We start from the raw sequence: 67,985 nt of genomic DNA, 5'->3' as shown, positions 1-67,985 counted from the left end.
ATATTTCCTGTCTGTAGACTGTAGAGAAAAAGAGAGAGAGAGAGAAAAGAGAGAGAGAGAGAGAGAGAGAGAGAGCGTCCTGTGCCGAGTTGTTAATGTGCTGTTTTTCCTCCTCTTTTCTTTTAGTGTGTCATTGTTGTTTTTCCTCTCAGCAGAGCCGCTGCGGCAATTACACCCCCCTCAAGAAGTGGGTCAAGGAGGCACAGCCTCAGTCAGTGAGTGATGAAACCTCCACTTCTCTCTTTCTCTCTCTACCCTTTTTTTCTCTCTTTTTTTTCTCTCTCTCTCTCTCTCTCTGATGTGTTTCCAGTCTCTCCCCAATTCATTCAGTCACTGGATGCACTGAAGTGCATTGAAAGTAGGAAGATAGGTGTTTCCAGTATAGTGGCCACTAAATGAAGGTACAGAGTAGGAGGTTTCTAACAGAGTGACCGACCAATAAATATGTTATCGTAAATATATTTGCACAACCCCAATTAAATGGAGTGAACCTATATGTTAACAATATATGTTTGTTTTTTTATTAAATACAGGTGCAATGTTACTTTTTTCAGTAATTCAGTTAAATGTGAAACTCATACAGTATATTCTATAGATGTATTACACACAGAGTGATCTATTTGATATTTGATTTATGCAAATATATAAATATATAGGAACCACCTACCAAAAATTTAGGAATCATCTAGCAACCACTTAGGAACTCCATAGCAACTCCTAGCAACTGTTTAGCAACACCATAGAAACAACTATGGATACCATAGCAATGCCTTAGCAGCCACATAGCAGCTGCTTAGCAACACCATAGCAACCACCACGGATACCATACGAACACCTAAGCAGCCACCTAGCAACCACCACGGATACCATAGCAACCATTTACAAGCACCTTAGCAACCACCACAGATACCATAGCAACACATGAGCAACACATAGCAACCACCACGGATACCATAGCAACCATTTACAAGCACCTTAGCAACCACCACAGATACCATAGCAACACATTAGCAACACATAGCAACCACCACGGATACCATATCAATGCCGTAACAACCACCTAGCAACTGCTTAGCAACATCATAGCAACCACCATGGATACCATAGCAATGCCTTAGCAACCTCCTAGCGACACCTTAGCAAGACCATAGAAACCACCATGGATACCGTAGCAATGCCTTAGCAACCACCTAGCAACTGCTTAACAACGCCATAGTAACCACCATTGATACCATAGCAACACCTTAGCAACCACCTACAAGCACCTTAGCCACCACCACAGATACCATAGGAATACCTTAGCAACCACCTAGCAACACCATAACAACCACCACAGATACCACAGGAACACCTTAGCAACCACCTAGCAACCACTCAGCAATACCATAGCAACAATCAAAGTGAACGGTGGGAGCCATTTTAGCTGCGCAACCATCCTGCGTCTCCTTCAGGTTTGGATGTTTGGAGAGTGGTTGCTGTGGTATTTCAGGAGGCTGCTATGCTTTTGGTAGATGGTTGCTGTGGTGTTACTAAGAGGATGCTAAGTGGCAGCTATGGTACTTCAAGTGGCTGTTCGGTAGATGTTCCTATGACTCATTTTAGATCAAAAGGTTCTGGAGAAGAGAAGAACAGAGTGTGATGAACATCAGTTCCAGTGCTGAATGAGTCATTCTATGAATCAGGTACCACTTTTATTCTGAACATCTGATGGGAAATGTGCCAAACTGTGATTTCAAACTTATAATACTAAAAATACTAATTTGTTATGAGATATTTATTATTTTTATATATTTCTTTTAGTTTTATTTATTTTTTAATACATGGTCAATTTCCATGTTATGTTTATATCTATATTACTTCTGAAATAATGTATTAAAATCCACTAAATAAATTGTATTTTTAATTAAACATGCATTATTACGTGTTTTATTTTATTTTAACATTTTATTTAAAAGTTATTGAAATGTTTCTGATTGACTGACCTTCATTTTTTTAAGTCATTTTTTTTCTTTAGTTTACTTAGTTGAGTAGTCCTTGCTTCTCATAATCTGGATTAGATCATTACTCAAATATTCACTATTCACTGTATACCTGTAACTCTACCTCTTCACTACTTTACTTTAACTGATGCTCTCAAACACTTTATTAAGAGACAAGAAAATCAAGTAATTAACTCTTGAAGAGTTGAGCACAGCTGTTAACTGAAAGCCTGAATTCCAGGAGACTCAACCTCATAAAACTGACTGAGAAAATGTGTAAAGCCAAGATGTGCAAAACTGTCTCTATCTAAGAATAATCTAAAATATAAAACATATTCTGGTTTGTTGAACACTCGTTGAGTGGTACTGTATGTGCCGATAAAATGAACACAGTTAATTAATGACAGATGATGAAGATGAGCTGAATTAATCACATCTGGCCTTTATGGAAAACCCACTCACTTACAAGAACAGCAGAGAGGCGATGGTGATGAGTGATGAATGCTGGGTTTGAGTTTGTAATATGATTATAAATTTATTTGATACCGCTTTATACGTCATACTGCAACTGTAAGAGCAATTACTTCAGTTTTTATTTCTTTTTCCATCTGTGTGTTCTCCTCTTCAATTACACACACACACACACACACACACACACACACACACACACTAGTTCACAGAGGGTATTAATTAAGATCTTAATCAAGAAGCTGTGGATCCTTGGTCTCTGAAGGCTCCACACACACTCACACACACACACACACACCTTCCCAGTTACATAAGTGAGTGATGCTGGGGTCCGGAGAGACTGCGTTAAGTGGACGAAGAAAATAGCATATAAACGGAGGAAACAAACATAATTTCTCTCCGTAATTAGTGTGGTGATTGGGTTGGGCGCTAACAGTAGCATTCAACAGGCTAATGTCCGACAACAGCGCGCCCTTTCTCAAGATTAAATGCAGTTAAACGCGGTTCTAGGCAGGGCCAAACACATAGTGAGCAAAGACTATTTTGCTGTGCAATGTGAAGATATTTCCTTGCTTAACTTGGTTAGTAGCAGCTAATCTCTCCTAACACTGACTTAACTTGATACCTCTCTGCAGAGGTGGAAATTAACTAATTACATTTACTCACATTACTGTAATTGAGTAGATTTTATAAGTATTTTGTAATTTTTTAAGTAGTTTTTAAATGAGGTAATTTTACTTTTACTCAAGTACATTTTGACGTTTGAAGTAATTTACTTCGCTACTTCGGAAAATTCCCCGTTACAAAAATGTAAAAATTGTTTTGTTCTCCATGGCAGCGCAGCTGAACTTTTTCCAGCAGTGTTTATCACGGTTAGCGGGACAGACGCTGTGTGAATCAGCTGTGGAACCACCTTAGGAACCACCTACCAACAATTTAGGAACCATCTAGCAACCATTAGTAACTCCATAGCAACACATGGCAACTGCTTAGCAACACCATAGAAACAACCAGGGATACGATAGCAATGCCTTAGCAGCTACATAGCAGTGTGTATAATTTGTTTTAACTTTTAACTCTACCTAATATAAGGTGGTTGCTGTGGTATTTCAGGTTGCTGATATGATGATATTTGTTTTTTTGCTGTGGTATTTTGCTGCTATGATATTGCTAAGTGGTTTTAGTGGTATTTCAGGTGGCTAATATGATGTTAGATGGTTGCTGTGATATGTCAGGTGGCTAATATGATGTTGCTAAGTGTTTGTTAGGTGGTTACTGTGGTATTTCTGGTGGCTGATATGATGTTACTAAGTTGTTGCTAAGTTGTTGGTAGGTGGTTGCTGTGGTATTTTAAGGTGGCTGATATGATGTTGCTAAGTGGATGGTAGATGGTTGCTATGGTATTTCAAGTGGCTGCTATGATATTTGTATATGATTTAAGTATATCACATTCCAGGTGGTTGATCTATGGGTGCTATAGTGCTATAAGGGTTGCTACTGAATTCCAGTTAGTCGCCATGATTTTTAATGCTTTACTTTTATCCTCCCGCCCCAAACTGAGACCAGAACAGATGAACTACCTGAATTAAATGTTCTTAATATGGCTCTGAATGGAAGCTAATAGCCGCTCGTTAGCGTTCTGGTGTTTAACTAGGCCCCGCTTGCTCTGATTCATTGTTAGCTACATTAGCATGATTGCCTAAACTGTTCTTTTAATGTTGGTTTTAGCTCCTCAGAGACGAACAGCTTCGTAATTACAGAAAATTGAGCACATCATAGAGACCTGTGCCAGTGTGTGTGTGGTGTTCTGATGACACACAAACACACACACACACACACACACACACACTCAGAAATAAATGCCTGAAGGTACATTATAAAGAACACACACAAATACACACACACACACACACACACACACACACACACACACACACAGTCCAGAATGGTTTGTCAGACTTCCTGCCATTATTCACCTGTTTGCATCACAGCGTTTATTATCGTTCTGACGCAAAACTCCCCCTCCTCTGTCTGTCTGCCTGCCTGTCTCTCTCTCTCTCTCTCTCTCTCTCTCTCTCGCTCTGTTTCCTGTTCAGTAAATTGAAGGCTTGCCCTTTAAAGGAGACATATTTTACCTCTATTCGCAAAAAGTTAGAATAGGTCTGTGGGCTCTACAAAGCATGTTCATGAAGTCCTGTACAAAAAATCACTCTCACATAAAGACAAAGAGCTCCAGCTCTATTCTTACCAGTTTCAGACCCTCTTTCAGAATGACCCGTTTAAGGGCTCTGACACTTTTATAGGGCCGCAACTAATTATTTTGTTAGTAGACTAATCTGATGATTATTTTTTCGATTAGTTGATTTGTCATCGATTATTTCTGCCATGTGCTCCATCTATAAAAATGATAGAAACAGCTGAACATGAGATTTTAAAGGCATTTAAATGTCCAGGTGTTGTTTAAACATGAAAAGTACTTATTATTTAGTGAGTTAATATGTAATCTGTTGTGTTTGGGCACTTTTGGAGACACGGACTAAGTTGAGTGTAAACTGGGTAAGCGAGCCATTTAGCCATCTCCCATTCCACTTCTGTCCCCAGCATTTGTGTAATTTAGTACTGTTACAAATTAACGATTAGCTGACATTGAAGTTTGTAGTCGACAAATTTAAATTTAAATAATTGACATTGTTGATTATATTGACTAATCGTTGCAGCCCTTGGCAGAAGAGACCCAAATATAAAAAAATATATAAAACCATGCCAAAAGTGAGTTTTGCATAATACAGTATAAATAGAATTTTTATATCATAATCCTCTTTAAACTTGGCCCTAGTCACCGTCCCAGCCCATCAGTAACATTAGTAAAATGTTCAATCTGCCAAGTTTTCTGGATGTTATGAGAACATTTTTTTAAATATTTGAAACATTGTTAATTTTTTTTTTGGGGGGGGGGGGATGTTAGTTTTACTTTCCATACTTTTGGTATCTGGAAATGCGTAAAGTGAGAAACGTTTTTTTTGTAACAATTTGTTGCAAGCCGTTATTAGGTCACGCAATTTCTGTTCCACTGCAGGCTAACCTTGCCTCGTTCTTTTTTATTTAGTTATTTATTTATATTTTTTCCATTTTCTCCCAATTTGGCTGTCTAATGGTCCCACCACTTCGTGCGTCCCTATCACCCTAGGAGTGTGCGGGCAACACATGCCTCCTCTGATACATGTGAATTCAGTCACCCCTTTTTTCGAACTTCTGTCGATGCATCATTGCCTGAGTGGCTAGCGCAGTTGGAGGAAAGTGCAGCGACTCGGTTCCAATACATCAGCTCACAGACAGCTGGCCACCCAGCGCCATTTTTGAGCGTGATGGGGAGAGAGCGCCACCTACCCATCTGTAAGGTAGCAAGGTCAATTTTGCTACCTCTGGGTGCCGACTGCTGATGGCAGAGCTACATGAACAGGATTCGAACCTGTAACCTCCTGTTCCTTCCCGTTCTTTTAACGTTCTCTGTTACCTGGCCCTCAGCCACTCCTGTTCCAGTGCTGTCGTTTACCGGGATCAGATGGACCTTTTCTCAGGTCGAGTCGTTCACTCCCAGTACATGTAGGCCGGGGAGGAGGGAGGGAGACGTGCCTATGAATAAAGCACGATTTGGCAGAAGGACAATCTATTGTTACACCACGGTGGCATTGTATAACACGCTGGATAACATCATAACGTCTGCACTTTTCTCTCAGTGTGGACACGCTGCCAAATAACACAGTGAACCAGAGAGCAGGCCAGCTAGTGTGTGTGTGTGTGTGTGTGTGTGTGAGAGAGAGAGAGTGTAAAGTGTGTGAAGGTCAAAGCAAAACCAATAATGTGAGTCTGTCAGTTCATCAATATAGTCATCAATACACACACACACACACACACACACACACACACACACACACACACACACCTCACAGCCCATTCAAACTTCATACTGACTTTTTCAAGTCAGTTTCTCACCTGTTGTTTGCCTTTGTTAACCTGTGTTTTCCTGTGCCACCCTGTGTTTGCCAGCCTTACCCTGGGTTTGCCTGTGTTATTCTGGGTTTGCTTGTGTTATCCTGTGTTTCTCAGCCTTACCCTGTGTTTGCCAGACTTACCTAGTGTTTGCCTGTGTTCCCTGGGTTTGCCTGCATTACCCTCAGTTTTTGCCTGCGTTAACCCTGCATTTACCTGCTTTACCTTGCATTACCGTGTGTTTGCCTGTGTTACCCTGCTTTGCCCGCATTACCCTGTGTTTGCCTGTGTTTGGCTGCACCACCTTGTGTTTGCCTGCTTTGTCCTGTGTTTGCCAGACTTACCTGTTGTTTGCCTTTGTTACCCTGTGTTTTTTTGCATTACTCTGCTTACCTAACCTAGTGTTTGCCTGTGTTACCTTGGGTAAGCCTGTGTTACCCTATATTTGCCTGCATTACCCTGTGTTTGCCTGCTTTATTCTGTGCTTGCCTGTGTTACCCTGTGTTTGCCTGCATTACCCTGTGTTTGCCTGCATTACCCTGTGCTTGCCTGCATTACCCTGGGTTTGCCTGTGTTACCCTGGGTTTATTCATACTAGCTCCTAATTTCAGGGTGCCTCTCTGAAATGAGTTTTTGCAGGGTGGGATGGGATTTCTGCATCATTTCTGAATAACACTCTCACTTATATCCTCAGAGACGGGAAACCTGAATAATATTGAGTTGCTTCTGGAACAATATGGACTTTTCAGGCAGTAAATTTGTTTTTTCATGGGTTGCCATTGAAACACCAAACACGGTGTAGCATAGCAACAAACTGTCTGCTGTTGACGTGAAGTTTATTGTAGCTAACAGAGGCAGTGGACTCGAACTAATGAAATCACCTCCTCTAATGGTGCTGATACATTTACCTTCTCTCTCTCTCTCTCTCTCTCTCTCTCTCTCTCTCTCTCTCTCTCTCTCTCTCTCTCTCTCTCTCTCTCTCTCTCTCTGATAAGAGAAACTATTACAGTGTGTGTGAGTCTGTCAGGGTCTCTTAATACAGAAAATTACATTAAGATCTTAGAGCAACTTATGCTACCTTCAAGATCTCATCTTTTCTACAGGGTCAACAACATCTTTTCATGAGACTCCCATTCATTTTTTTCAACAAGACAAAGCAAAAACACAGAGTGCATACAATTTAAATATATTGTTGTAAAAGACAGGGTTCTCTCTCTCTCTCATGTGCGTGTGTAAATTCTCACAAGGCCCTAATAATAAATCATTCAATGCTGAAACTAGAAACAAGAAACACACACACACTCTCTCTTTATACACACACACTCTCATGCAGGAAAGAACATGCCCTTATATCTTTTCAACCTGGACATGAACCCTCCACTCTGAAAGAGTAATTAGCCCTGTTCTCATTAACTAATAATAATATTTAATCCACCAGTCAACAGTAATATTCATCCCTTTATTTATGTACTATTCTTACAAGCATCAATTCCTGCAGTTCAGGCCTGCAATACAAAACAAAACCGAAGCCTTATATCAGCCAGATCTGCATTATCATTATTCTAGACCTTTATTTATTTTTTAAGAAATAGGTTCTGTAAGTCCTGAACCCAAGATTAAAAAGACCAGCCAGCTAAGCGCAAAGTCCACAAGCCAGGGTCTGTCATGGTACAGGTTGTGTTAGTTGTGAGACTTCTGTGTTTCAGCATTAACCTCTTAAGCTCCAAGCCTATTTTTTTTTTTACCAATTTCTGCCTGAAATGACATACTCAGATTTGAAGGCTTTTCACTCTAAAATTAATATTGCTTAGAAACCTTTACACAATTCATTTAAGACACCTTATTGAACATGTAATGGCCAAAATATGGTAAAAACCAGGACAATTTTAGGCACTTTTCAGATTTTCTATTTTAATTTTTTATTTTCAGATCCATAAAATGAAATATTTATATGGATGAATTGTTTTTGCAGCGGTTCACAGTTCTGTAATCCGGAGGACTAGACGGTTCAGAGATGTCGGCATTGGAACAAATATGGACGTACGAAAAACGCAAATATGATTCATAATTTTAACAAACAAGGCATATTTCACCCTAAATGTTTATTTCCTGAAAGGAGATACAGCTAACAAATAACTAAAAAGCAGAGATTCTAAGCTTTAAAATGACATATTGGTTGTCTATATTGAACCTATAATTATTCATAAACACAGCCAGATATTAAATATGACATTTTTCTGTCCCGCCGGCCATAAAACAAGTGGTATAGGTTTCTATGATCCATTTTTTTCTTTACTATTAAAAAGTTATGGTCATATATGTGACTATAAACTGTAATTTTATAGTTTTACAGTTCATAATTTTTTTTTAACTTGCCATTGCTATGTGACAGACAATTGTTTTTTGTTTTTTTTGTCCCCCAGCATTTTTCTTTACTCACTAATTGGAAGTTTTCAAATGTAGCAAAGTAAATTACTTGTGTCAAAATGTACTTGAGTAAAAGTAAAATTACTCATAAAATCTACTCAATTACAGCAACTTGAGTAAATGTAATTCATTACTTTCCACCTCTGATATAGAGGGATATGATTATAAGCAGTGATGCACACAGACACACACACACACAGTACTTCTACTATCAGCACACAGAGTCACACAGCCGCTACCGCTCAGGTTATCTGTTATCTGGCCTTTTACCTGCCTGTGCTGAAAGAGCTGCTCAGTCCATCAGCCTGAACCAACTACATTCATACAGCCGTCACACGGCAACACAGTTACTGTCGCTAGGAAACCGCAGAATATTCTTAGAACAAAGAGGCAGTAAGAGGTTGAATGTCCTAAATGGAGAGAGAGAGAGAGAGAGAGAGAGAGAGAGAGAGAGAATCAAGTCTTATCTGGTTTACTCAGACACCTTATCCAGCAGTCATCTGTGCTCTTTGGGTCTGACCTGGAGTCAGTCCAGCCCAGTCTGTACAGCAGTAATAAGGCCAGTCGAGACTTCAGTGTTTGGGCCAGAAAACCAGGACCATTCTCACATTCTCATATTCTCACAGACCCTGATAAACTAATTTAAAACTCAGGCTTTCACTTTAATTTTATCATAAATAAACTTTTATCAATTTCCCAATATTTTATTGGTGGGGAAAAATGTTAATTAATATAGATTTCTAAAAAAAATACTGTTAAAATGTGTAAAATTAGGTAAAAACACCATAATATACTTTATAGGAGCATTTCTCCTCATCCACATAAACCAAATAAAATCAATTTGCAATTTTTTCACCAAAATTGTCAAAATACATAAGACTATAGTCTTACCTTCATGAGCAGTTTTGGAACATTTTATAGTGTCTTTGTTTAATTAGAAAAATGACTCATTTGTGCTTCAAAATGACTCTACATGATACAGAGAAAAACATTTCCTTCAATAAAACTGACTTTTATTAGTGTGGAAAAACTTAGGTGTTAAAAAAAAAAAAAAAAAAAAAAAAAAAAAGTTTACAAAAAAGTTTCTATAAAAGTAAAAGTTCTATATTTAAATGATAACGTTAAAAATCTATTTGCATTTTTGTTTCACCAAAACATCCAAAATACATAAGACTATAGTCTTACCTTCATAAGCATTTTAGGATTTTTGTTTTTTTTTAATTGAAAAATCCTTTATTTCTGCTTGAAAATGATTTCAATATTCCACATTTTCTTCAGTTAAACAGACTTGTTTTATTGTTTGGGAAAAACTTTTCCAAGTTGGTGTAGCAAAGGTATATATTTGAAAATACTGTTAAAATGTAAAAAATCAGTTGAAAACATCATGATAGAGTTTACAGGAGCGTTTCTCATCCAAATAAAACATAATCAATTTGCAATAGTCTAACCTTCATGACAATGTTTGGACCATTTTATAGTGTCTTTGTGCAATTAAAAAATGGCTTACCTTTGCTTGAAAATGACTCTATATGATATATGATATATGATATGATAAAAAAAATGTAATATCATACATTTTCAAGTTGGTGTAATAAAAGTAAAAAAAAAGTTCTAAAAAGTTTCTATAAAAGTAAAAGTTCTATATTTGAACTCATTCAAATAAAACCAAATAAAGTCAACTTGCAATTCTTTCACCAAAATTGCCTAAATGCATAAGACTATAGTCTTACCTTCAGGAGCATTTTTAGTTAAAATTTGAAAGTGCCTTTTTTAATTGGAAAAACTCTTATTTCTGCTAAAAAATGATTCTATATGGTAAATAAACTTCAATCTCACACATTTTCTTCAATAAAACAGAGTTTAATTGTTTGAGAAAAACTTACCCAAGTTGGTGTAATAAAGTTTGCATTTTTTTCCCCCAAAATACATAAGACTATAGTCTTACCTTCATGAGCATTTTGAACCATTTTATAGTGTTTTGGTTTTATTAGACAAATCACTTATTTCTGCCTGAAAATGAAATTTAATGTCACTAATTTTCATCTAAGAAAATTACTTTTATTGTTGTGGAAAACTTTATTTCACCCAAGTTGGTGTTATAAAGTTCTATATGTAAAAATAAAATCAAATGTGTAAAATCAGGTGAAAACATCATAATAGAGTTTATATGAGAATCCTTCATCCAAATAAAACAAAAATCAATCAGCATTTATTTTAAAAAGTTTTTAAAAATGCATAAGACTATATAGTCTTACCTTTATGAGCATTTTTGGACCATTTTCAAAGGGTCTTTTTAATTGATAGCATCATTAGTTTCTGCTTGAAAATATATCTGCTTGGTGAATTATCTTTAATAAAATGGATTTTCTTCTAAAAAACTGACTTTTATTGTTTTTCTTTTTTAACTTTGGCACTACTGTATATGTGAAGCATCAGATTGCAATTTTAGAAAGACGAAAGTAACCAGAAACAATAAATTAATAAAAAAAGTGATGAGGCTGGGAATGGCATATCATCTGTCTGGGTCTTCACAGCAGCAGCATGTGGAAGGGCATTGTCCTGCTGGAAAGGTAAGGTTATTGGTTGCAGGATCTTATTATAGTAATTCTGGGCTGTAATTGTAAAGTGCCTGTAATAAATAAAGATGATCTATATTGATATAGATAGATTTAGTATATTTTAGAGTATACATTTTAATGAGATATTCAGATCCTCTGTGTGATATTCAGTCTGAGGAGGAGTTCTGCTCTCTGTGTTCAGTCTGAGGAGGAGTTCTGCTCTCTGTGTTGGTCAGTTGTATCTGTAAATAAACTACATTTCCATCAGTCTAAGCACTGTCTGTGTTTACTATGAAATTCCAGAGAAACTGAGGTCTAAGAGCTTTCTGAGCCAAAATAGAAATCCATTACCCTGCAGGATAAGCAGCACAGCGAGACTGCAGCAGCACCTGCATCCAAAAAGAACAGTTTACCAAAAAAATCCTGTCTAAAGTATTCAAAACCTCCCCAAAAACAGACCCAAGAAAGGTCAATACCCAACATTCGGCATTAGATCTGACCCACAACACTGGAGATATACGTAAGAATACAGTCTCACCTTCATATGCATTTTCAGACAATTTTAAACAGTTTTTTTTTTTTACTCGGGTTTGGAAAAATCACTTGTCTTCTGATGGTAAATCATGTTTAATAAAATGCATTTTCTTCTATAAAACTGACTTTTATTGGTTTATTGGTGTAGTAATACAGATATATTTAATTTTATTTTGGAACAAATCAGTCTATACATGGTAAATAAACTTCAATATCGCCTTTTATTGGCGTGACGAAAGGTTCTAATTTTTTCCAAAATACATAAGACTATATAAGTTTACCTTCATGAGCATTTTTTGGACCATTTTTAAATCCTATCTTTTTTCTTGGAAAAATTCTTGAAAATGACTCTAAATCATGAATCATGTTTAATATCACTATTTTCTTCTACAAAACTGACTTTTACTTTTTATTGTGTAAAACTTTTACCAGCTGTGATAAAGTTCTATTTTTTGAAAATAACGTTAAAATGTGTAGAATCAGGTGAAAACATCATAATAGAGTTTGCAGGAGCATTGTTTATTCACATAAAAATATTAAAAACAATTTTCCATTTTTCAACAAAAGTGCCAAAATACATAAGACTATAGTCTTACCTTTATGAGAATTTTGTACCATTTTTAAAATGCTTCTTTTAATTGGAAAATCGACTCTGTATAGGTAAATAAAGTTCAATATCACACATTTCCTTCTATAAAACTGACTTTTATTGGTGTGGAAAAACTTTCCCAAGTTGGTGTAATAAAGTTCTATTTTTGCAAATAGTGATAAAATGTGTAAAATCCGGTGAAAACGTCATAATAGAGTTGACAGGATCATTGTCCAACTAATCAAAATGTAAAAATTAATTTGCAATTTTTTCAAAATTTTCCTAAACACATAAGACTATATAGTCTTACCTTCAGGAGCATTTTTGAACAAATTTTAAAGAGTCTTTTTTTAATTGGAAAAAATATTTTTTTCTGCTTGTAAATTATTCTATATGGTAAATAAACTTCAATATCATACATTTTCTTCAATAAGACTCACTTTTATTGCTTTTATTGTTGGGGTGGAGGGGGGGGGGTTCCCAAATTGGTAAAATAAAGTTTTATATTTGGAAATGTTAAAAAATATGTTTAAAATCAGGTAAAAATATCATAATAAAGTTTACATGATCATTGTCCAACCAAACAAAACGTAAAAATCGATTTGCAATTTTTTTTTTTTCAAAACACATAAGAGTATATAGTCTTACCTTCATGAGCATTTTTGGACCATTTTATAGTGTCTGTGTTTAATTAGAAAAATCCCTTATTTCAGCTTGAAAATTAATCTACATGATAAATAAATTTCAATATCACACATTTTCTTCAGCAAAACTGACTTATGTGTAATAAAGTAATATATTTAAAATATTGTTAAAATGTGTAAAATCAGGTAAAAACATCATAATAGAGTTTACAGGATCATTTCTCATCCAAACAAAATGTAAATATCAATTTGGAAAAATACATAGGACTATAGTCTTACCTTCACAAGCATTTTGGACTATTTGTAAAGTGTGTTTATCTTTGGGGAAAATCATTAGTTTCTGCATGGTGCATTATCTTTAAAAAAAAATGATTTTTCTTTCATAAAACTGACTTTTATTGGTGTGGATAAAATTTCACAAGTCATGTTAATAAAGTTCTCTTTGGTAAATAAATATAGTAATATGTGTGTAAAATCAGGTGAAAACATCATAATAGAGTTTACAGTAGCATTGTTCATTGCTCATAAAATGTAAAAATCAATGTGCTATTTTTAAAATGTCTTGTTAATTGAAAAAATCACTTATTTCTGGATGAAGTTAGTCTATATGATAAATAAACTCAAATATCACACATTTTCTACTATAGAACTGACTTTTTATTGGTGGAAGAAAAAAATTACAAGTTGGTATAATAAAGTTCTATTAGGTACATATATGTTAAAATGTGTGTAAAATGAGGTGAAAACACCAAAATAGTTTTTTTTTTTAAAGATCATAATTAATTTGCATTTTTTTTTCAAAAACAAAAACTACAAAATACATAAGACTATATAGTCTTACCTTTATGCTTTTATTTTGGACAATTTTTAAGTGTATTTCTTTATTTAAAAAATTGCTAATATCTGTGTGAAAATGACTCTACATGGTGTATTTTTTTCAATAAAATATATTTTCTTCTATGAAACTGACTTTTAGTCATGTTAATAAAGTTCTGTTTGCTACGTATATAGTAACTGGTGTAAAATCAGGTGAAAACATCACAATAGAGTTTACAGGAGCATTGCTCATTGCTCATAAAATGTAAAAATCAATTTGCCATTTAAAGTTCTATTTGGTACATATATGTTAAAATGTGTGTAAAATGAGGTGAAAATACCATAATAGATTTTTTTTAAAAGATCATATTTAATTTGCAACCTTTTTTTTTAATTATCAAAAATACATAAGACTATAGTCTTACCTTTATGAGCATTTCTGGACAATTTTAAAGTGTTATTTATTTTTTTATTTTACTTATATCTGTGTGAAAATGACTACATGGTTTATTCTCTTCAATAAAATACATTTTCTTCTATGACTTTTAGTCATGTGGATAAAATTTCACAAGTCATGTTAATAAAGTTCTGTTTGGTAAAAATATATGGTAATATGTGTGTAAAATCAGGTAAAACATCATGATAGAATTTATAGGAAAATTGCTCATTCAAATAAAATATAAAAATCAATTAGCAATTTTTGCCATCTTTTTAATTGGAAAAGTCCTTTATTTCTGGATGAAAATGACTATATATGATAAATATACTCAAATATCACAAATTGTAATAAAGTTCTATTTGGTAAATATATGGTAGATTTATATAATAGATTTTTTTAGACGTCAATCAATTTGCAATTTAAAAATATCCAACATACATAAGACTATATAGTATTACCTTCATGAGCATTTTTGGACAGTTAAAAAGATCTTATTTCTGATTGAAAATGACTCAACATGGTGTATTTTGTTTTTTTGTATAAAATGCATTTTCTTTAAAAAAAGGTTGTACTGTGCAGCAACAGATTCAGAGCTTCTGTCTCTGACTTTGTCTACTTTATCTACAAGGTGTTTCAGCTGTAGGTAGGAGTGTGTAATAGAGAGTGGAGGACAGTGAGTGATGATTAAATATAGTGTTTAAAAACTCCAGCAGCACTGCTGCTGTATGTGATTCACTCACTGTACCACCTGCACAACACACACTAACACCTCATACACCACCATACACCATGCTAATCAGTGCTAATCACTGCAGTGCTGAGAATGGATGAAACAAAATCCACATAATACTAAAAATATAGTGATGGTATTGAAGAACAGGATGAAATGAGACACAGGACTACAGTCTGTGATTATAAAAGCAGGACACACTGCAGGACTGAAGGTTAACTGGTTGTTGGGCGGTTGTTGAGGTACATGCTTTATTGAGCGTTACTTCCTGTCTCTGTAAATGAGTAAAAGTCATTGTAACTCCGAGAGGAACAAAAACAGAGCTTCTGTTGTTTCCCGGCTCGGTGGGGGGTGTGGGGGGTGTGGGGAGGGGGTTCAGTTATGATGGGAGGGGAAAGTTGCTAAGCACAGGTTTATAGCCAAACATGTAAAAGCCCTTTATTGGGGTCAAAGGTCGTGTTTAGGGAAGTGTGCTTACATAAGGTACAGTGTGAGTCTTTGGGGGCTGAGCGGGTCTGAATGAGGGTTAGAGTTCCAGCTAAAGTGTAGGTTTCTTCTGTACATAAACCAGGAAGCCAAAACACACTCCTCACACCAGCTGAACACACACACACACTCTCTCTCACACACACACACGTTTCTTTCTTTTTCTCAAAAACAGTAGGATCTATTCAGCAATCTGGAGAAGCTGGGATTAGGTCTCGCTACAGGCCTGTGTGAACCTATTAGTTTTCAACATCTTTAAAATAGTGATTTTAAAGTTGTTTGAGTGGTTTTCAGATCATCATTAATAATCCAGATAACAGAGAACATTACAAGAACGTTTAGCAATGTTTTATACAGTATATATACTATATATTATATAGTATAGTATAGTAAAAAAAATAGTGTTCTTATTATGTTATGAGAATGTTTCTCTCACAACGTTCCCAGCTACACAAATATTAACATTGTGGAAATGTTAAAAGCAACGTTCTTAAAACTATGTTACATAATAACAATTAAAATACTGACCTCACTGCCACTTTTAAAAGCGCTAAATAAACATTTTTTAAGAACAACTAGAAAACCTGACAGATTGAATGTTCTGTCAGAGCGCTAATTGTGACATTCAGAAAACATTACTACTAAAACCAAACATTGTTAGTTGGAGGATAGGTTTGAATATACTGAGCAGTAGGTGTAATATACCGTAATATACTGAGCAGAAGTGATTTTGGTGCTACTGTGTTAATATCTTAATGTCTTAATGTGCAGCATGTGGTTTTGCATTGTTTTGCTGAAAATTAATTGGCTATCTCTAAAAAAAAAGGGACTTCTGCAGAAAATCTAAATAAAACCATAAAAAAATTAACAAATAAAAATTAAAACATTAATCAATTAAAAACAGAGAACATAATAATAGATAAAGGAAATTATAAAATAAAATGATCTAAATAATATGAAATGGTAAAATGAAATAAAACATAAATAAAAATGGTAAAAAAAAATAAAACAAATAAATAAATAAAAGTAAGAACAATTAAAAATAAAATAATAAGAGAAAAGATGAACTCAGATAAAACAGTCACAGGTTTTCTGATGGTGATTAGAAACTATAATTATTAAACGATTCAGTGATCCCAGTAAGCTGAGCTTGAACTTTTCCAGTAGAGAATTCCAGCTCACTGGTGTATTATTGTTATGTATTATTATTTATTGAGATCAGAGAAGAGATATAAGCTGGCTAGCATATTTAGTTTGTGTAATACTGTACTATAAAGCATGTGTTTTATTGCTACAAAGAATCATTTTTATGTGATTTGTTTTGCATAGAACAGAAAAATAGACTTTTGACTTGAAATCCACTTATAATGGAAGTCAATGTGCAAGCTGAGTGTTGCTATTTGTTCTCACATCACTTACAAGACATTTTTGCATAAACAATACAAAGCAATCAAGTGTTTTAGGTGTTATCATGTTCCATTTTTAATCAAAAAAATGATCAGAACGTTTAAAAACGTTAAGTAAAAAAGTTTATCCAGAAAACTTGACAGATCGAACAATTCTAACTTTTCATTAACCATCACCCACATGGGAGATGTGACATTGTACAGAGCTGTACAGGGCCAGTCTATTCCAAGTGATGTTTTTTTTTTTTTTATACTGGAATTTTTGCATTTTATTTAAATTTTAAGCCACAGGTTATATATTCAAAAATTTAGTGTAAAATAGTAAAATAGGCCACATAACTGATCTGATCTCATATGCAGTTTATTTTTGTTTTAATAAAAACAAAGATTTATGATTAATTAAGTTCAATATATTACTAATCTGTTACTTTATTGGTGTTTACGGTTGAAATTGCATTACATATGGTAACCTGACTAGAACTTGAAATGTAAGAAGTGTAAAAACTTGACTACTAGAACTTGTTGACTTGTTTTCACCTCTTAGAAAATGATGATATACCAATAAACACCTGCACAGCCTTTACTTCACTTTAAGTTCTATAGGGGAAACCTGAAGCTCTTCCGCTAACTATTTTAGCATGACTGCGCTGAATTAGATTTCTTGGCCCACTGACCCACATGCACCTCCAGCTTATTACATTAGAAAGCAGCGCTGTGTTCTGAACTCTGCTGAAGATGGAGATGCAGAGTGCTGGTTCTGAACTGAATTACCCTCCTGACGTCAGCAGCCGGGGTACTCGTATTCGGACGGGTTTCTAAGGTAACTGAAAGAGGTCAGACAGTAGTTACCGGAGGGAAAACGCTTCTGCCAGGATTCACTCCCATCAGCCTCGGAAAACTGATAAACACCACCCTGCTGATAGAGTTCAGCGGAAAGAGCGGGGGGTTTTAATGCACTTCCAGACAGTCGTTAGAAAACCTGTCCTTTTATGACTTTTCAGAACTGCTTTACACTTTTCACTTCTAATTAAAGGAGTATTGGTTAGTTGAGGGTAGTATGGGGTACTATAGGGTGATCTAGGGAGTATTGGTTAATTTGGTAACTATAGGGTAGTTTAGGGAGTATTGGTTAATTTGGTAACTATAGGGTAGTTTAGGGAGTATTGGTTAATTTGGTAATTATAGGGTAGTTTAGGGAGTATTGGTTAATTTGGTAACTATAGGGTAGTTTAGGGAGTATTGGTTAGTTTAGGGTAGTATGGGGTACTATAGGGTGATCTAGGGAGTATTGATTAGTTTGGTAACTACAGGGTTGTACAGGGAGAATTGGTTAGTTTAGAGCAGTATATGGTAGAATAATATGCATTGGTTTTATAGGATGGCACAGGGGAGTATAGGGTAGTGTAGGTAAGTATGAGTAGTAGAGGTTACTATAAGTATTACAGGTTAGTATAGTAATATAGGGTAGTATATGGGAGTATTGGGTAGTATAGAGTAATATAAGAAGCATTAGTTTTATTGGGTAGCACAGGTTAGTATAGGGAGCAAAGGGTAATGTAGGTATTACAGGGTAGTATAGTGATATAAGGTAATATATAGGAGTATTGTGTAGTATATGTAACATAAGCAGCATTGGTTTTATAGGGTGACACAGGGGAGTATAGGGTAGTGCAGGTAAATATAGGTAGTAAAAGGTACTATAGGTATGACAGGGTAGTATAGTGATATAGGGTAGTATATGGGAGTATTGGGTAGTATAGAGGAGTAATGTTTTTTATGATAGTACAGGGGAGCATAAGTAGTATTGGGTGGTATAGGGTAGAATAGTGTAGTATAGGAAGTATAGTGTACTACAAAGAGTTTGGGGTAGTATAGGTTGGTATAGGGAGTATAGTGCAGTGTAGGGACCTATGGTGTAGTGTAGGGACCTATAGTTTATGGAACTATAGGGTAGTGTAGGGATCTATATGGTAGTGTAAGTAACTATACAGTACTGTATGAAGATATAGGGTAGTGTAGGGATCTATATGGTAGTGTAAGTAACTATACAGTACTGTAGGGTAGTAGTGTAGGGTAGTGTAGGGAACTATGGGGCAGTGTAGGGAGCTGTAGGGCAGTGTAGATGACAATAGGGCAGTGAACAGAGCTATAGTTTATGGAACTATAGGGCAGTGTAGGTAACTATACGGTACTGTAGGGGGCCATAGGGTAGTGTAGGGAGCTATATAGTAGTTTAGGGAGCTATAGGGTAGAGTAGGGGGCTATAGGGCAGTGCAGGGGGCTATAGGGCAGTGCAGGGGGCTATAGGGCAGTGCAGGGGGCTATAGGGCAGTGCAGGGAACTATAGGGCAGTGCAGGGGGCTATAGGGCAGCGTAGGGAACTATAGGGCAGTGTAGGGGGCTACAGGGTAGTGTAAGGGTCTATAGGGCAGTGTAGCGGGCTACAGGGTAGTGTAAGGGGCTATAGGGCTGTGTAGTGGGCTACAGGGCATTGTAAGGGGCTATAGGGCAGTGTAGGGGGCTATAGTGCAGTATAGGGAACTTACAGGGGAACCATAGAGTAATAGAAGAAACATTAATTTTAAAATTCACAAATGTTGTGGATGGAAAACACCCATGTCTTTTCATCCATAAGTTTTCTGAGCAACAAAGTGAAGTCATCCAAATGCCATTTAAGCTTTATTGTGATATCTGATAGTTTACAATACAGTGAAAAACAGACAAATGTGACAATTCTTTACTAGGACAGAATGCAAAGCAATATAATCAAGTAAAAAGGAACAAAAGCATACGCTTTGTTTGCTTTGAAGAAAAGAAAAAAAAGAAAGAAGAAAGAAAGAAACCCAGGCACGACTTATTATAGCCATTATAAATACAACATGCTTCAGACCTTATATTTTAACAGTCCTAAGAAAAATAACTCTTCAAACTTATACAATCGTTTTCCTTTGCATACCTAAAAAGAAGACGCCTTAAACCTAAATGTCTGTATGTCTTTGCATGATGTATCCTATAGATCCACTGCTTATTATTTTTTGTTTTGTTTTAGTTTTTAAAAAGGTTTGAAACCAGTGTCACCAAAGCAAATGGTTTGCGCAAAATTAAGTTGGGGTGGGAATGGGGGGTCAATCGAGTCATTCAACAGTAGGCCAAAAGGCCAATAGCCCCAAGAAAAAAAACTAAAAAAACTAAATGTAACAAAGAAAGACAAAAATCATCTGTGCTGCTGCGCCAACAAAAGAAAAATACACCACAATCAATGATTAAAACATTAAAAACACAGAATAATTAAAAAATAAAATAAATGCAGAAATATCAGAATTTACACTTGGTACTAAATCATTTCACGCTTGCTTTTTGGTTTTTTTCCAAGTGTTTGAATTTCCAGCAGTTGAGACATTCATGATTGTGACTGTACGTATCAGACAGCTTAGCTAGGAGCAAACGTTCAGTTAAAGCGAAGCTAGTACGCTAATATTTGGTGCTCAATGACAGTGACACTGGCCTCACTTGTCGAGTTGTTTTAAGTTGTTTTGAGTAGTTTTGAGTTGTTTTGAGCCGTAGGGAAAAAAAAAATTGCTTGTGAAAAACTTCTCGGTCGACGTTCCGATTGCGATTGTTGTGAAAGTTGTGAAATTGAAAGTTCAGCAGGTGAATCCAGCTCACCGCTCGGCACACAATGCTAACGCTAAACCAGGACCGTCAGCAGTAGCGCTAGTAGTGATACTGCTCCGAGTCTTTAACCGAGAGAAACCAGCAGGAATCAGGGAGGAGAAGCAACACTTTCATTCCAATTCAAAAAGAATCAAATTAAAAACAAGCCTCAAATTTCACCATCAAAGCTACAAACGAGAGCAAAAGAAGAAGTCCAATGTAAAAAAAAAAGTCCAATGTAAAGAAAAGGAAAGGAAAACAGGACATGGAGAAGCTAGTCAACAGCTAAACCTCATGAGGAACAACAATAATAACAATGAGAAAGGAAAATAACAAACCACTCGCTCTCAGGCTAACATGCTAACACGCCAACAGGCTCTCGCGCTAGCACTCGCACCCATTCACACCAACATAAACATACATACATACATACATACATGTACACAAAGCCAGAGGTACAGTGAACAAAAGTGCTTCAAGTCAGGGAAGTAGAGGAACTAACCCAGTAGAAATATGTACTGTATATAAAACCTTAAATATATGTTTACTCTATGTACAAAAAACTGTGAGACAGGGACAATGTCTTGTCTGTAACTCTTGTTTTTTTTTTTTCCTTTTCGTTCAAGTAGGATATATCTCTACAACTATTTTGTTTGCATTGCCTTTGACTGATTAAAAGGTCATGTGACCTGACTGACCTTATGTATTGGCGAGGAGAAGAAGAAGAAGAATTGATAAAACTGAGGGGGTTTTATTATTTTGCCACAGATTCAAAACTAGAGTCAAAGGGTCAACCACACCCAACTCAAAAAAAAAAAAATAAATCCAATAATCTCAATAATCTGAATTATACTGATTTATACTCCTTACAAATCCACGATATCATCATTACTATTATTATTATAATATTCCCTGCTTTCTTACTATAGAAAGAAAGCCCCGCCCTCCTCACTACAATAACCCCACCCACCAAACCCCTCAGCCACTTTATGCCCTGCATAAATACAACCAACTACTATCGTTTCGTAAATAGATCAGAAATATCCTTTTAAGCCGTACTATGGAAAGACAGACCCGCCCTCCTTCCCTTCCTATTACAATAAACCCCGCCCCCCCATCCCTCTACCCGCCCCCCCATCCCTCTACCCGCTCTATAACAACCACCCCCCCTTGCCTATTTTTATGCTCTGCATAATAATACAATCAACTACTTTCGTAAATAGCTCTAATTTTGACTTTAACTAGATCTACCCAAAAAATGAATTAAAAACAAATTGGATATTATATTACTAGGGATGCACCAAAAAAAAGTCTGAATTGTGTAAAAAAAAAGTCTGAATTGTGTAAAATTATCGACATTTAAATTTTGTATTATGTTTTATTAAAAAAAAAAGTTACAAATAAATGTCCTGTTTTTAAAAAAATGTAATAATAATTAAATGTTAATAAACATTCCAGCCTGACATACCAACAAAGCACCATAAAGTTTGGTATTAATTATTCAGTCTTTTTATTATTTATCCAAATAACACAAAAAAAAAAAAAAACGAATTAAAAATGATTTCGGTTGCCAAGTATTCAGTGCATCCCTAGTTATTACACTTCCGAATATATTTCTCTGTGGATAAAATTTCCTGTGAGGTCATTTTCTTGTCTTTTTTTTTTTTCTTTCTTGAGTTTTCTGACCCATACGGGCCACCGTAGGTGTGCTGGGTTTTATTAATGGAGTCATGCACTGCACAACAGAGGAGAGGGAGGAGGGATTTCTTTTTTTCTGTCATTTTTTTTTTTAAATCCTTTTGAAGAGGCACAAGATTCATGCTGCTTAGAGGCAAAGACGTGGAAGGAGGAGTACGTAAAAGGTCACACTCGCGCATTCATCCTTTCACACACACTGGCGCTCTCGCATTCTTGCATTCTCGCATTCTCACGCTCACACAGCCCAGGTAAAGTGCAGGAGGTGTAAAAAAGTGAAAGCTCCGGATTGCATTAGGTTTAAATAGCAGCACGTTTTTTTGTATTTTGTTTTTTAATCTTAAGCAATACGTCGTTTTCGCTTAGCCACGCCCCTTTTTAAGGCGGGGCTTGGATTATTATTTATTTATTAGTTTACTTTACTTTCGATTTTTGGCTTTTTTTTTTTCTTTTTTTTTTTTTTGCTTCTAATCCATATTTCGGACCAAATTGAGTTAAAATCTCGGAATATCTTCGTAAAAAAAATGGTTTGCGAACTCGAGTGAACAGAAGCAAAAATGCTGAAAGGTATAAGCAGCAGAGTTGAGTTTTATCTACATCTAAAGGGAGAGGATTATGCCAGCAATCACCCAAACCCTGAAGTTCATTCAAAAGCATCATGTACAATCATTCATCTCATCATCATCATAAGCATCATCTTCGCTGTCAATCATCGTTATCGTTATTATCATTGTCAATGAAAAGGCCATGAAAGAACAGACAGACAGACTTTTGCCTCTAAACCCACGAACAAGGCCTCTGCAAAGTGCAAACAAAGTAACTGCATTCAAGTATGCCGTATAACGTAATGCGTAAAACACACACATACATACATACACACAAACATACATACATACAAACAAATATACACACACACACACACACACACACACACACACACATACATGCATGGCTAAGAACATGCATGCATGTGCCAAACATATGCATAAGCGCAAACACACACATACACACACACACTCACATACGTAAATCAATCACATTAGTAATGTAAATGATCGTACGAAGAAAAATATGTCGGTAAAGTCTTTGTAACGCTTGTAACCAATCATCAGAAACCACTTAAACAGTGTGTGTGTGTGTGTGTTTGTGTGTGTTGTGGGGGATCATGGGAGTTGTGTGTTGTGTGTATGTGGTACACAAACACCAGTTAAAGTGTTCCCCTGCTGTCCAGTGCGTTCCGACAGCATTTTTCTTTAAAAAAAATGAACAAACAAACGAACAAAAACACAAAAAAACAATTTTTTCTTTCACGTAGTATAGTACTGATGCAAAAATGGAACCTGCCACAAATGCCACCTCAACACTAAAAGCTACACGTTGTTTTTTTCGTATGATCTTGCCTAAAGCACCAGATTACAGCTAAAGACAGGAATTACAGCTCCTGCACAATGGGGGTCAAACTCTACTGTACCGGAGGGTCACACGAATTCAGATTGCACAGTGAAGTCATCGATCGGAGGAAGAGAAAAACGAACGAACGAACGAACAAACAAACAAACGAAACCAACAAAGAGACCGTGAAAAAGAAGTAAAACAAAAACAAATTGAGAGAAAAATCTCAAATATGATAGATAAAGGTAGATACAGGGATATATCATAAATACAAAAACAAAACATGAAGAAAAAAATGCCACTGCAATGCTTAAACTCCGCCTACTTTCCCTTCACCCCCGCCCTCCCCAAACAATAAGAGCCTGCCCCTCATTCCCAGACCCAATCCCAGTCCAATAATAATATCCATGATGCTGCTACATAGCCCCGCCCCCAACCCGGATGATTCATCAAAGTCTGATTCATCAAAGTCTGATTCATCAAAATCTGATTCATCAAAATCTGATTCATCAAAACATCAATCAATTAATCTGTCGTAGTATCTGACAGAGAGCATGCTCAGTGAAGACCCGCCTATCTCTGAGAGAGTGAAGAATGCTAACCAGTAACATCATCATCATCAACATCAACATTGTAAATAATCATCATCGTTAGCATCGTAAATCATTACAATCACCACCATCATCATCATCATCATCATCATCATCATCACTGTAATCATTGTGATAATCTTCAGTCCACCAGGGAGGACTTCTTTGAAATCGTTAATTCCTGCATAAAAGGAAACGACGGTTCACACACTTTTTCACACACACACACACACACTCACACACTCAATCTCTCTCTTGTTCACACACACACGCAAAAATCTCGCAAAAGATCTCATCTCGAAGGAGTGAAGAGGAGCGAAGAGATGGGTGTACGTGGATGAGCACTGTCTTGTGGTAAAACCGTTAGGAACAGCTCACGAGGGGAGTGGGTGATGGTGATGATGACACACAAGCAAGTGGTCAAAATACACCGAAATGGCCCGAAACCAGTCTGAGAACTGAGTCTGAGAACATCTGGAGAAATCTGAGGAACGTTTGGAACCCGTCCTCAGTAGAACCAGAAGATGTGGAGAGTGGAGAGTCTCTCAGTGTGGATTCCCCTCGTTTGTTTGCCCGTCTGTTTCCCTTTCATTGAGTTCGTTGGTTTGAATTTCAGAACAAGCCATCTGGACGTTCTGGGCCGTTATTGGCCGTTCTGGGCCGTGGGGGCGGAGTTTGGGCCGGAGTTTGAGGAAGGTGGAGGTGTGGTTTTTGGTGATGTTGATGGTGGTGATGGTGGTGATGGTGTGTGTGTGTGTAGAGAGAGAGTGTGTGTGCGGGCGCGTGTTGTGTCACTCTGTGAAGTCCGCTACAGAGCGGCCCGAAAGGTCACTGAGCAAAGAGGAAGTGGGCGGCGGTCACTCCCAGCCGTTGTCCTTGATCATGTGAGCCAGCTCGATGATGAACTTGCCCTCTTTGTATTTCTGACTGCTCTCGAACGCATGCTCCTGTAGAGAGAGAGAGAGAGAGAGACAGAGAGAAATATATTAAGTCAAAGGTACAATGCAGACAAAATGTATATATATATAAAAAAATAAAAGACCAAATTAAAAACTTGTGGAATATAATCAAGAGGAAGATGGAAGATCTTCCACAAACCATCAAACCAAGCTGAACTGCTTGAATTTTTGCACCAGGTGTAAAGGCATAAAGTTATTCAAAAGCAGTGTGTAAGACTGGTGGAGGAGAACATCCCAAGATGCATGAAAACTGTTATTAAAAACCAGGGTTATTCCTCCAAATATTGATTTCTAAACTTTTCTTTGCATTATTTGAGGTCTGAAAGCTCTGCATCTTTTTTTTTGTTATTTCAGCCATTTCTCATTTTCTGCAAATAAATGCTCTAAATGACAATTTTTTGGGGAATTTAGGAGAAATGTCTGTAGTTTATAGAATAAAACAACAATGTTTATTTTACTCAAACATATACCTATAAATAGCAAAATCAGATAAACTGATTGAAAAAAAGAGAACACTTAAGAAAGAGAACACTTAAGAAAGAGAACACTTAAGTTTCTCAGAGCTGTATATCTTAATTTTATTCAATATAGTATAAAATCAGTTTAACAGATTTTCCCAACCAATATTCTTCACAGCAGGTTTACCCTATTTATTTAATTAGCTTAAATTAGCCTAGTTTGGAGCGATATTTTGATAATTTGTTCCACCTCTACATCGAATCCTACAGATTTTTTGGGAGATTGTCCCACATGTCAGATGTTCATCAATACTAATAAAAAATGAACTAAATTAAACTATTTTCTGGTTAGTGATATGTCTTAAACTGAAATACAAATATCAATAGAATTTAAAAACTTGGCCATATTTTTTTTATCAAAAATGCATGTAACTATAAATTGGTCAATCTTTATTAAAATAACTGAATATTTTACATATAAGCAAACATAATAGTTCAAATCCTGTTTAAGTAGCTTGCCATCGGCTACCGGAGCCCTGAGAGAGCACAATTTGCTTTGCTCTCTCTGGGTGGGTACAGTAGGTGGCGCTCTTTCCCCTCATCACTCCTAGGGTGATGTGGATCAGCACAAGGCTGCGTCTGTGAGCTGATGTATCAGAACCGAGTCACTGCGCTTTCCTCCGAGTGTTAGCTCTGTGATGCTACTCGGCAATGCTGCATCAGCAGCAGTTAGAAAAGAGGCGGAGTCTGACTTCACATGTATTGGAGGAGGCATGTGCTGGTCTTCACCCTGCTAGTTTTGGGGCATCACTAATTGGTTGGTTTTGGTAATTGGCCTTGTAAATTGGGGAGAAAATAGGGAAAAAAAATGAAATAAAATAATAAATAAAAAAGGAAATGTAATAACCGTGAGACCACACCGTCCACCATCTGGAGGAGTTAGCTGAGTACACTGTATTAACAAGCTAATGGATAAAAGTGATACTAGTGACTGGAGCGCTAGTGAAACTAGGTCAAAAACTCTGCCCAAAGAAAACAGGAAGACTCTAAAAGCTGTAAGCTGGACCCTCCTCAAGTGGAAATAATGGGAAAATCCACATTTAAAATGCCAGGTGTGAATGAATGTCATTTTGACATTTTAAAGCCACTCCTGTTTAAACATAGACGTAGAAGAGATGGTGTTCCTCCTCATTTCCTCACAATCCCTCACCTACACCCTCACACTCTGAAACACCCAGCTCCATTAGAGATTTATACTGCCACCCTGCTCAGCTGAGCACATTTCACTGTGTGTGAATATAAAAAAAAATCTAAATCCAATTACAGCTGGCTAATCTGGGCCTGCTCGCTGTACTTATGCAGCAGGAGGAATTGGACTCCACACATCTAATCTATCAGCCGTTCAGCACAACACCAGCCCAGACACAGGATAGCAGGAGACATAAATAAAGGAGGAGTGTGTGCATACACACACACACACTGAGGGAGCGGGTGAACCTTCTCACACTGCAGTACAGCTCACATTAGTAACAGCCAGGGACACGGAGGAGTTCTCAGGACAATCAAAAAGCAGAAAACTAGTTTTACAATAGAAAAATTATAGGTTGTAGGGGTGGGTGATATGGCCCTAATATAATATCATAATATATATAAAAAAACAAAAAACTACACTACTGCAAATAAATGCATTAGAGCAATGAAGATGGGTCGTGGCTGGGTCTTCCAGCATGACAATGACCCAAAGGACACAGCCAAGATAACCAAGGAGTGGCTCCGTGAATAACATATCAAGGTTGTTAGAGTGGTCTAGCTCAGTCTCCAAACTCAAACACTATAGAAAATCTTTAGAGGGAGCTCAAACTCAAACGTGTTTCTCAGCGATAGCCCAGAAAACCTGGCTGATCTGGAGAAGATCTGTGTGGAGGAATGGGCCAAAATCCCTGCTGCAGTGTGTGTGCAAACCTGGTAAAAAACTACAGGAAACGTTTGACCTCTGTAATTGCAAAAAAGGGTACTGTACTAAATATTAACAGTGATTTTCACAGGTGTTCAAATACTTATTTTCAGCAGTAACACACAAATAAATTATTAAGAAATTAAGATTATGTCTCTCACAGTGGATATGCACCTAAATTGACAATTTCAGACCCCTGAAATTTTGAAAAAATAAATTTTATTATTGTATACGATATGATATGGCTGAGATATATAACTGAGAAATACAAGAATTTTATCAGATTTGTAACAGAATTCAATGATCCAAAATGTCCAAATATCCAGGATTAAAGTACAATAAATGATACTGATCAGATATAATCTGTCTCTAGTAGATATATAATGGAAAATGAGAACAGTGTAAATTTTCTTTTGCTAAAAACAGTTGGCAAATGTTGGCAGTATTATTGAGCACGATATGTAATGTCTCAGAAAGCCCACTTCTGGTTCCATAAAGAACCTTTTTTATTTTTACATTACAGGTTCAAAAAAATGTCTAAAAATCTATTAGATTACATTAGGCAAAACTCATGGGACACAATACTAATCCCATGGCCATATGCCATGTACTGGCAAATGTGAAACCCCACTAAACACATTAAATAACAACAGGAAATAAAACAGCCCCTAAGGAGGTGAAAGGTGGGGTGAGAGCTGATTCTCAGAGCTGTTATTTCACATAGCTTCTAGCTTACATTACACATCCACCTATCATTCATCTGTGAAACAGCAATGGAGAGTTATATTCAAGGCTTAGTCTTCATTTGGGTCTGAGAAACTGAATTCAACTTTAAGTGAAGACAGAAAATGAGAATTATATATATGAAATAATATCTTAATGAATGTTTATGTTATTTGGAGTATGAGCATTACTTTTATCCATTAGCTTGTTATTGTAGCATGCTCAGCTAACTCCTCCAGACAGTGGACAGTGTGGTCTCGCGGTTATTACGTATGCTTATATATAAAATATAATAATATATATATATATTAAATAATAGCCTAATTAATGTTAATATTAATTGGAGTACTGAACCGTTTGCTATTTTGCAGTATTAATTAACAGGAATTAAATAATTATAACTCTTAAATGTAGTGTGAATGCAAATTTCTTTATATGACATTGGATATTTCTATTCGATTTCTTGTTTTAAACCCAAAAATTACCACATGAAATCATGACTGGCCAAGTAATTGATCATTATTTGAAACTAACATTCTGAACAGATAATTTTTTTTTTCATTTACTAAAAATAATGTTGTGTCTGCTGTTAAAATAACTATTCTTCAATTGTTATCGAGGAAAAACAATGTGAGTTCTTTAAGGGTAAAATCACCCAGCAATAAATGAAATACACAAACATCACATTTCCAGTGCTTTCTTTTAGTCAGTGTTGCCAAATAAATAAATATAAATAACTACATACATATATTTGTGCTCTTTAATATGCATACAAGCAGTAATATATAGAGTGAGTACAATTATCAGCTCATGTTATTAATAAAAAAGGTTCTTTTTTTTGTCCAGTTGCTGATTACACCTGAGAAACAAATCTAAAACAATCTGGCAACCCTGAATCTGAACTTGAAGTGCAAATGTTTTCTGCTAAAACTGGGTTTAGCTCAAAAAACTGTTCTGAAAGCAGATTTATCAGATCTATCACAGCACCGGATAAAACAAAAGGTCAGCACTTAGTTTTGGTTATTTTCTGTCAGAAAGTGGAAAACAAAAATAAGCAGAAACAAACGTACGTATTTCCAGCCCAGAGTGGTTTTACAGTTTTCACAGTAGATGTCTGCCACAGCGTGTAAACCTGTGAGGAGAACCCTCTCCTCTGCTGGACCACAGCCCACGTTCACCCTGAGAGAGAGAGAGAGAAAGAGGATTATTTAATGTGTCAACAGCTTTACATTTACTCATTCATCTAAGACCGTGTTCACACCTGGTCACCTCATCCCTCTTGAGTCATAGTAATAATCAGGATTATTTCTGGATCCGACCATGTAAAAATGCAACGATAAACATTAGAGGTGCAACAAAATGAAGTATATAATCTTGCATTTTGTTTTGAAATGAAAAATAAAGAAAAAAAAATTACAAAACTGATGTCAAACTATTTAGTTTACACTGAACATATTAAAACATCCCAACAAAGCAGATATTTGGTCAATTAATCATTTTGTTTGCATATTATATAATATTTGGATTATTCCTTGTAAAACATGCCCAAAACACATTTCAAGCAAATTTGATTCACTTCAGAAGGTGGTCTAAGACGCATTTTAAAACTGATACAAATCTGAACATTAAAACCACTTCACTTTAGAAGGTGGTCTGAGACAAATATTAAATCGGACATTAAATTTGATCACTTAAACCACTCCACTTCCTTTCAGAAGACACACTTAAAACAGATACAAATCTGAACACTCGAACCATTTCACTTCAGATTTGTATTCGTTTTAAAATTTGTCTCAGACCTCCTTCTAAACACTCAAACCACTTCACTTCAGAAGACACACTTAAAACAGATACAAATCTGAACACTCAAACCACTTCACTTCAGGAGGTGGTCTGAGACAAATTTTAAAACGGATACAAATCTGAACACTCAAACCACTTCCCTTCACTTCAGAAGGTGGTCTGAGACACACCTAAAACAGATACAAATCTGAATCATTCAAAACCACTTCATTTCAGGAGGAGGTCTGAGACAAATTTTAAAATAAATACAAATCTAAATAATTCAAACCACTTCACTTTAGAAGGTGGTCTGAGACATACTTCAAAACAGATACAAATCTGACCACTCAAACCACTTCTGGAGGTGGTCTGAGACTAATTTTAAAAAGGATGCAAATCCAATACAGATCTATTCAATCCAGATTCTAGTCAAATTAAGTAACCAGGTGAAAACAATATTAAGGTTATGTATAAGGTTATGTTCACACCAGGCATCAACATGGGTTCTGGTTGCTTGAAATCACAAGTTTTCTTTGGAAAGAGTCCTTGGTTCGAATCCAGATGAGGCACCTAGTTTTAGTTTTGCTCAAGCCATGAGTATCACTTTTAAACATTAGCCTGTTATTGTGTTGGCATGCTCAGCTAACTCCTCTACCACTTTCAGGGGCCAAAACACATCCAAACATGTTCGAACAGTTTATGCCACAATTAGCAACAACTTCACAAGCCCTAAGACAGAGCCATGTGGGACTCCACAAACTGTGCTATTTGCACTGATTCCTGCATTAGCATTAGCCAATGAATAACAAAACTAGAGTTCAAGGTGTCAAATATTACACTGCTTCAAGCTAATATTACACATTTACCTCTGTTCACAGATACTGTACCGACAACACAGAACTTTCCCTCAGCGTATAAAAAGCAACAGAGCTTCTAACCACTGTGACTTAAGATACACAGTGTCCAAAATAGACTTTCACACTGCCTCAACCAATTCGATATGCAAGGTGTGAACAGCTAAAGAAAAAATAAATATTATAAATATATTTACTGCACGTTATCACCAACACACACTACCTCTACCCTCTGATATCTCTCTCTTTGGAACACTGATCCAAATGGGTCAGCAGCTGGTGCTAGCGTGAGTCCCACACCTGCTGACACAACTTCCATTACTGAGCATTACATACTCAGGACTATTGAGCACTACATGGTCAGCATTACTGAGTACTACACACTCAGAACTACTGAGCACTACATGGTCAGCCTACTGAGTACTACATAGGTCAGGACTACTGAGCACTACACAGCCAGGATAACTGAGCACTACATACTAAGAACTGCTAAGTGCTACACAGTTAGCATTACTGAGTACTACACAGGTCAGGACTAATGGGTGCTACACAGATATGGCTAAGTACCACAAAGCCAGGACAACTGAGTACTACACAGTCAGGACAGCTGAGTACTACACAGTCAGGACAGCTGAGTACTACGCAGTTAGGACAGCTGAGTACTACACAGCCAGGACAACTGAGTACTACACACTTAGGACTAATGAGTATTACACAGCTAGCATTACCCAGTGCTACACAGCTATGGCTAATGAGTGCTACACAGTTAGCATTACTAAGTACTACACGGCCAGGACAACTGAGTGGTACACAGCCAGGACAACTGAGTACTACACAGCCAGGACAACTGAGTACTACACAGCCAGGACAACTGAGTACTACACACTTAGGACTAATGAGTGTTACACAGCTAGCATTACCAAGTGCTACACAGCTATGGCTAATGAGTGTTACAAAGCTAGCATTACCGAGTGCTACACAGCTAAGTTATCCTAGTTGCATAGCAAGTCCTAGCTGTGTATCACACAGTAATGCTACCTGTATAGCATTCAATTCTTACTATGTAGTACTTAGTAAGGCTAGCTGTGTAGTACACAGTAATGCTGACTGTGTAGTACTTAGTAATGCTGACTGTGTAGTACTCAGTAATGCTGACTGTGTAGTACTCAGTAATGTTAGCTTTGCAGTACTCAGTAATGTTAGCTTTGCAGTACTCAGTAATGCTAGCTGCGTAATACTAGTAATGCTAACTGTGTAGCATACAATATTGCTGCCTGTGTAGTGCTCAGTAATCCTGACTGTGTAGCACTCAGAAGTACTGACTGCTACACGGACAGGACAACTGAGCACTACACAGTCAGGACTAATGAGTATCACACAATCAATAGTCCTGACTGTGTAGCGAATCAAAAATGCTAGCACTCTGTAATCCTGACTGGATACAGGATACAGAGCATTACCGATCACTACACAGATAAGTCTACTGAATGCTAATGCTAGGCCCACTAGCATTAGCAGTGCACTAGTGTTGGACTCAAACACAACAGAGCAGCACAAAACCCAAACACCTCCACCATGCAACTTTAAAATGTAGTTTAACTGGTACAGACGCTGCTCCCTCTAACACACTCTATACTGGTCTAACCAGAACACCAGTATGCCACTGCATAGCTACAGGTTCAAACAGGAGCACACAGAAACACCCCAGCACCCGCCTCTAACATACTGGTTTTACTGAATCAGGGAGCAGATTTTTTTTGGTGGGAGAGAGCAGCAGGTTAATACTTACACTGAATTAAAGAGGTAGGCTCGTCCCTGGCTGCCTTGGAATGACTGAAAAAGAAGCACAAAAACAAAACAATAAGTCAAAAAATAATCAGGCATGCTTGTTTTACAGACACATACCAAAGACTGAGGAAAGAAACCCTAACTTTTAATTGAATCAATGTAAATTATATCAGAATTATATATGTACTGGTAGATAACTGCTTTTTTAAGAATTATTGACAACCGATGCACATTTATTGATTGAAGCTCGTTTTTATTTATTTTTCTTTAGTTTAAATAGACGTTATTTGTTAATAGGATGTTAAAAACTAAAAATGTAAGACAAATAAATAAACAGTTTCGAAAGTTATACAATGCACAACATGCATGTGTATATCGGAATTGGCAGACATATAATTATAATATTTCTCATGAGATTTGGCCACAATCTAACAAACAACTGCTAGAAGCTAACCACAAAATGCATTATTACCACCACAGTGGATGGTAATGTTCACAAACTACAGCATCTGGCTAGAATTGTCCATACTAACCAATAAGTGATTCTAAAAATCACAGAAATCACATACACATTCAAAACTGGAGACACCACATACTGTATGTATACTGCAGGCCAGTCCAGCATTCTTTAGCTACTATTAGACATGGCAAAAGTCATGGGACATGGGGTGATGGAATGTCACAGTGCGTGAGGGTATACATATCTGAATTGATTCAATTTCATATATACGCAATAAAAAGCTAAAAATCTATACAGAGAGACACAGGGTTTATATATTCTTGCATTGTTCATATACTACATGTGTGTTCACATGTATATATGTGTGTGTGCTAGAGGAACGTCCACCTAACCACATATGACATCCATGTTATACCTTTCATAATCTGTGTTGTGTTGGTGGCATGTGTGTGTATATATATATATATATATATATATATATATATATATATATATATATATATATATATATATATATATGTGTGTGTGTGTGTGTGTGTGTGTGTGTGTGTGTGTATATATACAGTTGTGGTCAAAAGTTTACATACACTTGTAAAAAAACATAATGTTATGGCTGTCTTGAGTTTTCAATAAGTTCTACAACTCTTATTTTTCTGTGATAGAGTGATCGGAACACATACATGTTTGTCACAAAAAACAGTCATAAAATTTGGTTCTTTCATAAATTTATTATGGGTCTGCTGAAAATGTCACCAAATCTGCTGGGTCAAAAATATACATACAGCAACAAAATTTGTCAATTTTGGTGATGTAGCGAGTTGTGTCAATCAAATTAGCTTCATGTCATGGCCTCTTCACTTCTTGTAAGTGATTCTGATTGACTACAGCTGTTGACTTCTCATGAGCCCATTTAAATAGGGCTCATTTGACCCAGTGATTAGACTCAGCTACAAAAGCTACAATGGGAAAGTCAAAGGAACTCAGTGTGGATCTGAAAAAGCGAATTATTGACTTGAACAAGTCAGGGAAGTCACTTGGAGCCATTTCAAAGCAGCTACAGGTCCCAAGAGCAACTGTGCAGACAATTATACGCAAGTATAAAGTGCATGGAACAGTTGTGTCACTGCCACGATCAGGAAGAAAATGCAAGCTATCACATGCTGCCGAGAGGAGATTGGTCAGGATGGTCAAGAGTCAACCAAGAATCACCAAGAAGCAGGTCTGCAAGGATTTGGAAGCTGATGGAACACAGGTGTCAGTCTCCACAGTCAAGCGTGTTTTACATCGCCATGGACTGAGAGGCTGCCGTGCAAGAAAGAAGCCCTTGCTCCAGAAAAGGCACCTTAAGACTCGGCTGAAGTTTGCTGCTGATCACATGGACAAAGATAAAACCTTCTGGAGGAAAGTTCTCTGGTCAGACGAAACAAAAATTGAGCTGTTTGGCCACAACACCCAGCAATATGTTTGGAGGAGAAAAGGTGAGGCCTTTAATCCCAGGAACACCATGCCTACTGTCAAGCATGGTGGTGGTAGTATTATGCTCTGGGGATGTTTTGCTGCCAGTGGAACTGGTTCTTTGCAGAAAGTAAATGGGATAATGAAGAAGGAGGATTACCTCCAAATTCTGCAGGAAAACTTAAAACCATCAGCCCGAAGGTTGGGTCTTGGGCGCAGTTGGGTGTTCCAACAAGACAATGACCCAAAACACACATCAAAAGTGGTAAAGGAATGGCTAAACCAGGCTAGAATTAAGGTTTTAGAATGGCCTTCCCAAAGTCCTGACTTAAACCCCATTGAGAACATGTGGACAGTGCTAAAGAAACGGGTTCATGCAAGAAAACCATCACATTTAGCTGAACTGCACCAATTCTGTCAAGAAGAGTGGTCAAACATTCGACCTGAAGCTTGCCAGGAGCTTGTGGATGGCTACCAAAAGCGCCTAGTTGCCGTGAAAATGGCCAAGGGACATGTAACCAAATACTAATGTTGCTGTATGTATATTTTTGACCCAGCAGATTTGGTGACATTTTCAGCAGACCCATAATAAATTTATGAAAGAACCAAATTTTATGACTGTTTTTTGTGACAAACATGTATGTGTTCCGATCACTCTATCACAGAAAAATAAGAGTTGTAGAACTTATTGAAAACTCAAGACAGCCATAACATTGTTTTTTTACAAGTGTATGTAAACTTTTGACCACAACTGTATATATGTGTGTGTGTGTGTGTGTGTGTGTGTGAAGGGAAGCCTGTTTACCCAATAAACACTACTTATAAAGCAGTTCACTGTAAATGTGGGTATGTTACTGTATGTTAGTGTTCGTGCGAAGTCCACCTTAACTATGACTGCCAAGCTCTGGACTCGGGCCAACATGTGCATTTCATCAATTCATAACGTGCTTGCCTGTGTGTGTGTGTGTGTGTGTGTGTGTGTGTGTGTGTGTGTGTGTGTGTGTGTGTGTGTGTTTTACTATGAAACAGCCCTTTTGTATAGAAGTTTGAATTCACTTTATATTAGCAAGCAATTACAGTTCTGTGTGTGTGTGCACTGTGTGTGTGTGTAAGAGATTTTTTCCTACACACACACACACACACACTCTCTCTTTTTTTGGGTGGAGAGAGTGAAAGAACAGACTTGCCATTCTAACCCTCATCATAAAACAAAGACACGCAGTGTCATTGAAGCGAAGCACCAAAAGCCAATTAAATACACTCTAGGAAATACTGTCTGGAAATCAGCTCACAGTGGAATATCTGGCAACCCAAATGTGTTTCATTTAAAACAGCTGGTTGGATTAAGTCATTTACCATTGTGCTCTAATTTAAACAACTCTGGGGGCTAGTGCTATTAATAGCAGTAGAAGCAGTAATACCATACACACACTACATGGACAAAAGTAATGGGATGCCTGGTCATTCATTGTTTCTCCAAAATGAAGAGTATTACAGAGGTAATACTGCTTGTGTTGGAATAACTGTCTCTATTGTCCAGTAAAGGATTTGACTGCATTAAGAGACAAGAGTGTCTTAAGTGAGGTTGGGATGTTTGCTGATCACCAGCCCACCAAATTCCCAAAATACATCCTCAAATTACTGTATGGAGCTCAATCATTCCAGAGAACAAAGTTCCATTGCTCCACAGCTCAGTACTGTTTTTTTTATACTGATTTCATATTAATACTCAATACATTAATACTTTTCTAAATTGTCTAGACAAGCTGTGTGTGTGTGCATTTGCATGTCCGTGTCAGCAATGGGTGCAACCTAAAGTCTGCATATATGCATTTATTATAAGTGGTATCCACACATATTTGTACATATTTGACACTATGTAGGTCAGCTGGGGAAAAAATAAGAATAATTTGCATAAAATACTTTAATAAAGATAAATATTTCTGTATATTTTGACATAATTGTACACATTAATTAAATGTATTTATTAATTTAATGTATTAAAAAAATCCAAATTCTATACATTTAAAGGCTTTGCACCAAATAATCAAATACCCTTACAATAACAAAATCAATAATATACAGTTCCAGTCTAAAGTTTTCTCATTCAATGTATTTTTTTTTTCATTTTATGATTTTTTACATTGTTCATTTAATATTAAAGCATTTAAGATATACAGATACACATTATTTTTTTTTAAACAAAATAAAAAGTGTAAAACGAACCAGAATATATGTTTTATACTTTAGATTCTTCTAAGTATTACTTTTATCTATGAGGACAGATCTGCACACTCTGTGTGAGATTTTAATCTCAGTGTCTTCACGAGGGAGAGTCAGCTGGAATAGTTTTCTCAGCGTCTTGAAGGAAGGAGTTTCTGGAGGTGCTGAACAATAGTTGCTGCTTTTCCTTCACTCTGTGAAGCTCCAGATAACTTTTTACTGTTTACTATGTATTTCCATATGTGTCCCTTTTTAATTGTTTTTATGTCTTAATATTAATCTACAATGTAGAAAATTTATAAAATAAAGGCAGAAAGAAAAACACTGAATGATACAGGTTCTGTATGTAATAGAATAAAAGTCCTTTTTTATTGGATTCCATTATAAAAGCTTTGACTGAGCCAGTTTTGTGCTTTTACTAAGTTTAGAAAAACACATTCAGATTATTGCCTGTGATAATCGACCATATGCTAGAGATGCAGCAGACAGAGATTGGATCCCAAAATGCCAGAATTTTCCTTTAACTTCCCTTGTTTTTTTTTTTTCCATTGGGCATCTCAAGCTCTTTCAGGCTGTCAGTTTTAAGCTTCTGTCTCTCACTCAGACTCACTCACTCACTCTCTCTCTGTCTGTCTCCATCTCTCTGACCTGGTGGTTTTAAAAGCATTAGCCTGCTTTAGTTTCTATCTCAGTGCATTAACACAGATCAGTGGGGCTGGTGCTGTCCAGCTCTGTCTACGTGCCATATACAGTATCCGCCATCAACAGCCACCTTCTAGCTGCTGCTTCAAGGGCAAACAGGCCTGCTGTCACTGCCGGACTGCAAATATATATATATATATATATATATATATATATATATATATATATATATATATATATATATATATATATATACACACACTTAGGCCTGTCACAATAATTGCAATATTGATTTATCGTACAATAAATGAAAGCAACCTCAATCATTTTTAATAATCGTGATATTGTCTATTGTGTTTACTTGCGTATTTCATCACACATACAACTGTGAACACTATTTTAGCCAGTCATGCTTCAATAATTGTGACTCCATACACACAGTGTGGACTAAAGTAGGTGAAGAAATAAGTATAAAACATTCCCAAACTAATTCTAATAAAGCATTAATAAAAATCTTGCTGTCTTTAAAAAGTGTATAATTGCTTTTTTTGTGCTATTCTGTTATCACTATGTAAGTGACATTTAATGTGTATCGCAATAATTTCTGGGACAATATATCGTCCATTAAAAATTCTTATCGCGACAGAACTATATACATTTGTTCCTCTTAAGACGCAGGTTTTTATAGCAGTTTTTATATATTTAAATGTAAAAAAAAAAAGAATGAATTATAAAATGCAATTATATTTATATTAGTGGTGTCAATTAAAATACTAGTATATACTTGTATGTTTAAGGGGAGATTTAAAGCCAACGTGGGGCTCTGGAATAAAGAATGCATAATAAATTGAATAAAGCATTTTTTTTGTTTACTTTATTATAAACATCTCAGCTTGTTTGTAAGGATTTCTGAATTAGAACTTTTTTTTGCTGAAAATAAAAGAGCGTTTTCACACCTGTAGTTGTGAAAGTTTTAAATGATTTGAATTAGTTGATGAATTTTTTTATTTGGAGCGCATAAATTTGTGCAGTGTGAAGCTGCTTTAACACATAATGCTAAAAATTTTACACTGTGCTTTTAAACGCAGTGTTTTTTAATGGGTCGTGCAGCACAGATGTGAGCAGTGAGTCCTGCACATACTGTGCTTTTAGTGTGTAAACAGCATGGAGCAGCAGACACAGCGTTTGTTCATAGCAGTATATTATCTGGCTAATATATCAGAATAAACTGCACCTTTATATTATCATTATAAATGAAACCAAAAGTTACCTCTGGTTTTTTTTCCAGGATAAATCTGTTACAAGTTAACAGCACACCAGATAAGAGTATTTTAGATTTTTATAACTTTTAAGTTACTATATGATTCAATATGTGTTCCTTTATAATCTAAATCATTTCAGTATTAGTTTTGTGTAGCCCTAAACGAAAATAATCAAAGCCAGAGAGTGTTGAACTGATCACATATAAGTTGTGGTACATAATTAATGCACAAAATGAACTTTACACAGTGCAAAGTAAAACTATTTTCATTAAGAAGGAATTGTGGGAATGCAGAAGCTAGAAAAAGCATGTGAGACAAGATACGAGGAAGCATTCTGCTGCTGCTAAAACAACAACAACACGAGAATGGCCTCGGGTTCCTCTAACAGAACTTAATGTACAGGTAGCGCAGCTACATTTTCTCTCTTAAAAAAGAAAAGAAAAACAGCCTGAGGTCAAGAGGCAGCTTCAATAACCAGACTATTACACCAGCAAATACTCACGTCAAAACTTTCACCCTGTTCACCTGCTCCAGCTGTGGGAACATGCTGCTCCTAGTGACTAGTGACTACTGCAGACCATACTAGAAAAACAGGTAGTAAAAAACAGGTTCAATTTAAAAAGAAAAGGCCACAAAAGTCTAAACATAATATATATTGCAACTCTATGTTCTATGTTGTGCAGCCCTATATACAGTAATAGGGTATTATAATATAATTAAGCAACAATACGCGAGAGGCTTGACCGCAGAACAGCAATGCCAATATTAAACATCATAGCACAAACCTCGAGTGCATTATTGTGATTATACCACAATTCAATTATCACTGTTTATGAAAAGATTTTGAGTTAAAGAGGACGAGAAAATATGATCAGTTTGGTTATAAACACTCTGTGAGTTAAAATAGTTCCATTGCTGCTCTGTTTGGCTTGTAAGCACTGCATTGTTGCTAGGTTACCTGTACGCGGCGGAGTAATACATGAAGAGCTTCGGTTACAGTGCATTACCGGCTGATAATGGCATTCACAGAGCGCCTCTCAGCCAATCACATTGGACAGTCGAAACTAACTGTGGTATAATATATTATAATGTATAGTATAGGAGCTTGTAGCGTTTTTATATATAATTTGTAAAAATTATAGCATCAATATTCTATAATGTACAAGAATGAAACCTTGTAACATTAATATATATGAACAATTAAAAGTTCAGAAATTAATATTTGGTGGAATAACCCTGGTTTTTAATAACCCACAATTTTCATGCATCTTGGCATCATGTTCTCCTCCTCCAGTCTTACACACTGCTTTTGGATAACTTTATGCCTTTACTCCTGGTGCACAAATTCAAGCTGTTCAGATTGGTTTGATGGCTTGTGATCATCCATCTTCCTCTTGATTATATTCCAGGGGATTTCAATTTGGTAAAATCAAAGAAACTCATCATTTATCAAGATGTCTGGGATGTTGCATAATGCGTTACACACTATTTACACACTACTTCTGTATGTGTAGCTCAATAAATGTGTTAAGCTTCATCTTTCTTCTGAATAGTATTGAAATCAAACTCTTCCTACTGGGTGCAACCATTTTCGCACCTGTCACTTTCTATTGCTGTGTCATTGCGAAGGTCAATTTGAACCGAATCCAACTAATCAACTCTTTACTGATGAGTTACGCTGATGAATCATGACAGCCCTAGTTACAGTTCTCCTCAGCGTAGTAAGAAGACAACAGGCAGCACTCGGCTGCATGCAGGTCCTGCTCTTCACAGCTGCAGCGCTGGGTGTTAGCCGCAGGTACGCGGGGCAGAGCGCCAGCACGTCTCTGATAGACCCCGTCATCCGTCGTCAGCGAGCCTGAGACAGACGCTCGAATCGGCTTTACTTTTTCCACTGCAGATGACCTGCTGCAGGCTTATCGCAGGCTAATGCAACCGGCCACTCCTTCAGCCTAAACTACTCACACACCACTCATTCACAACAACGCACAGTGCTTACACAACTCAAACAACTCATACACCACTTATTCACAACACAACACAGTGCATACACAACTCATACACAACTCAAACAACTCATACAATCCCTCACAGTGCTTACACAACACATACACCACTCAAACAACTCATACACCACTTATTCACAACACAACACAGTGCATACACAACTCATACACAACTCAAACAACTCATACAATCCCTCACAGTGCTAACACAACACATACACAACTCAAACAACTCATACAACTCATACAACACCTCACAGTGCTTACACAACACAAACACAACTCAAAACAACTCATACAATTCCTCACAGTGCATACACAACACGCACAACTCGTATACAACTCACACGACTCATTCTCAACACCTCACAGTGCTTACACAGCACATACACAACTCAACTCATACAAACACCTCACTGTACATACACAACACATTCACAATTCAAACATCTCAAACAACTCATACACTCACAAACACACACACCCACACACCACAAGTCATACACAAACACAACTCAAACTCAAACATATACAACACCGTTCATTAACAAGTCATAAACAACACAAACAATTAAAGACAATACACAATGCATATAAAGCACACATACAACTCATGCACAATACAAGTCATACACATATATAACTCAAACCACTGAAACATATCATACATAAACACACCATTCATAACGTTATACACAACTCAAACAATGCAAAATAACACACAATGCATATACACAACTCGTAAACAACTCATACATACCCAACTCAAACAGCTCATACACAATGCACATATAACACAAACACAACCCATGCACAACACAAGTCATACACATATATAACTCAAACAACTTAAACAGAACATACACAAACACACCATTCATAAAGTTATACACAACTCAAACTGCTAAAAATAACTTTCAAGCACAACTCAAACACAACTCACACTGCAGAACCATGGCCAGAGTGAGGCCACAGGTTTCAGGAAGTCTGACTGTCATCATACCTGTATTTTAACTAATACTGATAACAAGACCAGTCTGATACCAGTATAGCACGACAATGCTTATCCAAACAAATATATAATAAATCTAATATGAAACAAGATACACAGCCTAGACATGACCTCATCCAGCATGTTCTGAAGGGGAAGCTAAACAGTTAGATCAGGAAATAAGCCTGTAATAAATCTAACATTCATCATACAGTGTTTTCAGAGTTTTATTAAGTAACATCTGACCCCAAAAAGCATAAAACAACGTTCTGGCCAGAGAAACAGTTAAAAGACCAATCAATGTACAAAGACGTGAAGGCAATTCCATCTGGCCCAAACTGAAATTACAGAACATTTACTGGCTGTTAATGAAGTAGTTTATCACAACAACATATATTGCATCATAATGTGGGTCAGGGCGTCCATGCTGACCCCTGTTCACCACTGAAAGTGCCCAGAATAAGCTCACCAGTCTCTGAAATGCATCCATGTGCACAAACAGTAAACAGTGCAAAAGCTGCCCACCACACTGGGTATGTGTAGTCTCTGTATAAAGACTCACAAAACAGTGGCCCAACAGCGCCATTGCCATTAATAAGCTGGTGCTTTAAACATATATACAACACAACTCATGCACAACACTAATCAAACCTAATGCATTCGCAAACCATAACTCTTAAACAATGCATAATGTATACATGACACACAGCAAATATACAACACAACTCGTACACAATTATTAAGTCATACAAAATACATATGCAACTTATACACAACACACTCGTATACAGTGCCCAATGCATACAGAAAACACAAGTTCATGCACTGCACAAAACCGTTTACATTACTCCTCATACACAACACATTCACAATGCACACAGTGCACATACAAAAAACACAACTCATGCAAAACTAATCAAACACAATGCATACGCACACACACAAAATACAGCTCTGGAAAAAATTAAGAGACCACTTCAGTTTCTGAATCAGTTTATCTGATTTTGCTATTTATAGGTTTATGTTTGAGTAAAATGAACATTGATGTTTTATTCTATGAACTACAGACAACATTTATCCCAAATTCCACATAATAATATTATAATTTAGAGCATTTATTTGCAGAAAATGAGAAATGGCTGAAATAACAAAAAAGATGTAGAACTTTCAGACCTCAAATAAGTTATAAAAGTAGTTCAGAAATCAATTTTGGTGGAATAACTCTGGTTCTTAATTACAGTTTTCATGCATCTTGGCATATTCTCCTCCACTAGTCTTACACACTGCTTTTGGATAACTTTATGCCTTTACTCCTGGTGCAATTGATTATATTCTCATTATATATAATATATATATAATATAATCATTATATAAATATAATTATATTCTGATTATATATAAATCACACAGAACACTAAATCAAACACATACTTCATAATGCATATGTAACTCATACACAACACACAACTCATATGCAACTCGTACACAACAACTCGTACAGAACACACATGTTCTTGTATAATTATGCACAATATAAAAATCAACCAAGTGTTTGGTTTCTGGAGATACTGAGCAGATATTTATAAATATAGTTTTAAAATAACACAGACACAGATCAGGTAATATGCATGTCTACAGAGAAATGTGATCATCACATTTCAACAAGCCGAGCAGCAATCTTTTACAATCTGAGCAAAACAGCCCTAGAAACGAAGCTCGAATTAGAAACGAATTGCATTGTGTGAAAGAAAAACAGGGTCAGCAAAGAAAAGATGGCAAGATAATAATACTACGAGCCAATGGGTCGAGTTCCACACTGCTCACGTGCCGTTCTTACAAAATCAGAACACATCATCTCTTTCAGTGCCTTTCACCTTTTTCCATAGAAGGAGAAAAAAAAATATATATATATATATACACACACATTTCCTGGTCCTGTTATCTGTTATGGAAATTTACAGAGAACCTCTATACACTGTACAACCACGAAAAAAACAGAGATTAATCTGCTGAACTAGCTCTCAATTCCAGAAGTTATTCTGTGTATGTGTGTGTTGAGTTTGGCCTGTAAAGATCTACATTTTGCCATGCATTTTGGCACTCTAAGCCTTTTGACGCGGTCTGAGGGCCTTTTCTGGCAGTCAGGCTTTGAGAGGACACGTCTGCCAACTGCTGCTAAAAAAGCAAGAGGTTGAGCGGGATAAAAACGAGGGCACAGGCCATAACTACTTGACTTCTAGTCAAATATTTCTGTATGGTTGGGGTAATAAAACTTTTTAAGTGTCTATTTCAAGCTAACACAGGCCAATACACCTCCTTCATTCAAAAACATGTGGGAAAATACACATTTTCACCACCATAGTTATAAGTTTAGCTATGTGCTCTGTTAAAATCAAGGCAAGGCCCACTAAACCTGGACATAGAAATCTGCAAAGTGTGCCTCAAAACTCTCTTGAGATCATTCACCTGACTGTGGGTGCAGATTTGAAGCTTTATCTTCCAAACCTGTGTGATTCAAGCCTCATTTAGCTGGAGCACAGTCTTGTGTTACTGGTATTAGCTGTTAGCCTGTTAGCTAAGGTTAACTAATTAGCGTTAACAGATAAGAGTTTGTATCATCAGTACTCAAAAACAGCTGTACTGAGCTGTCTGATACTCTGTTTCTCTTTTAGAACCCAACCTAATAAAATGATCTCTAATAAAATGATTTCTGCATTGTCCATCCATATGCTATATATATATATATACACACACACACACACACACACTATATATATATAGTGAATAGCACCCACTCCTACTTATTCGCCCTACACTGACACTTCATGTGTTGTATATGAGCAACTTTCCTTCTTTCTGGTTCAGGGGTGTGTGAAGTGCATATAAAAGGCAATTTGCCTAAAGGCAAACTCCTCCCTCAACTCTGAGGCAGCTGAAGTGAACGAGAAGAAGTGAAAGAATAACCCGTCTGCCATTCAGGTTTAAAGAAAGCATGTTTTTAATAGGGAATCATTAGCTCAGCGCAGCATGAGCTCTCCTCCTTTGACCCACTAACAAAGAAACCTACTTCTCCTAAAACATCGCAGAACTCAGGATCTCAATTACAGTAATCTGGTGAAAGTGTGCCACTGCTGTGATGTCTTACAACATTACGCCACTTAAAAAGCCATTCAAAAGATCTGCAGGCATAAACAGGCATTAACAGGACTGGTTAATTTACTAAATCTAGCATCTAACACCCAGTACCTCTCAGTGTTCTGGTTTTTATTCCTTAAAAACAGCAGCCTCATTTGTTCTTTAGCGGACTTGCTACTCTGTAGTGTAAAATCCAAAACCACATGTATACCAATGTAACTGGGAACGCACTTAAATAGAATTTTTATTTATTTTTTTATTTTTTTTAGTAAAAACTGAAAAAAAAAAACATAAATGTACCTCAGCAGTGCAATTTTACTCACACATTAATTTTTTGGGATACAATGATTGGAGGATAAGGAGTGAGGGGCTGCAGACACTGCTTAAAAAAATCCAATGTTAGAGGAAACACTGATATATGAACCATTGTTTGGTACAAATTATATTAGAGTCTTTCCACTTAATTTGTCTGAACATTAAAAGAGTATTCGGCCATTTTCGACTGCCAAATATTTAGTGCATCTCTACAGTTTCACTGCGTATTATTGGTGGGAATCACATGGCATCCCACCACATTATATTATTACAATACATTGTTAAAAATATACTTTAATTCTGTGATACTCGATATATCGTGAGACAAATCTCTATGATATTTCACATTATCTGGGTTACTGATGAGGCTAAAATAAAGAAATCTTACATAATTACACTCCAGGAATTGAAGTAGTAATAAATAATAAAGAGTAATGAAGCTTTAGAGCAACTATGTTTCTTTTAAAAAAATTATATTTGAAGGTTGATTGATATTTTAAGTGGTCCAGCGGTCTAAAGTGCTGCTACTTTGATTTCTGGTTCAAATCCTGGTCATGCAGCTTGCCATCAGCGGCCGTAGTCCTGAAAGGGCATAATTGGCCTTGATCTCTCTGGGTGGGTAGATGGCGCTTATTCCCCTCATCACTCCAAAGGGTGATGTGGATCAGCACAAGGCTGCGTCTGTGAGCTGATGTATCAGAACCGAGTTGCTGCGCTTTCCTCCGAGCGTTAGCGCTGTGATGCTACTTGGCAATGCTGCATCAGCAGCAGTTCAAAAAGAGGAGGAGTCTGACTTTACATGTGTCGGAGCAGGCGTGTGCTGGTCTTTGCTATTTATAGGTTTATGTTTGGGTATGTTAAAATTAAAATTGGGTAAAATTTAAATTTAATTCTATAAACTACGGACAATATTTCTCCCAAATTCCAACTAAAAATAGTCATTTAGAGCATTTATTTGCAAATATTTAAAAAATATGAAATGACTGAAATAACAAAAAAAAAAAACTCAAATAATGCAAAGAAAAAAGTTTTAATAGTTTAGACATCAATATTTGGTGGAATAACCCTGTTTTTTAATCACAGTTTTCATCTAGGCATGTTCTCCTCCACCAGTCTTACACACTGCTTTTGGATAAATTTTTGCCACTCGTGGTGAAAAAAATTCAAGCAGTTCAGTTTGGTTTGATGGCTTGTGATCATTCATCTTCCTCTTGATTATATTCCAGAGGTTTTCAATTTGGTAAAATCAAATCGATCAAAAACCACCTGAGATTTTGGGTCATCTAACAAAGCTTCTCACCACAGCCCAACAAATGGACCATTCTTAGCCAGGCTAACCCTGTACCTCTTCAGGTCTGCACCGGTGGGTACAGACCCGCTCCACTCATCCCAGGCCCGATTCACTCTCTCCCACCGGCCCGCCAGAGTAACCCGAGAGCCGTGTTGTTAAAACAGGACAAGTGGGTCATTTACTGTTCCTATCAAAGGCACCTGGTCCTGAGAGGAGCTGCCGTCAATGGCGGGTCTGTTCCAGGCCTTTTCAATCAGAGCCTGATTGCAGGTGCAGTTAAGAGGTGCAAGCGTGGATCTGATAAACAAGGCCGGGTAATCTGCTGGACGCACTGAGGCAGAAGGAAGAGAGGAGCTTTCCAGTAACAGGATTAAATCAAGCCAGCCCTAAACTGCTGCAGAATAAGGTCAAAACTCAACCTTCAATGTGAGACTCGCTGTAGCATGATAATGATGAGCATGAGGGATAATATGGGTATATAATGCATGTTCAAAAATTAACATGCAGGTCCCATGTGTTCATGATTTAGAATAATAAAAATAATAATAATTTCATTATTGCTAGGGATGCAACAATTATGAGTACAATTTAGCATTGCAGAAATCACAAGGCTATGAATAATACAATCAAACCAATGTATTAAATGTTAATTAAAAATGTTGAACAAGTATCAAACAGAATTTAACTGGCTTTTTATTACCGTATTACACATATCATGTGCTACTTCAGTACTACATTCAGGGCTAATGCTGTCAGAATTATCTTGCAAAATCAAATTAAGTCCATGTAAGGCTAGGTTCACGTTACCAGGGAGAAGTGACAAAAAAAAAGAATTATTGCCTTAATGTGTGGACATTTAAATCAGATCAGAGCATGGTCAATTGTGCTCTCTCGGGCTCTGGCCGCTGATGGCAAGCAGCATGACTTAAGATTAATACTAGTGATCCTCGGGTCATACTGACAGTTTCTGGACAAAGTCTTCTCTTTCTTTTGGTTGCAATTACAGCAACGGCATAAATAAAAGCATTTTTTCTTACAGTAATTTAAATTTTTAGACAATCCCCAATTCTTAAATCTGTTTTCTGTGAATCAGCTGAAAGAGTTTGGTGTCAGAAATCATTTACTTCTATGCACCATTTGGATGCTCCTTTATTGTGACATCACAATAAGGAAATATGCATAGAACCACCCTGGCACCACCCCTCATCTGTCAATCCCCACCAGAGCCCCACCCACTAGATCAGTTAAAGAAATCTAATTCTGGCCATTTTGGTTGAGAAGCTCAGACAGTCAACAGCAGGATTAGCCAGCAGACTTTGTTTGAGGGAGGGATCTGTGCCTACTGTCCATGGCAAGTCAGGGGATATATAAACTCTCCAAACTAAAAAAAAAACAAAAACATCCATCTATTTTCTGTGAATCAGCTGAAAGAGTTTTGTGTCAGGAATTGAATGCTTCTTTAAGCCGTTTGGATGCTCCTTTAATGTGACATCACAATACAAAACCAGGGAAACCTGGCACAGGACACAGCAGGATTAGCCAGCAGACTTCTTCTAGTCAACTGGCAAGATTAGAGCTGGTGAGATCTCAACATGTAAAAGTGATTTTGTGCAAATAACTTAATTAACATGTTTTGTATAGCCCATAGACCCATTATATATGTCTACCCTTTAAGAAGTAGCAAAAACTAATGCAGTATTTCGTGTTTGAGTCAAAGTTTCATTGTAGAAATGAAAAAAGAGCAGTACTTCCCAACCCTGGTCCTGGAGGACCCTTTGACCTGCAGGTCTTAGTGTTCACCCCAGTCCCAACACACCAAATCTATTTAATCAGCTAATTAACAAGCCCTTCCTTAGTACACTGTAGTCTACTAATGCAGGAAACCACTATAACAACATGCAGGACTGAGGTTCCTCCAGGACCAGGTCTGGGAACTGCTGCTTTAGAGCCAGACATGATTCAAATTGTTTGACTTTCAAATTGACATTAACTGATGAATAATACCTGATAAATGATCAAAATAAAATTTAATGATAACTAAATAATAGAGCTGGACAGTTAATTGTAAATTCAATTCAGTCTCTAATATGTAAAAAATACTGTTAGGCCTATCCAAACAGGTTTAGTTTTTTAGGGGGTCCTGGGGTAATATTATCTTATAAGGGGGGTCCTCTGTGATTTTATTCCTGTCCGGAACGACCATGTTTGTGTTTTTCTCAGACGTCCTCTGAGAAAATTACAGGTTGAATTAACTACTGTAATTTTCTCTGTAATTTTACGGTCGTTTTAGTTCCCTCTATATGCACATCTCTGAGTTTCATCAACTCGTGTTTAATAAAATAGCTATTTGTCCACTGCCATGCACCGTAACTACACTTTGGGTGCTCGTTACCATGGAGGTCCACGTAAAAACACAACAGCGAGTGGAAATGGAGGAGCTACTGAACTCGATGTCATGTGACCGAGAAAGCCTAAAAACTCACTGGTCCTCCTGTTTTTTCAATTGCAGTTCTGACAAAAGAGTTTTATCACTGGATAGAGTATGAAATATTTTTATTTATCATAATTATTAATCATAATCAAGGTAAAATCTTCAATCAATAATGATGCTGATGATCGTTCAGCTCTACCAACTAATGTATTTCCATTAAACTCCTAAACATGCTACACAGTTCTGCTACAGTATAATAGTGTCGGTGATACAGCAGCAGCCTGACCCTGATCTGTACTGCTGAGGCTCAGCAGAAGCAGATGGATGAGCTGTATGGAAGAAGGTGCGGTCGTGCGTACGTGTGTACGTGTATAGCGGTGGGGGTTTGGGGGGGTGGTGGTTTGTAGAAGACTTACTGCAGGGAGCCCTTAGCTTAGCCTTTTCACAATGGAGCACACATTCCACCAGCCCTGGCCCGTTTGATGCCTCTCCAAGAGTCCAGCATGTGAGTCGGGCTTTGCTTTGGCAGCTTTTTAACGCTGCTCTGGGTCTTGGCAGCTTTCTGCCAGCCCAAAAAGTGAAACCTCAGGTCGGCATCGATGTACGAAAACGGGAGAGACTTAAAGAAGTGACGGATGCAGCTCGGTAAAGTGGGGGAAATACTGAGAGTGCATTATGCATTAATCAGCATTACACACATTCAATCAATTCAATTAAATCGCTTAACTTTAGAAAGAGGACTCTGATGCTGGAAAGTTGTTTAACGATTTTTTTCCCCTCACCAAAAAGCAGCTATTATTATTATTATTATTATTTGGGTGATGCAGTGACTAACATATGACTGGTACACCACCAAGTCAGTGCAGTGTGTGCTGTGCTGGTACACTATGTGTGGATCAGATACAGCAGCAGTGCTGCTGGAGTTTTTAAACACTGTGTTCACTCACTGTTGCTCCACCTTGTGGATAAAGTAAAATCAGAGAGAGAGTTTGTGTTGGTAATTCTAATTTTTTTTTATCAGTGGGCAACGGATACTGCTCACAGGAAGCTGCCTACAGGATGCTGCTGATGGAATATTCATAGTCCAGAAGTGATAGTAGTGAGATGTTTAAAAACTTCAGCAGCACTGCTGTGTCTGCAGTACAGAGAAAGACACACTACCCAAAGTATAGTTGCTCTGTGCACTACAAAAAATCCAATGGCAAAAACTATACAAAATATATGTAAACGGAGATGTCTATGCTTATATTAGGCAAAAAAAAAAAATAATAATAAATAAATAAATAAATCGGAGAATGGGGTAAAGCAAATTGTTCTTAATATGATTTCTTAAATTAAGTGATCACAAAGTCTAAATTAATGACTTAACTTAAGCTTAAATCAGGAAGAAAACTGAATTTTGGCTTAACTTTGGACACAAGAATCAGAATAACATGACTGGTGAATTTTTGCACTTGTTTTTGAGACTGATTAAAGTAATTATTTTACAATTACAATGTTTAGTAAGAAAAAAAATTCTAATAGAGGGAAAAAAAAGTTTTATTCCCTTAATATTAGATAATTTCGCTTGCTAAGGTTTAGTTTTTTTTGCAGTGTTTTGGTCCTGTAGGGTCCTGACCATTGAAGAACAGCGTGAAAGGAGGACTATTCAAGTATTAAACAAAGCACAAAATGACTTAATTTTGCCGTTTTAATAAATAAGGAAAATTATATTTGTCATTAAAACGTCATTAAAAGCATTATTTTTGTGGTAGAAGTTATTTGGTATTTTCATTCAATCTGCCAAACACAAATATATATTTTTTGTAATTTTTGACCAAATAATTTCAGCTCTCGGATATTCAGTGTATACTTAAGTCAATATATACAACAAATTCACTTTTTTCTGCTTTCAGAACAAACAAAACCTTTTTTTCTTTGAACGTCTAAAAAAAAAAAAAAAGGCCATCAGCAGTGGCATCTTCAGCGAAATGTCAAGTAACTGCTGAGCCGCTCATGATGTACATTAAACTGCAGTTCTGACTCTTTGATACACTCCCAGCTAAATGAGGTTCAATGCTAACACACAGAGTTAGCACATAGCTAGCGCACAGCCAGCACAGAGCCGTTACTGTGCTGAATATCATCTTCCTCAAGTGACATAATCAGCTTATGGGTAATGCCAGGCCTTGGCTACTGCTGGGACGGGAGAAGAAAAGGAAGCACCTCCTCGCCCCTCCTCCTGCAGATCACCCCTAAAGAGCACAGCGAGAGTGTGTAAGTGCTAAGAGCATTACTGTGTGTGTTTTGACACTCTGGAGGCCGGCTGACTGAGCGCTGCTTTGGGAACGCTGCAGATGGCCTTGATTCCAGCGTGGATCTGATTGGCCTTATCTCAGTTTCTTATCCAGCACAACAACAAAACAGAGTCAATAACATCACGGCACTGCTTCGACCAATCGGCTCGCTTCAAGGTCAAAAAAGCAATAAGGTATAAGAAGACGTGCAGTATAGTAAATTTAGCCTGAGATTAAGGTTAAGACCTGGCTTACATTTTCTGTCCGAACCCGAGCCGCCAATTTCCTCGGGTCAGGCTCCATTTTTTTAATGCTATTTTTATTTTATATAAAGCTATGGCGTGATAATCATGCTGGTGCATCTGTGACCAAGACAGCAAGTCTTTGTGATGCATCAAGAGCCACGGTATCCAGGGAAATGTCAGCATACCACCAAGAAGAACCAACCACATCCAACAGGATTAACTGTGGACGCTGTAAGAGGAAGCTGTCTGAAAGGGATGTTCGGGTGCTAACCCGGATTGTATCCAAAAAAACATAAAACCACGGCTGATCAAATCACGGCAGAACTCAACACGGTGCACCTCAACTCTCCTGTTTCCACCAGAACTGTCCCCGTCGGGACAATAAATTATTATGGTCTAAAACCAGGTGTTTCAGTTTCATTGTCCAACCCCTGCATAGTACCATTAGTTGGAACGTAGCATAGCCACATCTTTTTATAACCAGAACTATTGTTTATTTCAACACACAATGCTTTAAGAATACATAAAATCCACTGTTAGACAACTGCACAAAAGCTATACAAGAACTGCAGGACTGGTTTCATTCCCTAAATAGTGTCCACCCACCTCTTCCATGCAGTGTCACAAATAGACTTCTCTGTAACAATTATTCAGGTTGCAGCAAATTCTCCACACTGTTATTTATTTATATAACAACATTACGAATGCTGTCATGTGCTCAGGCTGATAAGGAATCACTGATAGCGGGAAGAAAAAGAAGAGGAGGAAGAAGCAGCAGCAGCGAGGGGGAATCTTCCTCAGAACTCTGGAATTAGGCCTGAGTTGCATAACCTGAATGTCAACATGCTGCTATTACTGTTAGGCTAAATACCAGCTGATAAACACAATGCACATCACAACAAACCGCACACCCTGGTAGTTATGGTCACTGCTGACATGTAGCCTAGCTGCGCAGCCCCCCTGCAGCCGGTGTGCATTGTTTGTTTAGTGTTATTTCAGGCCTCTGTTGTTCTCTGGTATCCTGATAGGAGATGTGATTTGCTGATTTGATTGCAGGGTTTTTTGTGTTTGGGTGGAGAGGGTTTATATGTGCTGGTATGGGTCACATAGACTGGCAGCATTTTATGGGAAAGTTAGTGCTACCTTTGTTTTTTTTTATATGAATGTCCTGTTATGGTTAAATAGTAGTAATAGGAACAATAGTAAGGAACAAACAGCTCTGGAAAAAAGAGATTACTTAAAAATTATGAGTTTCTTTGATTTTACCAAATTGAAAACCTCTGGTATATAATCAAGAGGAAGATGGATGATCACAAGCCATCAAACCAAGCTGACCTGCTTGAATTTTTGCACCAGGAGTGTAAAACAAAGTTATCCAAAAGCAGTGTGTAAGACTGGTGGAGGAGAACATGCCAAGATGCATTAAAACTATGCATGCATGATAAAAAACCAGGGTTATTCCACCAAATATACAGATTTTTTTTTTAACTTTATGAATATGAACTTGTTTTCTTTGCATTATTTGAGGTCTGAAAGCTCTGCATCTTTTTTGTTAATTAGACAATTTCTCATCTGCTTTAAATAATAAATGCTATAAATGGCAATATTTTTACTTGGAATTTGTGAGAATTGTTGTCCGTATTTTATAGAAATTGAAGTGGTCTAATTTTTTTTTCCCAGAGCTGCATATATCTATTATATTCAAGCATACAAGTTTAATTTCATTCCACATATCCAACAAATTAAATTAGTAATATTCCATTTACATGTACATTACACTAATTAAGCCCTGCAATGGTTAAAGTATCATGCTCCAAAAATTAATGCAAATTATTCTTATTCTATTTTTAAACTTTTATATGGGTCAACTTAACCCGTAACATATCATGAGGGTTAAAAATAGTCTGGAAGTAAATATTAAGCGTATGAGATATGAGTTAAGTGTGGCCACTTTGCATAGGTGACTCTCTAATAATGGACTGGAAGTACGAGTCAAGTGACATTCCTTTCGGGAACCGTAAACAATCCTGAAAAATTCACTGTGTGTGATCTGACAACAAGAGAAAAAAAAATAACGCAAAGCAAAAACGCTGAGAGCCTGTTCAGCAGTTACACACTCGTGACCCATATAGCTGTTCTGAAGAGCTGTTTCCTCAAGTGCACAGGTTCAAGCTCCCCTAGCTTCTCAGGTACTCTCAACTTCTATACTGCAGAATCAATTCCATCGATAGTTGTTGACATGCCAAGGGCTGGTTAGATAAATGAAGGTTTGACATTTGTATTTGATATCTGTATGTCATTTTGAACCTGCTCTATAATAGTGAATTAGCCGCAATGCTAACAAACACAGAAAGCAGCTTCTACAGTGTTGGCGCATATTAGTGTGTGTTAGCTGCGATGTTGACAGTTTTTTGTCAAGCTGATTTACTCAAAAAAAAGCAAGACTAAGCTATTATATATGTATCGTTTCTCTATTTAATTCTGAACCTGTGTTAAGAAGTCTAGAATAACAGGTTAGCCGCAATGTTAACAAACGAGCTAACTTGTGTTAAAGCAGCAATGCTAACCATTTACCAAGTTGACTTTTTTTGTTTGTTTTTTAAATGAACTGTAAATAAAACTTTACTATAACATGTTACAGTAAATATATTTCAACAACAAATACAATAACGGTCACAAACAACAGCACTTATGACAGTAATAAATGTAAAATGCCTGTAAACTAGTGTCAATTAGTATTTGAGTGATTTTTATGTATGGTTTTAATCATACATTTACCTCAGTAGTGCTATGCTAATTACAAGCAAGGCTAGTATAATTCATACATACAATTTATCTCAGTAAAGCTATTCCAAAATCATACATTTACCTCAGTAATGCTATTTTAATCGTAAATGTACCTCAGTATAGCTACTCGTGACTGATACACAGCCAGATTTTGATAAACAAGAAAATGCTAAGGCTAAGTTAGCCAGCTTAGCTAAGTCACTGGTTGGTGTGTTTTTATACACTGAAAGTGCTTTTTTGCCATTTTTGTGAAAGTAATAAACATAAAATGGTTATGAAATAGCGTCAATCAGTAATTATGGTCATAAGTATTGTTAATTAACGTACCCTTTTTATGTAAAATGTCATTAACACTCTTGCTATAAACGTTTTTATTCTATATATACATAAATATTTATTGCGTTTTTAAAGTATCATTTTGTCATTTCACCAATAATATCAGCATCACAAAATGACCCTAAAATATTGTGGTATTACTTTAGAACCACATCAACCATCCCTAACCATTACACAATAAACCAATCCAACCTTAAACCATCCAGACAAACCCCGGCTTCCACAAAACCAAACTAACAACAACAAACAAATCAACCACATCATCGTGAATGAGGTCACAAGTAAACGGAATCCTGTTTGGGTTTCAGGTCGAGCTGATTGATGCTGACAGGTGCTGTGCATGATGGGATGGATCATCTCCGGCTGCAGAGTTATCGGCTTTGGCGTCTGGAAGCGAGGCACGTGCCTCCAGCGCTAATGAGCTCTGCTAATCAGAGGCAGCAGCAGAGGTGAGGTGTACGTACTGGTTGCTCAGGTGAGAGTGTGAGTCTGTGCTTCTCACAAACAACTAACCCCCCGGTGAGGCAGATCAACCTTAACCCTGTTATAGAGCCAGCGAGGGGGAACTGGGCGGGAATTAGCATTACATAGCGCCAAAAGAGGACAGACATATTGTGTTACTAGTTACTCTAAAAACAATAGAAACAGATGAACATGAGATTTAAAAGGCATTTAAATGTCTAGATTTTGTTTAAACACGGGAAGTACTAAATTTAGTAAGTAAATATGTAATCTGTTGTGTCTGGGCACTTTTGGAAACACACAGAGTTGAATTTAAACTGTTTGAGTAAGCTATTAACCATCTCCCATTGCGCTTCTGATCCCAGCACTTTGTGTAATTTAGGACTGTTATAAATGGACGATTAATCGACAATGAAATGTGTAGTCGACAAATTTAAACAATCATCACTGTCGAGTATATCGACTAATCGTTGCAGCCCTAGTCACAAGGTGAGAATCAGAAGTATACATATGTTTGTATGTATACGAGGGGTGGGATAAAATATTAATATTGCGATGAAGTGTTTTCCTATTGGGATCGATTATTACATTATCGATAAGTAAAGTCAAATCTCGATACTTTTATTGAAACATAAGCAATTCTAGCCAGATGCTGTCAGTCATAATCATTACAAATATGGCCAAATATGTCTTCTGTGACATTAATAATATTAATAATAATAATATCTTGGCCTTGTTCATTGGTTATCTAAAAGCACTGGTTATATTCAACACATCATAAGAAAAAAAGCATAAAATCATGTGTATAATAATAAAAACAACATTAATTGCAGAACAATAGTCAACTCTAGACCACAAGATCAGCCAACACTCTTTTATTAATCTAATATTCTTGATTATCGATGGCATCCTTAATTTTGATGATAATTTTAATTTATTTATTTTTTTAATTTTCATCCCATTTTCTCTCATTGTCTTGGAATGGGATTCAAACCAGCAATCTCCCCCAATTTTTTTAAAATTTAAAAATAAAAAAATAAAAATCACGTTTCCAAAATTGCAGAAGATTTTGGAAAATGCAAGAAATGTGTATATAAATGGGTGTTTTTTTGTATTTTAAATTGCAGGACTTTAATTGAGTTTAATATACACTAATTTAATCGACCATTAACATTTTTTTTATTAAATAAAATATTGGAATAAAATATTATTATGTTGTTTTGGGATGTGATTGGCCCACATATAGGATTTCGGTGTATAAAGGGATAATCCACTGTCCTAATTCCACGGACAGTGACCTTCTGTATACGGGTATTTATTGTTTGCTGGTTTGCGTGCCCATGTGCCTGTATCCATCAAACCTGTTTGCTCACCTTCGAGATGAGCTCATCATGGTTGGCCAGGTGTGCTCGGCAGTGGATGCAGCTGTAGGTGCGGTGACAGTTGGGCAGGTAGGCCTGGAAGGTTTTAGACTTGGTCATCTTCACCATCTCACAGTCGTGGTTCTCCTCGCTGGGCTCGTCGGCGCTGGCGCTGGATGAGTTACAGCTCTGCTGAACTTGCTGACAGAAGAAACACTGGAAGATGCAAGCAAAAGCCGTCGTTGTTGTGGAGTGGGTGTGTGGCACGCTCCACACAAACACCACAGGAGAAAAAACAACCTTCAGAGAGTCGGGGTGAGGAGGGGGGGTTAGAGAGGGAGAGGGGGAGAAAGGGAGGGAAAGGGAAAAAGAAAGGGAAGCAGGAGGAAGAAGAAGAAAAAGACAGATCACTCAAAAGGCCTAAACACACAGCCTTGGCTTGTAAGAGGTCAAAGGTTAGTAGTATTTATCTTAAGCGCATGTTAAAGTTCTGTTCATATAAAGAACACATTTATATAAAAGAGAAAGAAAGAGATGCATTTACCTCAGTGAAGGTATTCTTAAATCATACATTTACCTCAGTAGTGTCATTTTTATCATAAATGTACCTCAGTAGAGCTACTCAGGTCACATTCAAGCGAAACACAGCCAGCTCAGCTAAGTCATTGCTTGGTCTAAATTATTCACTTTACACTAAAAGTGCTTTTTCTTGCCATTTTAAGGCAAATGTTGGGTTGCCAAATTTTCAGTGCATCCTTAAACAAACAAACAAACAAACAAACAAACAAGAACATGCACTGAAATGTTCTCCCACCAATCCTGACTACAGAGCAGAAATGTGTGCAAGAAGAGAAAGGCAGAAGAAGAGAAAAAGCTAATAATTTCCTGCTCTCGCAGGTTAAGTTAGATTGCTCTGGGAGGCAAAGAAGCCATTGTGTAAATCTAATGAGGTGTGAATAAAAAAAGGTTTTCTCCCTCTGGCAAACTCACACATATTTTAGCCTCCTTCTCAAACTCCTTGTTTAGGCATGTTAAAGTGTTAGAAAGCTGAGCAGACCATGATAAGTTCTTCCCTTTGCTGCTGAGGAACATCTGAGTGGTCCATCAGTCCATCAGATCAGATCCTGCCTAAGACCAGAGATCCAAAGAGAGATCTCTAGCTGAGAGTAGCTAAGCTAAAGGTTTCAGGTTTTAGCTAGGCCAGTCACGATAAAAAAAAAACAACTGTGGACGATATATCATCCCAGAAAGTATTGCGATAAACGATATTATTGTCATTTTAAAACTATTTAAATTCCAATGACAAAATTATGATATTATAGCTTAGTAAAGATACTCTTTTAAATACAACATTTTAAATAATCATAGTTTGGAAAATACACTGTTTACCACACTGTTTGTATGAAGTCACAGTTATTTTTTATTTTATTTCAAAATTTTTCCCCATTTTCTCACCAATTCAGCACAGACAATTACTTACTAGGACTCCTCGTATCACTAGCGATGCCCCAACACACCAGGAGGGTGAAGACTAACACATGCTTCCTCAGAAACATGTGAAGTCAGCCATGCAGCCAGCGCACTTGGAGGAAAGCGCAGCTCGGTTCTGATACATCAGCTCACAGACGCCCTGTGCTGTGGACATCACCCTAGGAGTGATGTGGGGAGAGAGCGCCATCTAGCTTTGGCTCCCTCTGGGTGCCAGCAGCTTGATAGCAAAGCTGCATGAGCGGGGGTTCAAACCTGCGACCTCCTGCTCATAGTGGCAGTGCTTTAAGAACTTTACCAGCCTTAAGCTAGATACAACATTGCACTACTGTTATACGGGTTCTATTTATATTGTCACTTGATCTTAATCACCATTAATATTGCACTATTATCTTCTGTCTCACAAAAGTCTATTGTGTTTTTGTTGTATTGTACATATAGTGTCTCCCACTCATTTAGATTTAGATTATATATTTATTTCTTTTTATTTCTATTTATATATCTATTTCACCCCCACCACTACTGCACCTTGTTCTGTCTCATGTATGTCTGTGTCCCTGCTGCTGTATTGTACACATAGTGTCTCCCCTTTTTCTTTATTTTTCTTTATTATCCATTATCTGTACTTGCTGTAAAATTGGGAAGGAGAGTAACGTAATTTCAATTCTATGTATGTCCTGTACATATGCAGCATTGACAATAAAACTACTTGACTTGACTTGACTTGACTTGACTTTAGACCGCTGGACCACTCGGCACCTGAAGTCACAGTTATTGAGGCACTGATTGGTCATTTAGCATGACTGGCTAAAATACTGTTCACTGTTTTATATATATGTGTGTGTGTGTACAAACACTCAAATGAACACAATAAACAATATCACGATTATCAAATATTATTGAGGTCATGTCCTCATGTCATTTATTGCACAATAATTCGATAATGTAATTATTGCGACAGGCCTAGTTTTAGCCTTATTTGATTCAAATCATTTTAGTTTTATATTTAAATATATTTTTTAATGCTGGTGGCTCTCCACCATGCCCATTTCTATCTCTCCACATGGTTGTTACAGTTCTATCTATCTACTGCAGAAGACAGAGGAGACACAGAGCTGAATCACACTGCTGCATCAGATCAAAGAGGAAGAGGACCAAAGAAAAGTGTCAAAAAAGTGTGAAAGATGCAATAATGGTGGAAAATCCTGACTGGTCGATGCTCAGCTCCACTGCTCAGCCTAATACTGGTGGCCACTCTGTCTAATGAATGCATTAAGCTTCTTTAAGTTGCACCCATTGCTGACAGAGCTGTGAAAATGCACACAAACACCAAGCTTGTAAGTAGACACAGCTTGCGGAGACATACTGCCAAAAGAATAGGGCTCTCTGAAGTACAAATCTGTACTACAAAATATCAATATTGCATCCATTATCGATACATGGTGTCAAATATGGCTCTGTTAAGCCATTTAAATCACATATTAACATTAGTAGTGCTATTCTAACCATAAGTAAGGCTGTGATAACCATTCATTTTCCTCAACAGAGCCATTCTAATAATAACTTTACCTCTGTAAAGTAGGGGTGGGCAATATTATATTGTATACAATATATCATGACACAGAAATATCATGATGTTAAAAATCCATATCGTGATAATAGAGATGTTCTGTCTTAAAAGTAGTCTATTATTTACTGTGAAGCTTTAGGTGTATTTATTGTATAATTGTTTTAGTTTGCAGTTTATATGCATGCACTAAATATTCTGCAATATTTTTTGCTGCATTATATTATTTTATGCTATATTATTTATTTTGCCACATTATGATTATACTGTTATACTATTATACTATATTCCTGAAATGAATTAATTAGTTTAGTTTTCCTATATCGCCAAGTATATCGTTATCGCAAAAATACCCTGAAATATCGTGATATTATTTTAGAGCCATATCGCCATATGGCTCCACCAAAGTGTTGCATTCTATAGGCAACTCTTCACTTTAGAGTTGAGCCGAATGACGGGGACACTTTTGGACAACTGCATTAAATGCACCATGCAATAGATAAATTGAATATTTCAAATAGTTTGTTTACTTTAGCTGGACTAAACAACTCATGATGCAGGGTAATGAGGCATCGTAGCACACAGAGCTCTCTATAGGCCTCTACAAGCCAAAAGCCACGGTTTGTAATCATCTCTCTGTCTACAGTTGTCTTTCCTTGCACTCTCTGTAGGCCGTTTCCTTTTAGAACAGTGTGGCAGCTTCCTCTTAACTTGTTTGCACTGGAGAAACACAGTTATGCTTTGACTGCTGTTGATACAATGCAGCCAATCCAAGCCGGTGCGCTAAAATTCCCCACATGCTAACGACAATATGGGTCCAGCAAATCCATTCACAGCTGACGGCACGTCTCTTGTCCTGGCACAGCCGATAAGGAGCGGGTGGGGGGGGGGGCAGGAAAGTGACTGCAGCACACTAATGAAAGAAAACTGGGCCTGAAAACAAAAACAAAGCCACTTCCGCAGTAGAACAGGAAGTCTGACTGGTGCGAAGAAGAGAAGCGCACCACAGAGTGCGTCAGCCGTCGCAGAGTGAGAAAGGTCTGATTTACTGCAGGTTAAAAGGCTCTGGTTGGTTGGTTGGTTGGTTAGTTGTTGGGATTTTATTGCCACTTCAGCACATATTTGGCTATTTGTGGAATACACTTGGTTTTATACAGGGGTTGAACAATGAAACTGAAACACCTGTCATTTTAGTGTGGGAGATTTCATGGCTAAATTGGAGCAGCCTGGTGGTCAATCTTCATTAATTGCACATTGCACCAGTAACAGCAGAGTGTGAAGGTTCAATTAGCAGAGTAAGAGCACAGTTCTGCTTAAAATAATGCAATGCACACAACATTGTGGGTGACATACCAGAGTTCAAAAGAGGACAAATTGTTGGTGCACGTCTTGCTGGCGCATCTGTGACCAAGACAGCAAGTCTTTGTGATGTATCAAGAGCCACGGTATCCAGGGTAATGTCAGCATACCACCAAGAAGGACCAACCACATCCAACAGGATTAACTGTGGACGCTGTAAGAGGAAGCTATCTGAAAGGGACGTTCGGTTGCTAACCCAGATTGTTTCCGGATTGTCCATCGGGACAATAAATTATTGTGGTCTAAAACCAGGTGTTTCAGTTTCATTGTCCAACCCCTGTATATACAGACAGAGCAAAGTTGTTCAAAGGTTAAAGTATGATAAGGGAAATATATTTTGGTACATATGTTATAAATTAGGTGTTTGAGGTTAAGATGCGATAAGAACTTTTTCCCTCCCAAAAAGGTATTTTTGTTATTTTCTTTGCAGTAGAATTGTCTTATATGGTTATATACATAGGACAGTAGATGAGGATATGTTTTATCTTTAGTGGGATGTTGCACAGTAAATGGATGTTGCATGTTAACCCAATCACATTCAACAGATACACAAAAATGCTAAAGAATTGTTTCTGACTGGTGCAATGTAGTCAAGTGGTCAAGTTTGGTGGAATTACACTTTAGCACATTATCTAAGGGTACATATTTGATGTTAAGAAAACTTAAAAAAAGTTTTTTTTTTATATTAACTCAGATGCACATTGTGAGCAGGTCAAAACAAGAGTAGATACAGTTTTTCCAGTAATAACAGATTTAGTGACTCAAATTGATCATTTAAGTTATTAAGTTATACACATATCATACAATTTATGAACAATACCTGTAGTTCTTTTTGACACTGGCAATTCCATTATATCTGTGATAAAAAAATATTTTCTCAAAATCACATTAACATTGTTTATTGTATTAATTCATGTGACAATAGATCATCCAAATAAATGGTTGTCCTGACAGGCCAAGCCAGTGGCATTACAATAATGGGTTCACACAAAAATAGCTGTGAAAAAGTGCCTCTTAAAGAGTGGCTCACTTCACAGTGCAGTAGGCCAACAGGTCAAACTACAGGAGCCTTAACCTAAACACAACATGCCTGTACACATAGATTTACATAGTTTTTTGTGACTCTTTAGTCACACTACTTCTCACTTCTTGCTACTTTTAAAAGCCCACCTAAAATATGCATCTCATTGGTGGTATTTGCATTAGCATTAGTGGATACAAAATGTAAAAACTGCTTTAATAAACTTTTCCTGTAGATATCACTTAAGAACAAAAACAGGACTCTCTTCAAGAGCTGCTCTGAGGATGAGGCTAATCTCAGCAAGCCTGATGATTAACACAGCCGGATTAGGGCTAAGTATAAAAAAATGCACTTGAAGGCCTGGATTAAAAACCCAAAATATTCAAATTTAATACACTTTTGTCTTTAATGCATGCCATCAAGCACAAAAAATATCCTGCTTCTTCTAGCCTGGTAAAGCTTAATTTATCTATCTATCTATATATGTGTGTGTTTACTTTGATTGCATGCAACCTATGGGAGTCACATGTATATTAAAGCTAATTTAGTGTCTACACAAACAATAGGGATAGACAGTTGCAAACTTGCTTTTGTCTTTTTCCAGCCTGATATAGCCAAAATGTTATAACTAACCTAATTGCATGACAACCCATGTCAGACACATGTATACTGAAGCTAATTCAGTATCTACAAGAACAATAGAGAAAGTTGCTAACTTGCTTGTCTTGCCTGTCAAAATGTTAAATATACTGTATTATGTAAATGAAAACCTATGTTAGACATTACAAGAACAATAGAGATAGATAGTTGCAAACTCGCCTTTGCCTTTTTTAGCCTGGAAAAATCTTTTTTTCTCTTAAAATTAAATATACGTTCATATATTATAACTATACTTCATGACAACCTATAATAGACATGTATATTAAAGCTAGTTCAGTATCTACCCAAACAATAGAGATAGATAGTTATAAAATTAAAAAAACCTTTATATATTATAACTATACTACATGACGACCTATAATAGACACATATATTATGATACTATGATATATATTAATTAGCTACAAGAACAATAGAGATAGTTGCAAACTTGCCTTTGTCTTTTTCTAGCCTGGAAAAGCTTTATTCTCCTAAAATGTGATATACATTCATATATTATAACTATACTGCATGGCAAACTATGATTGACATATATATTTATTAAAGATAATTCAGTATTTACAAAAACAATAGAGATAGATAGTTATAAACTTGCTGGTCGAGTCTGCTGCTGCTTTATATGTCGAAGTGTTTTATATAAATACATCTATATCAACTATATATTTCATGACAACCTATGCTAGACACATATATACTGAAGCTAATTCAGTATCTAAAGGAACAATAGAGAGAGACAGTCGCTGAAACGCTGAAAAGTCGTGTGGTTGTCAGCGTGATTGTTTTTCTCAGCACACAAAGGGAAGAAGCCACATGGATGCAAAACAAAGAGCAGCAGCAGCAGCGTGGAGCTCTGAGAGCAAAGGAAGCAGAATAAAGAGCAGGTCTGAGCTTTAGAGAGAGCAGACAGCTCCATGAAAGCGGTTTAGCTCTTATTTTAGGGCTGTTATATAGGTTTTCAGCACTTTTTAGACCTTTTTAGATGTTTTTAAGGCTTTGAATAAGTAGCTTCCCGTTTCTGCAGCTGCTGCTTAGCTAGCTGTACACATAAACACATGCCTGCACCTAATAATAAATAATTTATTATTATTAAATCATAATAATTCGTGCAGAAATAGCTAATAAAGGGCTCTAATATGTGGCAAACTTATGAACTCACCACCTGAACTGCTGGATCTTCTCCTCCCCAGTGTTCAGAAGCTCTGACATGGATTTTTCTCCAATATTCAGATGGAAATATCACTTTTAACCGCAGTTCCCGCTCTTATTTTTTATTTATTGGTTTTATTGTCCTCTCTGAGCTGAGATACTGATCCCTGAACACTTCTCCGCGGTCTGACAGCGCTGTGCGGCAGCTATCCTCAACATTTCTGCCTCTTTGTTGCTCTCTTTGTGTTTGTGCTCAGCCTGGCTTTTTCTGTCACCGTCACACGGTGGGAGGAGCCGTGGCGTGATTGACACGCCCACTCTCCAATCAGACGCGGAGGAGGCGGGACTAGCGCTGGACAAAGCCCCGGATGTGTAAATAAATATAACGCAAGCTTGGCGCTGAAGGTATGGGGAAATTATTAACTATATAATATTGATTCTGTTAAATCGATGATTTAAGTAGATTTAGACGTTGTTATTTTAATAATAATAATAATAATAATAATAATAATAATAATAATAATAATAATAATAATAATAATAATAATAATAAATAAATAAATAATATCACGTGGCATTTATGAATAATATTGCTTGAATCGGTTGTTAATTTAACTGTTACTGAATAAAATAAATGAAAAACTATTTAATAAAGGCATGGTGTTTACAGTGGTTTACATTGACATATTTACATATATTCTATTACTATATTGTCTATATTTAGGAGACGCTGAGGAAACTATTACAGGTGGCTCTACCTCATGAAGACACTGAGATTAAAATCTCACCAAGAGTCTGCAGATCTGTCCTCAAAGATAAATGTGATACTTAGAAGAATCTAAAATATAAAACAGATTCTGGTTTGTTTAACACCTTTTTTGTTTACAGAATAATTAAGCATGTGTTCCTGTATAGCTTTAATATAGTCATGCCTGATACTTTATATATTATATTATTTGTAACACTTCCTATGTGAAAACATTCATTACACACTATGATACATCTGAATTGTGATCATCGTTTTTATAATACATTATAGGGCTGGGTTAACAATATCTATTATTAATAGTATATGCTAATTATGACATTATGTCACAAAGGGCACAAGCTGAAAAAAAAAATTAAATGCTACACTACGTTATAAACCAATATAAACTATTTATTTATAATATTTAGAAAGATAAATGTATGAGTTGTCAAAAAAGTAATTATTGCATGGCTTTATGTGTGTGTTTATACTGTTTATAACTAAGCAACTGGGATTTCTTGGTATTGATGTATACAGTACTATAAGTACAATATTATAAGCATGACTTATTATGCATTATGACTACATTGTACAGCGATAAAGAGTAATAAACATGACTATAATGTGTTATGTTTTAATGCCTTATAAATGCATTATAATGTGTATAATGAATAGAGTCTTATTGACATGCCATTCATAGAAAATATTCCCCTCACTGCCACTGTTAGACGAGACACTATAAGGTAGAGCAATAAAACAAATTTAATGCTAATACTTATTTGTCTTTCTTTCTTTTCTTTCTTTCTTTGTCTTCCTCTCTCTCTCTTCGTGTGTGTATGTGTGTGTGTATGTGTGTGTGTGTGAGTGAGTCAAGCAGAGGTATAAACAGAATGCAGGACTGTGCGAGGAAAAACAGCCCCTCATCTCTATGCGTCAGAGAGCATCTGCTACACCTAATAAATAATAAGTGAGGAGACGGCCTGAAATTCTGAAATACTTAAATATATCACAGCCACTAAAATCTACCCTGTGGAATATTTTCCTCATTTTTTTATATATATATTTATTTTTATATACACTATATCTGTGCTCACGACCTGTGCTGGCAAGGCAGTGCAACTTCCATAGCATGCAGTGAGTGCACTGTTGTCAATGTCACTGTGTCACTGTATTTTGGATGCACTTGTGTAACCTATACTTAGCCTACAATTCTGGAGAATAGTAAGAATACTAGTACAGTATAACAGGGTTGAGATATACAGTATATGATCAATAGATATAGTTACATTCTTATTTATAATAATCTCATTATAAACAATACTATTTTTACTTTCTCAATGCTGTTCTTACATTACAAATGTGCCATAAATCATCATAAATGGATACACATTAAAAATAAACTGTTATTCCTTTTCTTTTCTTCCTTTCTTTTCTAAATAAGGAGGTTGGTCTCCTCACCATCAGCACCACCACCGTCCTGATGATGTCATATGTTTTCATTCTGCACACCCCCCCTCCTTCTTTTCTCTTCTTTCTCTCTTCCCTTTCATAACATACTTTCTCTCCCACATTCACCATCAACTACGTTACATATCATTCAAACAGACAGAGTATAAGAGGCGAAATATGAATAATAGAGGTGGTTCAACACCCAGCAGTGCTCTATTATTATTATTTCCATCATATGTGTTATCTGTATTATCTACAATATATAATACTAACACTGAGATATATATATATATATATATATATATATATATATATATATATATATATATATATATATATATATATAAAAACACATGTACATGATCATGTATGACCTTCTCCTACAGAGACAGAAACAAAGGCACTTCATTCATTATAATGAATTACTGTATATAGGATATAGGAACAATAAAATATGTTTAGTTAATAAGTCAGGATTGATAATTAGGGCATAGGACTATATGAGGACATAGGACTATAAGACCATGCATAGTCAAATTGAAACAGAGGCAGAATATTTATTATAATAGTTTAATGGCTTTATATATATATATATATATATATATATATATATATATATATATATATATATATATATATATACATATATATATATATATATATATATATATATATATGTATATATATATATATATATATATATATATATGATTGTACATACATTACAGCTAAACCCTAAAACTCCCAGCATATCAAAACATGCCCTCAACTAGCTTGAGGTTATTTTTCCCAAACATAAAATGAATGGAAGTCAATTGGAAGCCCCATACCTTAATTATAGCAAGTGGAGAGATTGTGTCCCCCCACAGCAGGGCAGCAGGGCAGAAGGATCTTCTCATTCAGGAGCTCTGGTCCTGCATGTGTCACGACCTGGATGCATGTATTGTAGTTCTTGAATTCAGTTTCTAATCATATTTTTCAGTAGTTTAGTTTTTCCCCTCAATAGATTTATTACAATAATGGCAATAATATTAAAGATGATGATGCAGTTAAAAAGATGCTGCTGGTCCAAATGCTGCTTCCTCCTCCTGCTGTTAATGTTGCTGTAGTATATATGCCTCTTCTCACCAGCATTAGGACACTCCGTCTTCATTCAGATTTTTTCTGCACAGGATTGGAGCCTGCACTTCCATCAACAGCTGCACAGAAGTGCTGGATCTTACTCATACAGCCTGACAGATGAATAAATAAGCCTTTAGGAGAAAGCTGCGTAGTCTCCAGTCTCCAAGATGGAGCCGAGCGCCTCCACCATGCAAGAAAATTTAATTTATATATATATATATTTAGCAGCACCTAACCCAAGCAAAATGATGCAAATCCGCAGGAAAAATGCTTGATTCTATGTTTCAGAGCATCTAAAAAAATCAGATTAATTCACTCCCAAAGATGCTGTCTTCAGCAGACACCTCCTCTCACACCACACTGATTCAGCCTGTGTTTTTTAGGTCGTATGTCTCCAGCTAGGTTTGTTTTGATAGCCAGCTGCATCATCAGCCTTTCACAGACATGCTCACAGCAGAGAACCTCTAAAGAGGAGAGAGTACCCACTTGAGGAGGTTATGTGTCAGACTACTAGGGGGCGCTCCTGAGGGAGTCCAAAAATGAATGGGATCATACAGAGCAATTAAGCAAAATCTAAGAATTACATTTTATGTTTATTGTCATTCACATCACATGTAGTGATGAACATGAGGTGCAACAAAATTTTCAAAAAAAATATTTTATATTAAAATAATATTCTTAGATAATAATAAATAAAATATATCAGAAAGAATGAAATAGATAAATAGACACACATTTAAATTAGAGAAGTAGAAAAAGTAAAAAAATGTTTGCACATGCCTCCTCCGACACATGCTGATGCAGCATTGCTGAGTAGCATCACAGCACACTT

At 36.6% G+C, this 67,985-nt stretch overlaps 1 protein-coding gene across 3 annotated transcripts; it reads right to left on the bottom strand.

Annotated features, from left to right (window-relative positions):
• Positions 1 to 22,243: 22,243 nt before the first annotated feature.
• On the bottom strand, positions 22,244 to 67,549 carry ypel1 (yippee-like 1). Of its 3 annotated transcripts, none has more exons than XM_007229414.4 (5): positions 66,862 to 67,549; positions 56,606 to 56,893; positions 32,917 to 32,960; positions 29,562 to 29,670; positions 22,244 to 25,344 (listed from the first exon to the last, which is right to left on the bottom strand). In XM_007229414.4, the coding sequence occupies exons 1-5, from the start codon at positions 66,928 to 66,930 to the stop codon at positions 25,255 to 25,257; spliced, it is 600 nt and encodes a 199-aa protein (XP_007229476.1). In that variant the 5' UTR covers positions 66,931 to 67,549; the 3' UTR covers positions 22,244 to 25,254. The 3 variants fall into 3 exon arrangements, with proteins under 3 accessions (XP_007229476.1, XP_007229477.1, XP_007229479.1); XM_007229415.4 differs by having other exon boundaries at positions 56,606 to 56,809; positions 66,862 to 67,545; XM_007229417.3 differs by lacking the exon at positions 66,862 to 67,549 and adding an exon at positions 63,845 to 64,096 and having other exon boundaries at positions 56,606 to 56,809.
• Positions 67,550 to 67,985: the final 436 nt, after the last annotated feature.

This window comes from Astyanax mexicanus, chromosome 22, assembly GCF_023375975.1.
Source record: "Astyanax mexicanus isolate ESR-SI-001 chromosome 22, AstMex3_surface, whole genome shotgun sequence".
Lineage (NCBI taxonomy): Eukaryota > Metazoa > Chordata > Actinopteri > Characiformes > Acestrorhamphidae > Astyanax > Astyanax mexicanus.
This window is presented reverse-complemented; position numbering and strand designations above follow the sequence as displayed.

What these genes read in the sequence shown, in the direction of transcription:
- ypel1 (XM_007229414.4), bottom strand. Translation starts at nt 66,930, where the DNA reads ATGAGAAGATCCTTCTGCCCTGCTGCCCTGCTGTGGGGGGACACAATC. An exon ending in CTCCACTTGCTATAATTAAG is followed by an intron (nt 56,894 to 66,861) that starts GTATGGGGCTTC and finishes GACTCTCTGAAG; the next exon opens with GTTGTTTTTTCTCCTGTGGT. An exon ending in GCCTACCTCTTTAATTCAGT is followed by an intron (nt 29,671 to 32,916) that starts GTAAGTATTAAC and finishes TCTCTCTCTCAG; the next exon opens with GGTGAACGTGGGCTGTGGTC.